Genomic DNA, 72,089 nt, shown 5'->3' on the forward strand with positions numbered 1-72,089 from the left:
TCATTCAGGTTCATCAGAGTAGCTGCCCCCTCGTATTTATAATGCCTATCCTTTGACAGGTTATTTGTTTGGGTCATAACATGGAGAGAGAATAGTCATGATCCCAACACTCAAGCAAATGCTATCTTAATTACTCTTGGCAGAGGAATGGTTGTAATGTCTGGACAGGTAAACCAATCAGATGGCCATGTGAGGAAGGTTTTGTCAGACCATGCAAGTGTGACTGAGACTCTGCATTGAGAAGTATCTCTGAAAGTGCTGGTACATGAAAGGAGATTAAAAGAATCAACAGTGGCAGCCAGCTCTATAAAAATCAGGAATAGAAGAACTGGATGACTCTGCAAGTTTGTGTTCTCCATTTTATAGGGTTGGGTGAGGTTTAACTCAATCTGCTCTTTGTGTTTTTTTTTTAACTTCTTTGAACACACGAATAAACTATTTATTGTTAATTTTCTTTCCATTTTATAACACTATGAATGAATTTATGAGATTGCTTTTCAAAGTTATAAGTCAGCTTTGCATTTCTCTTCAGCCAGCTGACATAACAGAATGGGATATGGATTCATAACATCTTTGCTTTGGCTTTTACATCTCTGTGTGAGTATTTATGTGTTGGGAGTGCTGGTGTATAAAGGTGTGTGGACATGGGCATGTGAATGCATAGGGAGGCCAGAGTATAGCTGTGAGTGTTGGTTTTCAGAAGATGTCTACTGTTTTGGAGACAGGGTTGCATATTGGCCTGGGACTTGCCAAATTAGTTAGACTGGCCAGCCAGAAAGCTGTAGGAATCTTCCTATCTATGCCTCCCCAGTGCTGGGATTATAAACATGTGCCACCATACCTAGCTTTTTTTTTTATGTGGGTTCTGTGGATTGAGTATCTCCTCATCCCTGTTTTACATTTTCAAAGATAAGTCTGAATCCACTAGGAAAGGATTTTATAGTAAATATCTATGATTACCATTGTAGAAAAAAAAATCTGTAAGGACCATTCCAACTATTTAAACAAATGAATTATGTTCATTGAATGTGATTTTTTTTCTTTTAAAGTGGTCAACCATACTTCTTGAGGCTTGAATATCAACCCTTGGCACAAAAATGTCATCTTTACAATAAATAAGCTAAAAGTAAACTTCAGCACACCTCATCCCAAAAGGCATTACTCATTCCTCTGTCCCAGATTATTGTCGTCTTGCAACACATCCCAGTTTCAAACCCTAACAGGATTTACATGTATGATTTTTAAAATGCAAAGCCAGCAAGAAGCATCTGCAACAACTGTGTCTGGTTTAATATCATAACGAGTATAATTAGTGCCTAAACATCCATATTAATGAGGAGCCTGGGTTTAGAAATGGATAAGGAGACAGGAAGAAGCCTGAAAACAGAATAAGAATTGATCCTTTGAGCTGCAGACGTACGGATCCTAAGAGATCAGTATAATTTTGACTGCCAGCCTGCCTGGGTTGAGGGCTGTTTAGAAAATTGGTGCCATGATTTGGGTCGGTATTTGTCATTACTATGTAGCCTGTGATGCACAGAAGCCTTTAGAATTGGTTTGAGTTATAACTGGTGGAATAAGGCCTAGAAGAGTTTGGAGAAAAAAGACAATATCCTCTAAATTTATATGAATTTTTCACCTAGTACTAAGGTGAGTTTTTGTCCAAGTTCTACCACCAGATGCATGTATAACCTTTTTTCCACCTTTCTGAAACTGCATTGAGTTGTTTTTTACATGACTTGCTATATATATGTGGTTGGTTTTTGTTTATTTACTTGAGGGAGAGAAAAAGAGACAGAGAGTGTATGGGTGCATCAGGGCTTCCTGCCACTGCAAATGAATTCCAGATGCATGCACCACTTTGTGCCTCTGTCTTTCCATGAGTACTAGGAAGCAAACGTACTTGCAAGCAAGTACCTTTACTTTACTGATCCATCCCCCTGGCCCTTGTGTATTTTATTCTGTTGTAAACGTCTTGTCTAAAAAAAAAAAAAAAAAAAAGATTGGGCAGGTTTTGGAAAGAGCCACCTGCTATCAGGAAGTGCTACATAAACCTTGAAAGAAATAATCCTGCTTTTAAGAAATTGAAAATTACACTAGCCTTCATCCAAAAGTAAGGCTACACCCAACCAAATCTCTGTAAATTACCAATGTTTACCTAATTCAACCTATCCTGATCTCACCCTCCATTGGTGAATCTGTTTTTTTTTTTTTTTTTCTTTTTTTCAGGAACCAGCAAGAACCGAGAATAACCATAATCTACCAACAAGACGAGAATAGGTACTTGACTCCCCAGTAAGAGATGAACCAGCCCTCACACAGCAGCCAGGGCCCAGGTGAAAATTCAGGGGAAGTTGCAAGATGAGCCAGACTCTGATTACCTGGGCCAGGATGACACAGACAGACACTGAGTATACTCAAAATACACCAAAGCAGAAATCCGGAAGCTGCTGAAAACTCAGCCCTAATGTAGAATTAAAATACATCCAGCAGCACTCAGGGCAGTTTGCAGAAGAGGGGGCAGAAAGAATGTAAGAAGAGCCATAGGTGGGAAGGAATATCCAGAGATACGGCCCTCCCCACAATGACAGACTGCAGCTCTCGCAACTCGTAACTTACAACTCCATGTTGAATGCCAGCACTCCCGCTAAGGACAGCCCTCGGCGGAGTGGGGGTGGGGAGGAGGGAAATAATGGTACTAACTTCTGATGTGTCAATACAACATTTCTACTTAATAAAAAAGAAAGAAAGAAATTGAAAATTAGCCTATGTACCATACAAACATAGGAAATTGTCAAAATGTTTCAGTTCTATCCCAATTTGTAGTACTGGTTGCACAGGAAATTGTACTATGTGATGCCAAGTTTCAGGTGTGGCCAGCAAGGCTTGGATCAGCTGTGGTAGTCAATACCTGAACCTATGCTTTTGCACTGAGGTGGGAGAGGAGAGAGAAATAGCTCCAAATCCATTAAACAGCCCTCTCACCCAGGACCTCCAATAGCAAAACCAGAGCCTTGTAAGATTCAGACATAGATAACAAAGCCACCGAATATAAAACCCCAAAGTACAATTAATGCGTGGGCAAAATAAAACGGTAAAACAGCATCCAAAAGACTTTCAACAGGCTAAGTCTTAGGTTATGCTAAGTTTCCATAATGTAGCAACGTGCCTGTGGTAACTGAGTTACAGAGAAAAGGGTAATTTCTCCTTAGTGTATGCTGCACTTTATGAGACACTGGCCCTATCCTTTGGGCCTGAGGCAACACAGCGATTGTTAGGAACAGTGTGTGGCAATGAAAAACTATTCCTGGCATGGATAGAAAGCAGAATAGCAAAGAGAAAAGGGTACTGGGTTCCACTATTCCCTTTAGAGACACATGATTTTAATGTAAAATGTCTTCTGTAGGATTCCAACATGAGTTGGAAGACTTGGTGGTGATGTTTGGGAAAGTTCTGACTCTGCTTCAAGAAATAAAGCAGAGAGCACTCAAGAAAGACAACTTACATCAACCTCCGGTCTCCGTATATACGGGCATGCATGTGCTCATGTACCCCCAAACAAGTGTGCCCGTACATGAGCACATGCAGACACACGTGCCTGCTCGGCACACAGACATAGCAACTAGGGGTCAATTAAAACAAGACTGAAACTTCAGTGAGATTGAAACTCAGTGAGACAAATGTTAAACCCAACATCTCCATGCCAGCATCCAGAGCACATGGGGGACATGTGGACTCCCAGAAGGTGGGACCTCCCTTTCTCTATGGCTGGGCTTATTGCAGCCCCATAGACACACACACTTGAGCTGGTTTTGTATGTTTCCCACAGTCTTTTCTGATGTGTTACATGTTGCTGACACTTAGAGAAATATAGGTTTATTCTGTTTTGCTTCTCCAAACTCTTCCAATCCCTCTCTAACCCTTCAAACAATTTCCTCACCTCACTGGATATATAGCAATGACACACACTGACCTGCATCATATTATTGATTTTCTATGTAGCCCTCAACCTAATCAAGTTGGCAGTCAAAATTACATATTAAAGCTATAGAAAATAAGTCATAAATGATTTATGATGTATAAAATTCATGGAAATATAAAAAAGTATGTCCTGGAGGAAATATCAATGTAATCAACCAAAGAAAGAGTGAGTGAAGAAACTGGTAAGTATCTTTACATCTTAAAATGTTTGATATAAAAGAATACCATGTACAATTTATGGGGATATCCAAGGGGCAAAAGCAAAATAATTTCAGTGAAATCACATATGAAATTGGAGATTATTGAACTTTCTCATCAAGAACCATGCACTTTTATCAGCCATGTGGGGAAAAGAAATGTGGTGCCCACACTCTGTGGGGAGATAGAATAGAGAACCCTGAATTAAGTTAGACACTTGATGGGCTACCTAATGGTGAAAGGAATGGACAGAAATAAATATTCCTGACATTAATGAGAGACCAGAGGAAACATGTATTATTCTATAGCTCCCCTAAGCACCCAAAGCCTCCTTTCTTTCAAAGCAAGGGAATTTGGGTAGGTAAAATTAACTTGCAATGCCCTTGAATTGTTAGCCCTTCTGGGTTTGTAGTAAAACAAGAATTAGTAAAGAAAAAGAAAAGCATACCTTCAACCAAAGACTCATTGGTATCTTATATATAAATTTCCAGTAAATATAGGTTAATCCAGAATTACAAAAAAAACCACTAGGAAACATGCCACATTACCTAAAAGTTTAAATATCATGAACATGTGGTAGAAAGCACAGTTAGACCCAAGATACTAACAATATCAGATGACAAAATGTCAGAGAGAAAATAACTACATTAAAATATTTTTAAAAATTAAATAACCGAACAGAATAAAGAAACAAGGTCTTAGAAAATTACCAGACACAAGGGAAATATGGTAAACTGAATTCAGTTATGAGAAAATACAATTATTAAAATTAAGTACCTAGAGACCAGAGAGATAGTTCAATAGTTTAAAGACCAGAAAACCTGGGTTCGTTTACTCAGTACCCACATAAACCAAATGCACAAAATTATGCATGCATCTGGGCTTCATTTGCAGTGGCAATAGACCCTGGAATGCTCATTCTATTTTCCTCTCTTTCTCTTTCTATTGTACTCCTTGCAAATACATAATAATAAATAAGAAATTAAAAAAATAAAATTAATGGATAGAGAGATTGCTTAGCAGTTAAGGAACTTGCCTGCAAAACCAAAGAACCTAGGTTTGATTTCCTAGGACCCATGTAAGATAGATGCACAGATGGCACATGCATCTAGAGTATGTTTGCAGTGGCTAGAAGCCCTGGCACATCCATTCTCTCTCTCTCTCTCTCTCTGCCTCTTTTCCTCTCTCAAATAAATAAAAACAAAATATTTTTTAAAAATAAATAAATAAAATAAAATTAAGGACCTCAATGAATTCTATAAAAATATTGATACAACCTAAGTAAAAGAAATTAACAATTATATATTTGAAACCATTGCTTAAAGCATTAATCAGAGGCTAGAGGGATGGCTTAGCAGTCAAGGCATTTGCTTGCAAAGCCAAAGGACCCAGTTTCAATTGCCCAGGATCCACTTTCAAGATGCACAAGGGGGCACATGCATCTGGAGTTCGTTTGCAGTAGCTGGAGGCCCTAGCATGCCTATTCTCTCTCTCTCTCTCTCTTTCTCTGTCTAATAAATAAATGAATAAAAATAAAATATTTTAAAAAGAATTAATCAATGAATTGTTGTTGCTGGAAATGCAAGATGATGTAGCCAGTATAGACTATTTGCTACTAACTCATAGAGTAAAATTTAACCTTACCTTAAAACTTAGTATTCCCACTTCCAGATGCATGCCAAAGGGAAATATATATGCACAACCATAAAAACATTTAAAGTAATGGAATGGTTTTAATAACCTCATTCTTAAGCAACAAAGTCTGAAAGAGTCCAAATACACACTGCTGGTGTGGTCATACTTGAAAAGGGAGATCACTCAGTAACAAAAAGACACACTACTGAGATAAGCCTGCATGAAGCACAAATTCCTTAAGTAAAATGAAAAGTGCAGATGTCCAAGACATAGTGCTCTATTCATACAATGACCTGGGAAAGACAAACTACCAGGGCAGAGCATACATCAATAGTTGCTAAAGATGACTGATAACAAATGAATCCTCTTCAAAGGAGAATGACATTTGGGGAAGCAGTGATGGAACTTCTGCACATCTAGACTATGGTGTTCGTTGTATATATCTATGCATTTGTCAGAACTCATAGGACTAATAACAAAAGGAGAATCATACCTTAGGTAAATTAGAATTCAAAATGGAAATTCATAATGTAAAATAAACAACAACTCTAGACACTTTCATTTAATAAAGAGGATAGCTTCATCTTCATTCATCAAGTAAGAATTCGCAAAGATATTTTATTGGAAGATTAATCTATATTAGTATGTCGAATATTTAAGACATTGCTTTTAATAATCAATCTCTCTCCAAAAGAAAGATTGATATAAAAATTTAATGATACAATAAGCAATTTAATCAAACTGACATTGATAGAACTGTATCTATCATAACCAAACAGAGAACAGATGGTACTTTAAACTGAGTTAATTGGGTAGAACTAAGTAAAGGAACCACTTACCGAATTGTTGGCAGAGTTAAAGGAAAACAAGTGAAGATGAGTTTTCCAAGAGCTGGCTACAGAAAGAATATGTTGCTGCCTCTGAGGATTTAAAAAAAAAAAAAAAAACAGTAAAGAAAATATTCCTGAACATAGTGAAATGTGTACTTACAGCAGTAGCCCTAAAAAGCTGTTATCTGCCAAAAATTGTGGTCCTAGTAAGAAGAGAAGAATAGAAAAAAAAAAAAAGAAAGAAAACATAAGCACTACCAATCTGTGGCTTCACCAGGACGAAATGCCCTACCCCTACCCTCTTTGTGATGCAAGGCAGAAATGCCAGCCAATCTCTGTGGATACAAAAGAATAAAAAGACAAAGGTAAGAGTAAATAAGGTTACAGTTTGCTCAATCAAGGTGGGTAACCATCAACTCCACAACATGACTCTGTACCCAACAATCAGGTAATGCATATTCTTTATGAACAGCCAAGGGGGCACTTTTCATGCTGCTATCAACATATTTCCTCTGATAAAGGCTAGTTGGGAGATTCTGTCAACTTAGAAGGAGAAAGTATGCATGTGGGGCCAGCAACTTCCTTTCTGCATACATTGCTCACAAAGTGTAGATCTCGTAACAATAAACAAACCACGGACATGATGGAAGGAGGGACAGAGAGAGGGAGAAAGGGAAAGAGGGAAAGAAAAACGTCACAATTCCGATCCAGAATTTTGCAGATTTGCACTAAAGATCTCCAGAAAAAAATGTATAATATATGATATATATATATATGATATATACAGATATCTATACATATATCTATATCTATATATCTATCTATCTACCTATCTATATATATATATCCCTAAAAGTGAGGGTATAAGATTGAGCTTGGGACAGTAGAATTAGTTGAATATTTATTAAAAGTACAACTTGACAAAAGTTGCATCCTCAAGTCACTGGAAAACTAATAGTTGAATGAAACTTTAATTGTTGGACACCAAGTACACGTGATGCTAACATACTAAGCACAGAAGGATTAAATGAAAATTTCTCTCTAGAATATAAACACTTTGCTCATATATTGCCTATTCAGATTTAGGAAACTTCTGCTAGCTGGACTACTCTCTTGAGGCAAGACAATGAATATTGTAATTGTGTGAAACTAAGAAACCTAAGAGAATCATGATAATAAATCTGTCTTTAGGAGCTTCCCAATTAAGTGGCTCATATCGATCATCCTGTAGTGAAGTCAGGCATTGCAAAATCCTTCCTGTGGCATTCTGTCACCTCACTCGATATGTAGGAACCATTTTAGAATCATTAGGTATTTTTAATCCAGACCTTTAGCCTGAAAACCAAGAGAAATCATATGAAAAACAAAGGAAATAAAAAGAACTTATCAAGAATGAGGGAAAGAATTCAAAACACATCTGTGTAATCAGCCATATTAGAAAAAAAAATGAATTCCTTCCATTAAAAAAAGAACTACAGTCCAAAGCCATGTGGAGTAAACAGTTTCATGTTGCTGGGATGAACCACCAAACCATAAGCAGTTTATGGGAGGAAGGCAGTTATTGCAAGCTTAAAGATCCAGGGGGAAGTTCCATCAGTGGTGGAAGAAGCCACTTCCATACATCCAAACAGAGAACAACCAGCCAGCCAAAAAAAAAAAAAAAAAGCACACATCTACAGTAAGCAGGACACCCGGAGCTCAGATTGAACTCCATACCTGTGGGCTGGAATTCAGATCCATGCACAGTGACATGCCCCCTCCATCAAGGTGCTGGTGACTAAGACCTGAGACCTTTATCTCCTCAGGTCCAACTCCCGTCCAAAAAAGAAGCAGATTCTCCAAGGGACAGTGAACTCAGCACTGGTTAAAAGGCATAACCATTATTAATTTAGAGAGAATTAATAGGATGTACACCCTCTTATGGCTCAGTTAGTGGGAGCTTAACAGTGGAAAACAGAATCACTATCTGGATATGATTGTGACTTGTTTCCCAGTTCCAGATATGGGTTCCTTTTCACTGTGCAGATCTGTTAGCCAATTCAAAAGCAGTTGGTCACCCACCATGGCTGTGTGCCACTATTGTGCATGTGTGAGCATCATGTCAGGTTGTTTGCATCTGAGTAGCTTAGACTTTGTGTTGCTTGGTCAGATGTTGACCACTTTCCAGCACTTGATGGACTAATTGTCTCCTCCAGATTCTAGCCAGGTCTCTCCATGGTACATGCTGACAGCCTATGTATGGTGTCTTCAGCAGTAGGATCTTACTATTAACCTCTTTGGTGGGTAATCAAGTGCTCTGACAGTAGTCTGTATTGTTTGTTTTGGGAAATCTAGTAGGTCTCTCTGATCAACAGCTCATTGTGGATATAAACCACATCCTGGTACAAGGAATTACAGGCCAGCACCAAGGGAAAAGAAGAAAGAGAAACAGGAGACATTTAAGGTTAGGTTTCATCTCATCCTCTCCAGGGCCTCTTGATTCCATATGGGTCCCAGCTGAAACCACAGAGGAATTGGGGAAATGAGTAAGAGTGCTGCTTTCTTAAAGAATCTGATATCAGCACAAGGGTGAAGGAGGTAGACACTGAGGTCACTCAACACCTGGCAAACCAGAGATCCAGAGATGCCAAGGAGCCCATCACTGAAGTAGATTTAAAATGCTCTCAACATGGCTAAGGGAATTTTGTGGAGGAGGGGACAGAAAATTGTTAGAGCCACAAGTTGGGACATTTTGCACAGAGACACTGCTCTCTCCCCCATAATGCTTGACCCACAATCCCCATGGGGTTGACCTGCATCCCCAGTGAGGAAGGCCTCTTCAGAAAATGGTCAGAGAGGAGGGAAAGGATGGTGCCAACATGTGTTGTTTACATACTAAATATGTCCATATCTAATAAAAATTGAAAAATAATACCCAACGCTACGGGGGACACACATTCAAACTCTGCACTAGTCTATTGAGAAAATAATACCAAACCACTCTTAGAGCACCACTACCAAAATCTTATAGTTTGACTTTTTTTCAAAAGAAGAAATAAATATAGCCAAACATGTCTATGAGGAAATATTCAAGTTCACTAGAAATCAGGAACTTGAAAACCAAAATCCCAGTGAAATATCATCTTTCCAAATTTAGAATGGTCAAATGAAAAATAAATGTTGGTAATGATGTGGAGAAAGAGAAACTCTCATTGGTGAGTGTAAATTAGTGCAGTGATTGCAGACAACTGTACGGACATTCCTCAAAGGAACCAGAAGGCCAGTTACTGTATGATCCATCAATTCCATTACAGGGTATCTGTGGTAGTTTGAATCCAATGTGCCCCGTAAACTCATGTGTTCTTAATGTCTGGTCCCCAGCTAATGGCAATTTGGAAGGTGGAGCCCTGCTACAGAAGGTGTATTATTGTGTGCAGCATCTGTGATGTTACAGCCAGCTTCCCGTTGCCAGAACTCAGCTCACTCAACTGATGCTGTTTTCCACCTGCTGTGGTAAGTAGGTGATATCCAGCCTCTGCTCATGTCATGCTTTTCCCCACCACCATGAAACTTCCTTTGGAGACTGTAAGTCCCAATAAAGACTTTTCTTCCATCAGCTGCTTTTGGTCAGGCACTCTGCCCCAGCAACAAGAAGGTAACTACAACATCATGTCTTTGAGGGAATGAAACCAGCATGCTATAGGCTGTTCTCTCGTTTGTCTAATACAGCAGTGTTCACAAAAGGCATGATAGCGAATCATATTAGGTGTCTGTATACAGATGAGGGAATGTGAAAAATACACACAATGGCATATTGATCAGCCTTATAAAAGAATGAAAGTTCATCAGTTTCAGCCTGTGCAGAACTAGAGGACATTATGTGAAGTAAAAGGAGTCAGGCAGGGAATGCCACCCCCACGCTTTCACTAGCATGTGCGAGGTAAGAAGCTGACGTCGTAGAAGGAGAGCATAGACTGATGGCTTCCAGAGTTTAGAAAGGGAGTGGGGAGGAAAGATCGGGGAACACAGTTGATAGGCTTAGGGGTGCACTCGGATAGGAGGGATTGTTTCTAAGACTCTATAGCACAGTGGGATAACTGGTAAACCACAATACAAAGATAGCTAGTAGTTATTAATGAAATTTCCCTTCGCAAAGATAATTTTGAGGTAGAATACAGATTTCATGCATAAATTGATATGTTATAGTGATCCCCAAAATGTGTACACTTATGTGTTACTCACTTTTTTTAATTTAAAGAATGAGAATACCACTATCACAGATGATCACTGCTGCCTTCACTCCTCCTAAAGAACCTTCAGGTCAGTCAAGTAGATATGGCATGAAGCCTCTCAGAAACACCATCCAGTTCTCTTTTCTTGCCTGTGCTCCATGGTTCTCCCTGTCTCCCACAATCCTCTCTGCTAACATAGTGTTTAGTAGCTCTGAAAGATCCAGTATTCTTTTATTTTTCCTTCTTTATTTATATATTCTTTCATGTGCTTGTGGGAGGACACTAGGATCTCTTGCCATTGCAAATGAATGTGCACCCAGCTTTACATGGGTGGCTGGGGAATTGAACGTGAGCCAGCAGGATTTCCAAGCAATCAGCCTTGACCTCTGAGACATACCCCTAGTGGTTCTGTTTTCTTTTAAGATTGATTCTCCAGATTTATTACATCCTCTACCAGTGTGTGTGTGTGTGTGTGTGTGTGTGTGTGTGTGTGTGTGTGTCACTGGAAATGAAAATGTTGATAAAATTTTGGGCAGTAAAGTTGTGGAACACTACCAGAAATTAAAGTACACAAACAAAAGTAAAATGATGTGTTTTAGCTTTAGGAAAGGTAAAATCAAATTAGAGCATTAGCCCTGAAGTTTATCTATCTAACTAATAAGGAGTTTTTGTTGAAGAGAACATAGGAAACAGAATGGGGAATTGTTGATGATAAGTCAAGGAAAACACTAAAGAGATAAAATAATACTTAGCTGATTGATAATGCCTGTCAGGTACCTGAGCTCATGTCATAAAACACACCTACGCACATTCTTACACTATCTTAAAGACAAGAAAACAAGAGATTATCAATTTCCAGAAACAGAAAAGGAAAAACAACAGAGAAAACAATAAAGAAAAAAAAAACCAGTGCTTTTTTTTCACAGCACTAGAAATTTGACTGCAAGAAAGCAATGCTTTCAAATTTCAATCACATATTAGTCATGTCTGAGATTCTATCCCTCTTTTATCATTAAAATCTTAAAACAACACTTCTTAAGTTTCCTTTTATAGTAAGCCATAAGATTAACCCTGAAGTTGGAGCTTTACTTCAAAAGAGAGAAGCGGAGGCTTTGCATGACAAGCAATCCTAGGTGGACGATGCTCAACTGGCCTCAAGGAAAGCCAGTCCAGGTGGACTGTGATGTTCATACTGCAAGGGCTCTACATCGAGGTAAAGGTGAACTTAATAGGAAGACTGCTATGTTGGCATACTGTAGAAGGTATGGAATGCCAAAACTTACCCAAACACACATTGTGGACCACTCCCCTATTGTTTTTTTCTTACCAAGCCACGTTTAATACTTTAGATTTCCACAGAAGAAGTTTTCCTATTCCATCCTCCAATCCTCAACTCTGAGTCAAATGCTGTATTCATCAATTTCTGCTTTGTAAAGAGAATTAGTCAGAAAGAAACGAAGGAGGGAGGGAGAGAGAGAGAGAGAGAGAGAGAGAGAGAGAGAAAGCTTTTTTTTTTTTTTGCCAACTAACTAGCTGACAAGTTGTTAGATTTGGTTGTTGTTGTGCTAACGTAACTAATGTTCACTGTATGGACTGAGATCTAGGGCCTCCATCTTGTAATGGAAAACCCCCAGAACGAAAGTATCTAGTTCTTTGTCCCTAAACTGAAACCCTTCACCCTTGACTTCTTTCCTCCTAAAGGGATCCTTAGCAGCCACTCCTATTTCCTCCTCTAGTGGGATAGGCGCTAGCTGCAAAACTTTCCCATCACCTCACTTCCTCCAAAAATCTCATACCTATGCCAGTCTCTGGGCATAATGTGGGCTCTAGATCCTCCATTACAGGGCACCCTCCTCAGGTGCTTACCGGCAACAAACCCTGTGCTGTTGTTGATCCATTGTTCATTGCCTTCCTTCCTTCTCTGAATTAAACTTGTACCTTATAAGGATTCTAGACACCCCACAGAGAACGTATGGCTCATGGTACATCCAGGCTGCCCCACACTATGAAAAAGGGAGGAAAAGGCAAGACTGTGAGTGCATCTCAGATGGTGAAGATGGATGGTAGCCAGGCATCTCGAGACCGTCAGGTAGAGAACTGCGAAGGGAAGCTAGGCTGAGCTCTCAAAGGGATCCCTATTAATGCCTAGGATAGTTCCGTGGCCATCTGTCCCAAGGCCAAAGTGGAATCACACAGCTATAGATGTGCACATCAAAGGAAAGGAACACGCTTATTTGCTGTGCCCTCAAGGAACTTAAATGCAATGTGGAGAGACACTTCTTCTGCATTCAAGAAGGCAGAATCATTCGGCTGGTTTTACGTCCTCACTTGTCCTTACTCTGACAGGTGCCCCAGAACTGCTTATAGAGTTTTCACACAGAATTATTCATCATACAATTTTATTATTCTCATACAACCCAAGACTTGGTTATTGAATCTTTTCTCTTTCAGTCATATATCTTTTCCCAACACAATGGTTATTTATCAGTGTGTGAGGGTGGTTGTCTCATGCTCTTAGACACAGAGTACATTTGGATATTATACAAATGATCTACCACTAAGCTGTACGCCCAGCTTTATTATCTCCCTACTGGATTTATAGCCATTCATCTCACTAGTAGATGCAACTTATTTTTGAAATTTAAAGTTAAGGCTAATGACTAAAGGCATATGGCTATCTATAAACCTTGGATCCTAGAATCAGAATTCAAAATTCCAAAGAAAACTTACTTGTTTTCTGAAGTGGTTTACCAAGTAAAAAAGTATGTTTAAAAAGATCTCTGTAAAAATTTTTTATATTTTTGGGCTGGAGAGATGGCTTAGAGGTTAAGCGCTTGCCTGTGAAGCCTAGGGACCCCAATTTAAGGCTTAATTCCCCAGGACCCACGTTAGCCAGATGCACAAGGGGGTGCACGTGTCTGGAGCTCATTTGCAGTGGCTGGAAGCCCTGGCATGCCCATTCTCTCTCTCTCTGCCTCTTTCTCTCTCTGTGTCTGTTGCTCTCAAATAAATAATTAAAAATAAACCAAAAATTTTTTTTAAATATTTTATATTTTTATTTATTTGAGAAAGAGAAATAGGGAGAAAGACAGAGAGAGGGAGGGAGGGAGGGAGAAAGAGAGAATGGGTGCACCAGGGCCACCAGCTGCTGCAATCAAACTCTACATGCATGAGTCACCTTGTGCATCTAGCTTATGTGAGTCCTGAGGAATAGAACCTGTACTCTTTGGCTTTGCAGGCAAGCACCTTAATCACTAAGCCATCTCTCTAGCCTGAAAAGTATTTTCACCACCTCCTATCTTACCCCAAAGGGTAATTTTAAACAGTATTGTTACATAAATTGCATAACTTTTCCATACTTAGTCATTCTAGTTAGGGTACCACCAACAGACTAAAGAAATAATTCCACCCAAGTCTACCTTAGTGAACTAGTGTTGATTAGTGTTACCTACAGAATTATGGATGGAGAGGTACGTATAGGAGCTTGTATGACTCAAAGGCAGATACATAACCAAAAAGCCAACCTTAGCAGGAATGATGGCTCATGAAATCAATATGACTTAGTTCTTGGAAGAACCAGCAAGCAAATAGGCTTGCTGGACAGTATCCTCTCCCTAGCCATTGTTACTAATTAGATAACTTGGGGGTTAAGTCTTGTGAATCTTGTGCATTCCAGGAGCTTCTTGAAGAACTAGTGATACAGAGCCTGTAGGGTTGGCCAGGTTCAACCATGTGACAGGACAGAGAAGCAGCCTTTCTTACTAGCACATAGATGAAACTGTGACTATGAATAGACTAATGCACTTTAAAACTTAGTGAAAGGGCTGGAGAGGTAGCTTAGTGGTTAAGGCATTCACCTGCAAAGTCAAAGAACCCATGTTTGAATCCCCGGAACCCATGTTAGCCAGATGCACAAGGGGGCACATGCGTCTGGATTTCACTTGCAGTGGCTGGAGGCCCTGGTGCACCCATTCTTTCTATCTCTCTCTCTCTCTCTCTCCCTCTGCCTCTTTCTCTGATACATAATAAAAGAATCTTAGAGAAAGACTAGGTACATATTCATTTTATGGAATTCCACTCATCATGGTTGTTCAACATCCCAGAAATGTTATCTACCTGTACGGGTTTTTTATTTTTTATTTTTTATTTATTTCAGAGAGACTTAGCTATTATTATAATCTAGAGCAATATTATTCTGCAGTCTCCCAAATTGGTTTGTAAGACTTTTGAAGCTAAATTTCCTCCCATAGTTATTATTGGGACTAAGTTTTCTCCCAGAGACTATATCAAGGTGTGCATGCCTATCAATCCATTTATCATCTATATAGTATTTATTGAATTCATTCATTTGACACCTATTTTGTTTTCATAGTATTTTCTGGAAAATCCATTAGAGGTGCTAGGCAAACTGTGCTACAAAGACCAGTGCCAAAGGAGGCAGATTTCTTGGCTCAAGGGATCTTGCGGGATGATCAGAAGGCATCCAAATGAACATGGTACCTAGAGCTTTGCTCTCCAGAGGGACATAGCGGAGAATTGTGCTCCACTGGTAGATCTCTGGGGATGTGATAATTCTTCACACATACACCGTAGTCTTTCACACTCTCTAGAAGCTGGAATACGTCTAACTTTATTTGTGACACAATATAACAATAGATTTTTTTTCTTTTTTCTAACTCCCTCCTTTAGTATGTAAACACAGCACTTTTTGTTGTTTTTCTCCATTTCTTTCCCTTTGGCTACTGTCAACCACATATGAAAAGTGTGATTGCTTGTGTGTCTCGATACTCTTAACCTTTTAGACTGCTGACTCCACAAGGGTAGTTTTCCCCAACACTGTGAATATTTATTCAGTAAATGGAAGTGGGGACTTAAGCTTTTTCATTTTTCTAATTTTTTTCCAGGTGAAGAGCTATTATTACTGTTCCCAGGTCTGTGCTTCCAAATTCCATCCTCTCACCCTCCACTCAGAAGTGTACATTCCAACAAAGTGAGAAGCATCCTGAGGAAAATCATGGGCTAGCCAGTCTGTGATTCTCTGGACCAACATGTCTTCACCTTGGCAGTATTCATATTTGGGACAAGATAACACATGGCTGTGCAGACTGCAAATTCTATGTCCTATGAAGCGTGAGATGTTTAGCAGTATTACTACCCCCAAGAGAGTGCCAACAACAACCCCAGCACCCCATACACATTCCCAGTTACCACAACTATAACTTTCTACAGACACTGGCAAATATTCCCTGAGGAACAATTGAGGACCTGGTGAGTTGGGTTTGTGGCTCATTTCCCCAGGACCCATTTTAGCCAGATGCACAAGGGGGCACAGGCATCTGTAGTGTGTTTGCAGTGGCTGGAGGCCCTGGCGAACCCATTCTGTCTTTCTCTCTCTCTCTCTCTCTCTCTCTCTCTCTCTCTCTCTCTCTATCTGACTCTTTCCCTCTCTGTCTGTCACTCGAAAATAAATAAATAAAAATAAACAAAAAAAATTAAAGAAAATACATACTTTAAAAGAGAAGGTGATCAGTATGAAAGAAAGATAACATGGCAGAAAAAATATATTTAGCATAGAAAAACTAAGCTTTAAAATTTAGATTATAGAGTTAAAGTTATGTACATATAGAAAAAGGGAAAATTAAAAACACAACAGAGGGCGTTAGATAGATAGCTCAGCAGCTAAAGGCACTTGCTTACAAACTTTGCTGGTCCAGGTTTGATTCCCTTTTGTTCCCAGTACCCATGTAAAGTCAAAGAGACCCATGCATTTGGAGTGTGCTTGTAGTGGCAAGCATTGGGGCATGCATAACATCTCTCTCCCTCTCTCAACTGAATAAATAAAAATATAAAAGAAACAATTAGCAGGATATACATCAAAAGTACTGAAATGAGTAAACATTAAATTGGTGATTATTTTGATCACAAAAAGGTGAAAAGGGTTAAAAAACATGTAAGTCAGAAACATATAGGAAAAATATGGATCAACAAATCTATACATTTGGGTTTTTAAAACCAGAATGGAGGAAGTAATTTCTAGTCAGGTTATTTTTTTCTGCAGTTAAAATATATTCCTGATGGTATTTACTAGCCAGGTTTCCATAGGTGCTAGAAGTGAGCAAAGCAACTAAGAGACTCTGTTAGTGGTTCCATAATGGTGTGAATCTGGTGGTCTTTCCACACTCAACAATGCCCGTGGTCTCAGTGGACATTTTACTTGCTATTCTCTCCATGTGGTCAGGGGTCGCACCTCCTCTTCCTGCTCAAAAGACCTGTCATCTCTTCCCAGTGAATTCCCACCTCTGGATTCCAGGTATTTCCTCCTTACTCAGGATGCCCAGGTTATGATGGTGAAGAACAAAGGTGTCTGGCAAACATAGGCTATATGTGAGCTGAGGTAGAAACTTCTCCACTGCCTGTGATGTGCCTTCGTGACAGTGTCCTACTATAGGAAGAAAAATACTCATCTTTCTCACAAAGAAAACTCATTATGCCAGAAGTATCTCTGTGGATTATATCCACCTAGACAGTATACCCACATTCATTTAAAAAAAAAAAAAAAGAAACTAGTTTAAGGCTGAAGAGATGGCTTAGTGGTTGCAGATGTTTGCTTGTACAACCTGACATCCAGGTTCAATTCCCAAGTACCCATGTAAAGCAGATGCACAAAGTGGGACATGCACCCAGGGGTTATTTGCAGTGGCAAGAAGCTTTGGCATGCCCATATGTTTTTGTGTTTTGTCTCTGTCTTTTTCTCTGTCTAATCCCTGCCCTCTCTCTTAAATAAATAATATTTATGGCTAGAGATTGCTTAGTGATTAAGGTGTTTGCCTGTGAAGCCAAAGGACACAGGTTTTATTTCCCAGGACCCATGTAAGCCAGATGTACAAGGGGCACACGTGTCTGGAGTTTGTTTGCAGTGGCTGGATATGCTGGAGCACCCATCCACCACTCTCTCTCTCTCCCAAATAAATAAATAAAACATACTTTTAAATATTTAAAGAAAATATGTTTATCCAGAGGGAGCAACCTTTCTACACACAGACATCATATGAGTTGATTCTGGCTCTGTAGCTGTCTCCTCGACATTTCAGGCACCTCCATCTCCACATCCCTTATGTTGCTACAGAGCTTTTCCAAAAAGACGCGGTATTTGATAAAACAAAAGTTTTCATTCTGTATTTTTCTACAAAATGACAATCAACTGTTTAAAATAAGTCATGTCAAAGGGAAAGACTAAGCTAAAACTATCCATTGGCACAGCCATTCTACTTTAAAAATTAATTAATTTGCATGTATATGGGCACATGAAGACATCTTGCCAATGCAAACAGAACACTAGATATGACACTTTTAGCGTCGAGCTTTTCAAGGGTGGCTGGGCCATTAAGCCCAGGCTGGAATGCTTTGAAAGCAAGTCCCTTAACATTGAGTCATCTCCCGGCACCTGGGGCAGTAATTCTTTTTTAAAAATTTTATTTATTTTTACAAACATTATATTCTTTTTTTTTCAAATATTAGATTCTAATATTCCTTCTCCTCTTGTCCCAATTTCCTTGAGGATCCTCCTTAGTTTGGTTGTATTTACTGTGGGATTTTTAGGGCCTTAGTCAGTCTGTAGAGGAGGGTCTCTGCCTCAGAATATTCCTACCCACTCTTTGTCCTTTACATTGTGTCCCACCCTCTTTTTCAAAATGAGTCCTTGGCCATGGAGACCTGTAAGCAATATGATTCAGTTTCAAGTTCTCTGTAGACTTTGAATTTCTATTTCATTGTGTTTTCCTTGACGGCAGTGTCTGTCACAGTATATCCCCAGAGCTGGTTGTCAGGCTAGCAGTGTGAGCAGTACTGCTATAAACAGCTCCCCCATCAGAATCTTTAGTTGTTTGTTATAAGCATAAACTCTGAGGCAGTGCAGTTACTGGGTAGGTGGGAGAACTTTAGCCAAGGAATGTGCATTTTAATTACTCCTAAAGCCACTGATGCATATAGTAACATTTGAGAATTAGTGCTCTTCAAAAAGGAGAGATGGTGTAAACTGGATAAAAGTGGAGAAATGATACAATATAATGGAGTCACATCTTTCTTCTTACTTTTGTGAGCAATGGTGAGGTTAAGATGTGTTCTATAAAGTGATAGTGAGTGTGGAACTCCTGGTAGGCTAGAAACAGAGGCTCAGAGGGTCTGTTAGAAGAAATCCTAAGCCATATAATAGAATGAGACTTTTGCGATCAGCTTGAGGCAGTCGAGCCATTGTTAGTTATTAGAAGGATCCTGATTACAGAGAAGGGGTGCTTACTAACAAGGATCTGTTCTTGGAAATAATAGGACAACACATGATGGACAAAAGGAACATTCTAAAAAAAAAAAACATAAAAAATTATTTCACAAGTTGCTCATAACGGCATAGTGTGGCGGTCTGATTCAGGTGTTCCTCATAAACTTATGTGTTCTGAATGCTAGGTCCCCAGCTGGTGAAAATTTTGGAATTGGAAGCTCGTGGAGGCAGTGTATTGTTGGAGGTGGGTTGATGGGTATTATAGCCAGCTTCCCCTTGCCAGTGTTTGGCACAGTCTCCTGCTGCTGTTGTCCACCTGATGTTGTCCAGGAGGTGGTGTTCACCCTCTGCTCATGCCATCATTTTGGGATGCCGTCATGGAGTTTCCCCTCCTGTCTGTAAGCCAAAATAAACCTTTTCCTCCCACAAGCTGCTCTTGGCAGGGATTTTTTTTTTTTTTTTTTTTTTTTTTTTGCCAGCAACGTGAAGCTGACCACAGAATAGAGGAACTCCAACAGCAGAGCTTCAGCATCTCCTATAATACCAACTGGTGTCTAGTTATCCAGTCAGAAATCAGTAGAAGTGTGTCAGGAAGATTTAACAGAGACGAATAGTTCTACATTATTGGAAAGGAAGTGGGGTCCTTAGAGAGAAGGCAAGGTAATACAGGAAGCTGCTACGGCTGCTTATACTGAGACACAAGAAAAGAAACTGACATTGACCAAACTCAACAGGGGATCATCATGTCATCTAGAATGTCACTTCAACTACTGAGCAGGAAGCCAGGAACTGTTAATTCCCTTGGCACTGCATGTCTCACTGCTAACATAACAGGAGCTGCCCAAGGTTGAGAAGCAAAAAGTAATTTTTTTTTTCTGTTGTCTCATCATTGGCCAATGCCTCCCATTGATAGAATTAAATCAAAACCCAGTTATTGAGATTCATAAAAAATGTGGGCAAGCTTTGAGCCTTTGACAATAGAAAAGCTAGGAAAAAAAATGTGTGGGGATTGCATTAAAGAATAAACTATTAAAGCTAAAGACAGTTATAAAAGGAAAGGTGGGGGAATCATTTCCATTTCATTTACTCCCTGATATCACTATGAAGGCTGCATAGCTGGTACGTCTTGGTGAAAGTCAGTAGGATCCAAATTGCATTGCCTTTTTTATTTATTTGAGAGAGAGAAAGAGAGAGTGAGAGAGAGAGAAAGAGAGGGAGAGAGTGCCAGGATCACTAACCACTGCAAACTCCATACACATGCACCACCTTGTGCATCTGGCTTATGCAGATAGGGGAATTGAAGCTGAGTACTTTGGCTTTGCAGACAAGCGCCTTAATCCCTAAGCCATCCTTCCAGCCCCTGCACTGCCTTTACAATTCTCTGGAATCTTCAAGTCCTGATGCCTGTTTTACACTACATAGCTAAACGTTCTGAATTTATTGACAAAGAATTGTAGCCTGGGCATGGAGATTTGGGAAAGTTTCCCAGATGACTCTAAAATGTCAGGTACACTTGGGGTCAGAGCCATGGCCAACAGTGGCCGCCACAGCCTTGAGTGAGTAGGCCCAGCTGCAGTAGCAGCAGCAGCAGCAATAGAAGCATCAATGGGTTCCTGAGGAAATAGGATGCAATCCCTTGAGACTCCCTGACACTTTCTAGGGGATTGTTGTCCTTCAGGATAAGGGGCTTCCGTAGAGTCAAGAACTCTTGAAATAGGTTTTGTAGTAATGTATGAAACTCCACATTCGTAATCCAAACAGATGACTCCTATCCCCTTAGATTTCTTTGTAACACAAGGTGTTCAGGGTAGAGATTTTTTTAATGTGGGGATCTGTGCATTAAGTGTATTTATGTGACATCTTCAGGAAAGCATTTGCTTTACATTTCAAGGGCAATCTAACTAGAAACAAAGCACAAGGAGACATTACAGAGTTAGAATGCCAAATGATATTTGAGAGAGTCCATGGAACCGAGTCACAGTTTAGGATTTACCTATATCTATGTGTCTCATTGGAAGAGTCTAAACCCTATAGACCTCTAAAAAAATATTAATAATCAATGGGTGATAGAAGGGCACCCCTTTGGCATAAATATTGGATTTTTTCTTATATTTGGATTATCTACTTGTCATCTGGTACTTTGAGTAGTTTTTGTACCTTTGACTTGCTATCCTAAAGCCCTTTCTAGGAAGAAATTGACTATCTGTTCAAAGCTCTGAGGGTACCATATTTTCCCTCTTGAATTGTGAACAGTGACTAGTTATCAGGGTTCTTTCCTTACTTTACATACTGTCTTTATTTCCGCTACATGAAAAAGTGTTAAGTTGCATCAAAGAAGGGAAAGGGCTAAATCTATATGTTCAGCATTCATGTATTCCTTTCTAATTTCATAGTGTGTTCTTAAAACACACTGACCTAAAACTTTAAGTATATTTAAAAAAAATGAATTAGTACAATGTTACTAAGTTCAGGATGTAAACACAAGCACACATTTCAATAGTTTTACCTATTTCCTAAGGGTGAACAGCTTTCTCTCTCTTTCTCTCCCTCTCCTATTTCTATAAGTAAAAACAAATTTAAACAAAAATAAATGAGGGCTGGAGAGATGGCTTAGTGACTAAGGTGACTGCCTGCAATGCCTAAGGAGCCAGGTTCAATTCTCTAAATCCTACGTAAGCCAGATGCACATGGTGGCACATGCATCTGGAGTTTATTTGCAGTGGTTAGAGGCTTTGGTGTACCTATTCTTTCTCTCATTTTCTTTCCTTTTATCTCTAATAATTAATTTTAAACAACAAAATAAAATGAAAATGTCATATGAAAACAGTGATCAGAGAAATAAGTGCATTGTGTTCTATATTTTATAGTTTTATTTATTTGCAAGGAGAGAGAGAGAAAGGACATGCTAGATCTTGCCACTGCAAACACACAGATTCATGTGCATCTGACTTTATATAGGTGCCAGGGATTTGAACCCTGACCTACAGGCTTTGGAAGCAATTGTATTTAACCGTTGAGCAATCTCCCCATTATGTTTTGTTTGGGTGATAGAGAGTTTGGGTAAATGAATCAGGTTCCATTTGCACTTGTAAAATTTTACTTCCTCTACATGAAAGAGTGTTAATTTGCAACTGTGGCTCCCTACGAAGGAGAAAGCCACTGAAAATGTGGTGTCTCTGTCATGCACTTTTGGGTAGTTGGGTTCTCAATGGACTAGCACCTACTCTCAGGGCTCCTTAATAGATGGAAAAGGTGGGTGTTTCCATGAAAAGCTGAAAGACTGAAGAGTTCCCTGGAAGGATTATGTAGGATGGATTTACAGTCTTTTCTGGAAGGATTCAGCACTCAGGAGCTTTCCTGTTCTGTAGTGTCATTTGGAAGCTAGTTTAATAATGTATCGCCAATTTCTTGCTTTCAAAAATAATAAAGAATGAGGAAAATACTTGGAATTTTCCAGCAATTATATATTTAGACACTAATCTATACTTCTTGAGCAAGACATGTAAAATTATAGATGTGATCTAGCTTTGAATGCTGGGATGATTCATGAAGGCATCATTTTCTTCTGCATTTCATTACTTTTATTTGAACCACTTTCACTTTGAAGCACAATAAAGTTCATATGGGAAATTATGATTGTAAGTTTCTTCCCTTGGCATTCTGAAAGAACACCCTTTGGTATATTTATGATGGTGGCTATTTCTTTCATTGCTGTATCATGATCTGGGAGTCTAATTTGAGTACAACGTATTATGTGTGAATAGAGTTCTGTGTGGATCGGTATGCGTTCAGCATCTCTGCACACGATGCCCTTTCTTGCTGCATGTATTGCTGATTCTACATCATGACTGATACTCATGCCCTCCTTTCCAGCTAAAGAATGGCACAGAAACACTTGAAAAGTAAATGAAGCATCTCTCCTCAGAGGTTTGGGATTTTAGTAATAGATCAAAAATTAAATAAGACTTTCTCTTTGAATTGCATATGGCCCAGGAGCAGAGCCAGTGATGTACCTGTATTCAGAATTCTACCATTGCCCTTATGCGACAACCAACAAGATCATTTAATGAGGGGATTTTTGTAATTTTTTCCATTGACTTACTTTATCTTTCAATAGAACATTAATCCTTAATTTTCTACTTGGTTTTGCAAATATATCACCATGCTGTGATTTCCACCCAATTTAATGCTCAGAGTGACAGTTTTGAATGATATAAGTATAATTTTACTTTCTTCACTATCTTTGCTATAAAATTATTTTTAAGTAATAAGCATTATTTTTACTAATTCAGGGAAACATGTTAGCCAATGCTTTTATTTTCTTTTTCAACTATGTAGAATTCACTGGCTTTATGCCAGTGTTCAACTAGCTCCTTGTCTAATAGAAAACCTGATGTCCAGGTACTGCTTGCCATGCATCCAATTTGTAATTTTCATTTCTTGATGCTTAAATAAACAATCTTTTTTTTTTTTTTTTTTTTTTTTTTTGAGGTAAGGTCTCACTCTAGCCTAGGCTGACCTGGAATTCACTATGTGGTCTCAGGGTGGCCTTGAACTCATGGTGATCCTTCTACCTCTGCCTCCCAAGTGCTGGGATTAAAGGCATGCGCCACCACACCCAGCTTCAATCTTATTTTTTACTTATATTAATCGCTACATAAACAGATCTGTGGCCTCTTGTTTTCATAAGAGACTCATGCTTGGCATAATTTGAATAGTTTTTCTATTGCTGATGTTATTATTCCCTAATACACGTATGCATTCCTGTGGATTGGAAACATAAAATGGCATACATTTCAGAAGAAAAGTGAAAGTTCAACATACCTATAAATTATACATATGCAAATGACATCTATCTATTTTAGGGAGGATAAGACAGACAAACTGCCAGCCCAGACCTACCCTTTAAAAATGGATGTTAAACAATATCATAAATTAAAATAATAACTTATATATAAACAATGTGTAAGGATTTAAAATGAGTATGGGCGCTTTCTTTGAAGTTTTTAGTCTTTCTTAACTAATTTTATGCCAATTGGTAGGCATCCTGAGACAAAACAATCAGGAAGGCATCTAAAGGATCATCCTTAATATTATAAATAGAACTGCAATGAACCTGGATTTGTAAGCATCTATGTAATAACATGTGGAGGTCTCAGGGTATATGCAGAAATGGTACATCTGGATGTAAAAAATAAACATACATATGTAGGTATATATATGTATACATATATGCATATGTATATATATTATTTGTAATCATGCATAGACATACACTTGTAAGTCTGGAAGTATGAATGATGGTTTTTCTGAGTGAAAATTTGAAAAGTAAAAGACCCACTCTTTCCATTTCATTGCCCAATTTGCTTAGGCCAAGATGATTCAACAACACATTCTGTACAATGGGACCTGTAAAGAGACAGGGGGCAATGCTATGGGAGGAGCTGAAGCAGAAATGGTGGGTGACCTCAGATAACCTGAAGCGGCTCTGAAGAAAGGCTAGTTCTTGAGAGATAGCACAGCAAAGCGAGATGGCTGGACATTGAATTATTCCACTGCAAGGGATCAATGCATGTAGCTTTCTGAGAAGAAGAACAAATTTTGGGCTAAAATGGATTTCTTTTCAACTTGTGTTTTTAAGTAAGTACACAGTTTATCAGCATTTTTGGTCTTGTTCATTTTTTAAATTTTTTTGTTTATTTTTATTTATTTATTTGAGAGCAACAGACAGAAAGAAAGAGAGAGAGAGAGAGAGAGAGAGAGATAGAGAGAGAGAGAGAGAGAGAAAAAAAATGGGTGCGCCAGGACATCCAGCCACTGCAAAGGAACTCCAGATGCATGCGCCCTCTTGTGCATCTGGCTAACGTGGGTCCTGGGGAACCGAGCCTTGAACCGGGGTTCTTAGGCTTCACAGGCAAGCGCTTAACCGCTAAGCCATCTCTCCAGCCCGGTCTTCTTCATTTTTGTTTTTTGCTTCCCATGATTTTCATTTCTCTTTATGTGTGTCTAAAATCCCATTATATACATACATCATCTTTTTTTTTTCTTTTTTAGTCTTTTGAGGTAGAGTCTCACTCTATCATGCTGACCTGGAGTTGACAATGTAGTCTCAGAATGGCCTTGAAGTCATGGTGATCCTCCTACCTCTGCCTCCCGAGTGCTGGGATTAAAGGTGTGTGCCATCATACCTGGTACATCATCTTTTCTTTATCCCTTTACCTGCTGGAAGACATCTAGATTGGTTCCATTCTGGAGCTCACGTGAAAGTTGCACCAGTGAGCAAGAATGGACAAGTTTCTCTGTGGTATGCTGACTTAGGCTCTTGGGGTACACCTGACTCAGATGATAATTCTAGTTTTAGCATTTTGAAACACTTAAATACTGATTTCTATACTGGCTACACAAGTTCAGTGTCTCACAAGTAGGTAGTTAATAGGGAATCCTCTTTCCCCACTGTGTGTGTGTGTGTGTGTGTGTGTGTGTGTGTATAAATTTGAGAGAAAGTGAGAGAGGGAAAGAGGCAGATAGAGAAAGAATGGGTATGTCAGAGTTTCTAGCCACTGAAAGCAAACTCCAGGCACATGTGCCACATTGTGTATCTAGTTTACATAGGTCCTTAGACTTTGCAGGCAAGCCTTAACTGGTAAGCCATTGTTTCGGGCCTTTTTAAAAAACATTTTAAAATATTTTACTTATGTTATTTTGAGAGTGAGAGAGAGACTGATAGAGAGAGGGAGAATGGGACCACTAGGTCCTCTAGCCACTGCAAACAAACTTCAGATGCATACACCACCTTGTTCATCTGTCTTACATGGATACTGGGTAATTGAACCTGGGTCCTTAGGCTTCTTAGGCAAGTGCCCCAACCATTAAGCCATCTCTACAGCTCTTTTTCCCAGAGTGGTAAGGGATTTTTGTTATCCTTTATTTTTTAAAAATATTTTATTTGTTTATTTATTTATTTATTTTGCAGAGATAGAGGGAGAGAAAGAGAGAATGGGTGCACTAGGGCATCCAGCCACTGCAAACAAACTCCAGATGTGTGCTCCCCCTTGTGCATATTGTAAAAGAGGGCCCTGGGGAATTGAACCTGGGTCCTTTGGCTTTATAGGCAAATGATTTAACTGCTAGGCCATCCCTCCAGCCCCCCCCCCTTTTTTAATTTTAGCCACCCATTCTGCCTGAGGTGAGCTGGAATCTCAAAGCAATTTCAATTTTCCTTTTCCCAATGGCAAAGGATAGTTGAACACTTTTGCAAGTGTATATTTGTCAGGTGTGTTTCTTCTTTTGAGAAGTGTCTTTTCAGATTATTAGCCCATTTGTTGATTGGCAGACACATATGGCAGTTTTGGTGTTTAATTTTGGAAATTCTCTGCATATACTAGATAATGATACTCTAGCTGATGTATGTTACTTACATAAAATAATGGGCTTCATATCTATATTTTAATTCATGCATATCATGTACCTTGATAATATCTTGTGCTAATAGAAGTCTGCAGAGGTTTGGTTGCTGAGTCTGTATGTGACAGAAGTAAATTAAGGAGGAAAAGTCCTTAAAACCTGTAAAGAACGTGAATAGAAAGCACAGTGTATGTTACATATCATATTCTCATATTTGTTGTGGTTGGAGACTGGGTCTCATAATGTGTCTCAAATTGGTCTGGACTCTCATACCTCAACCTCCTCAGTGCTAGGATTACTGCTGTGCTCCACCATGCCTGGATCGGGTTATGTTTTCACCAAAAAAAAAAAAAAAAAAAAGAGTACTTATGTATATTTCTCTCCAACTGAATTTTAAAATTGGTCTATCAAGTTTCTATGTCCTATTCAAAATGTGATTTACTGGCTGTCTAGTATATTCTACCCCAAACTATGTGAATGTAGAAATTTCATTTTTATCATTGAATATAAAATATTTTCTCCAGACTATTTCAATAATGAATAACTTTGTAAAGCATTCACTGTGTCCTTTCCTTCTCAATGTGCAACAAGTGTGTTCAGGTTTCTGGTGAGTCCTTTCCTGTCTCCTGTATTGTGCTGGAATCCTGCCTAGGGTAATTTCAAGAACAGAATTACTAGAGGTGAGGCAAAACTCACATGTCCAGGCCTCAGAGGAACAGAGGCAGAGAGACATGGTTTTCCATTCTGTAATGACCCATTTAGGGATACCTGGGATCCTGAGTGTTCCTGGGCCAAGGTCATAACCTAAACACCTCAGAGACGAACATCTTCCCAAGTACCCACATTGTTACGGTGTGAGAGGGAGAACAATGTTTTCAGGGAAAAGAGACTGGTGCCAGCTTGTCTGCTGTCTTGCTGCTATATGTTTACAAGAGCTATCTGAGAAATCAGCCGGCTGGCACCAGGAGAACCTGGACTCATGACAGTTTGCAGTCCCCCTGGCTAAGGGAAGTCAAGCTTGCACTATGCTCCTGAGAAGAAGTAGCTTGGATGTCTGGGAAACTTACTATAGCTTCAAGAAATGCACGCATTCTGCCTATTGTACCAAGTCTTTCTTCTAGAGGACATAACTTCTTTTTTGAGTCATTTTTCTAACTCCAGTTTTTCCTTCTGAAACGATGGCCTGGTTGCCTGGTTCTATTTGGTTATTTCTTAAAGGCATTCTCACCAATTTTCATCCCATTCATAATCTTCATTTGTGACGTCAAGTTTTTTCGTGTTTATTGGTGTCTGGGGGGTTTATGCATTGCATATTCTCAGTCGTGTGTTTGGAGGCACACATGTGCTTGTAGAGCCCAAAGGTCAAGCTGTAGTGCTGTGTCCTCATGAATGCCGTCCACATCTTTTGAGACATTCGTTTTCCCTGGAGTTCACCAATTGTTGCCTACAGGCTGACTGGAAAGTGCAAGCACCTGCCTCCCCAGTACTGAGATTACAGGCATAGACTGCCATACCTGGCTTTTCCACATGGGTTCTGGAGCAAGCATTTCACCCACTGAACTACCTCTCCAGCCCATTTAATTTAAGGTCGTGAATGCTTCATCTCTAAAATCAATGTCAGTGTGGATGAGACTTATTCTACTTTTTTTTTTTTTTAATGGTGCACCATGGTCTCTGGCTTATGTGTGTCTTCTTGGGGAATCAAACCTGGGTCCTTTGGCTTTGTAGCCAAGCCCCTTAACCACTAAACAATTTCTCTTTCCAGCCCCCAAAATAATTTTATTTACTGTCTTGCAAGAAGACAGAGAATGAGAATGGCTACACCAGGGCCTCTTCCACTATAAATGAACTCCAGACACATGTGCCACTTTGTGCATCTGAGTTTTTGTGGGTACTGAGGAATCAAACCCAGGCTGTCAAGCTTTGCACTCGAGCACTATTAACTGCTGAGCCATCTTTCCAGGCAAAAATTTGCATTGATACCTTTTATTTTTATTTTTAAAATATTTTATTTATTTATTTGGGAGGTGGGGGGAGGGGGCAGATAGAGAGAATGAGCACACCAGGGCTTCTAGCCACTGAAAAGGAACTCCAGACACATGTAACATCTTGCACATCTGGCTTAAATGGCAACTGGGGGAATCAACTGAACCTAGGTACTTAGGCTTTGCAGGTAAGTGCTTTAACCACTAAGCCATCTCTCCAGCCCCCTATTTTTCTTTCTTGTTTTTTTTTATTTTTTTTTTTCTTTTTGAGGCAGGATCTTAGTGTAGCCTGGGCTCACTTAGAACTCACTCTGTAACCCAGGCTGGCCTCAATCTCAAAGCAATGCTCCTACCTCAGCCTCCTAAGTGCCAGAATTAAAGGCATGTGCCATCTCACCAGCTCTAAAGTAACAGTTTGAAGGTTTAGAGGGACTTTACTAGATTAAGAGAAGGAAAGAGGAGGAAGCACAGAGAGCTCCCATCATTAGGGAGGCCAGAGGGGGTAGCACTCTTCCTATAACCCAAATTGGGTTCATTTATAGATTCTGAATGGGTGCTCAGCTAACTTGGAGCTATTTTACATTCTGTTTTTTAATATTTTATTTTTATAGATTTATTTGACAGAGAAGAGGCATGCTAGAGCCTCGATCCAATGCAAATGAACTCCAGACAAGACACATGAACCACCTAATGCATAGTTCCTGGGGAATTGAACCTGGGTCCTTAACACATGCTGGAGGAATTTTTCTTCTCTTCCTCCTTCTCCTCCTCCTCCTTCTACTTCTTTTTTTATTGCCAAGAATGCTGGCTACTTGGTTGCTTTCATAGTAGGCCAGTAATTAGGTACTGTTTCAAATCTCCAAGTTTACTAAAGATGTTGTATTGGCTATCTTCTTTTTCACTTTTTCCTCTGGATTTCTCTGGGTGTTTGTCTTACTAAATCTGGTGTGTTTGTTTCTTGCCTCTGTTTTCTTTCTGTTTTATGGTTTGTTTCTTTCTGATTATATCTAATAGCCTACATTCACCAATATGTTTGGTGGACTTTCTTCTAAATGGTAGGTCAATCAATGTGTTTCTTCCATAGTAAACACTAAACTTGGTTATAAAGGACCTTTGCTGGGAACCAGTGGGGGAGGGGTGAGATGGCCTGGGTTCCTGGGTGGCTGGATTCTCCTTATGAAAAAATGGAGTTTGCTTGTTTCTTGTATGGTTTGGATAGATTTTTCTTGACCCAGAGCCTATGCAGGGAGACGCCCAGGACAGAATTGCCATTTCATTTGAAAAGTTCTTTACTTGCTACTACTTTGTAGGAAAATTCTCTGGTGACAAATGGATCAATTTTCCCACATTCTTGGAGTTCTTCACCTTGTTAAACACCAGACATGTCTGATACTGCTGCCAGGTGCAGCTGCCTCCAGAAATGGAACACAGTGAAAGTACTATTGAATAAATTCAGTTATTTGGGGACCATCTTCTTCTCACCTATCTTTACCAAGCTTGGTCGAATTTCATGAATAATCTGTTTTAACTGTCAGGAATTTCTCTCTCTGTGTTGTGACTATTTCATTATACTTTTTTTTTTTTTTTTGCTTTGAAACATTGAATTTTGTGGATGTGATATTTTTGGGGTGTCCTGGCATTTCAGGAAGATTTGAAGATGGGAAGATTTGAAGATGGATGGTTAGTTAACCACCTTGAGTGGATATTCCACATAAAAATTCAGGAAATGGAATCCAAACACACACTTAAAATCCCACTGACTAATAGAACAGATTGTTTTTCTCTGTAAATTGTGTTAATTGTAGCAGTCTAAATATGGAATAGCTGTAGAGTAAAGAAAACCCTGTAAAAATTCAGATCCAATATCATTTAGACAAGGAAACCCAGTCAGAGAAAAGTTAGTTATTACTAGTCCAAGAATTGAAAGAATAATTTTAATGATAGTCATTTACATTATGAAGACAGTTGCATAATAAAATTCATGTAGTTTGTTTTCACTTCTGACATTAAATGAGAAGCTTTATAAGTAATTGAAAACTGAGGAAAGAAGAATGAAAATAGAAGAATGTGAAATCATCTAGTCTTTTAAAACTGTATTAGAGAAAGTTATGGAATTTTTGTAAGCTATGCAGTATAAAATGCATTCAAAGAGAGATGGAACAGAGATAGCAGAGAACAGAAAGAACAGCATGAGAGAGAGATTGACCATAAATAGTGACTTATAAATATTAGTACATATAGTGATTGCCAGAAAACAGAAAAGCTGGTGGAGGTAGGAGAATCCATGAAGTAGTATTAAACATATGAAAACTAATAGTAGCAAGGACAAAGTGTCTGATCTGATTAGAAGACTGTTGTAGAGAACTAGCAAAATGAGGTAAACTGATTAACATTGATTTAAGCCAGCAGTTTTAATTCATTAAACGAATTTAAAATAGAAAAAAAAAATCCTGTCGTTTATAATGTGAACAAAAATGAGAGTATGCCTTACATTTTGTCTCTGTTGTGCCCCTTGACTCCAAGTTTTATCCTTTCGCCAAGAGCTTTCTTATGTTACCATGGTCAAAGTCAGGTAAATGGCAGGTCGTGCCATTCTCTGGTGACTCGTGGCCCATAATGTTACAGTGCATGGACTTGTTCTCCTGCCAGTAACTTTCATCTTCACCTCCAGGAGAGGAGATGCCAAGTAGCCACTGACCCTACCTTTGCCTGTCTTAGCTCTGTCCCTACTTTAAGGAGATAGCAATCTTAATTTTTCTAAAAGTTGTAATGATTTTTGGCACCTGAAGGATCAAACCTATGCCCCTTGGTTAGGAAATTGTGAATTCTGCCTCTTTCCTTACTGTGTCCTGTCTACTTCTCCACCCCATTTCTCAGATTTATCCAACTTCACCAATAACTTTTCTTCCCATGAAATACCTGTTCTAGAAAACGTGTTTTTTTTTCCTTCTATCCATTCTCTGACCCTTATCCCCCTTCTGTATTTCAAAGATGAATAATGTTTTCTGCCACATCCTAAATCAGACCCACAGCTCAATGCCCATACTCTATCCTCAACTTGCCACTTCTGTCCAGCTACCTGTCTAGACTGCATATTCTAATACATGGGGACATTACTATTTTTTTTTCCTTAAGTTCCTTCCCCAGATCATTTAATGTAGAACTCAAAGAAAGAGAATGCAAATGTATGTAAGGGCCAAAAGGAGTATTGTTTCGTTTCTTTTTGCTCTCATTCTCACTTAAAGAAAAAAAAAAATCAAAGGAGGAAATAACTAAAATCTCTTTTTTAAAATTAAAAAAATATATATATTTACTTATTTGAGAGAGAAAGAGAATGGGCACACCAGGGCATCTAGCCACTGGAAACAAACTTCAGACACATGTGCCACCTTGTGCATTTGGCTTACGTGGATCCTGGGGACTCGAACCTTTTTATTGAGGTGTTATTTATGAGCTTTCCTTGCCTGAAAATCAGCCTTAGCAACTTGAGGACTTAATAAGGAGGCATCCTCTTTTTCACCATAGTTAGAGGGAAAATTCTAGGTTATTAAATTCAGTGTCGATTGTCCAGTTGAATGACGTGGCTCTAACTGAACGGTTCCGTTAGAGACACTTCATTTCAAAGGAGGACAAATGCCACTCTTGAAGAAATATTTCTGCTTTCTTTCAAAACAGCGCAGTATGTTTTAAAGTACATTGCAGTGTTCTGGACTGTATAAGCCTCAATTAATCAGCAAGCCATTAAGGAAATGGAATTTTACCGTGTTCCCATAGTTCTCGGGAGCATCAGTACATTACCTCGGTCTGGCCCGGCCCATTACAGGTTAATAGAGTTACAGTGGTCTGGGAACGCTCACCCCGGACCCTCCTCCGTGCACCACGGGGAGGCAGCAAGGCAGGAATGGCCTTTACTTCGTCTTCTCCGCATGAGGCTCCACGGTCTACTGGCTTGCCTTGAAAATGTGTCATGAGAGTGACTTGGTTTTGCGTGAGAATCAGGAGGGGGACCACTGTGAACACCGCTGTGAAAGCTTTCTGCAGCACGCACAGGGCTAGTGCAGCTTGTGGGGAGAGGTCCCCGGGCCTGCAGGGAAAGTGGCTCATGGGCTTCTGGGAACGACAGGAAACATTTCATAGTTTGCACTCCCTGAATCCGTTATAGACAGTGGGTACATCCTTCCAAATTCCCCACCTTACCTGCATGACTCCCTCCTTTCTTTCTTTTCCTTTTCCTCCTCTTTGCTTTCCTCTCTTTCTCCCCTCTTTTCCCCTGCTCTTTTTTTTTGTTTGTTAGCTTGTTTGTTTGTTTGTTTCTTTTATTTTTCATTTAAAAGTGATACCTTGTGAAAGACGAGGAAGGAAAAGTTTAAGTTCTTAGCTGGAAGGCTAAAAGAACACATGGATGATGATTGGAAGGTCTTGGATATTATGTGCCAGCTATCCCAATAAACAACTTACTTTATTTTTGTATTTACCAAATTCAGTAGAGAGCAGAGAGCAGTAATAATACAAGGAAGAGGGGAGGGGGAATGAGAGAGAGAGAGACAGAGAGAGAGAGAGAGAGAGAGAGAGAGAGAGAGAGAGAGAGAGATAGTTCTGTTCTCCAACCTCCAATGCAGAAAAATTACTGGTATCTGAAATGGTGAAACCATGAATAAAGGAGGTTATTTTTGTATGTTTATTTAGGGTATCCAATGCCATGTATAGGATAGTAGAAGTGACTTATTATTAGCAATCGGAAAAACAGGTTGCCAAATTTAGAGATCATGGACTTAAAATTCCAGGCAAACTTGAAACCTCTTCTTGGCATTAGGGTTGATTTATCCTGGGCAAGGAACTGTGTTTTCTTTTCACAGAAGAATAAAACAATTGCCTCAAACAAAGATTAACTAAAGATTTTGTTTATGCATTTTATATATATACATACACATACATGATACAAATCAGATTTGCCAGATGGATACATACAATTTATATATAATTTGTTAAGGTATGATTCATATATAATTTAGTAGAGGTTACATATATACATTGCAGGAAATTCTGCATAGGTATAATAAAAACCATAAAAATAAGAAAATATTTTTTTGTTCATTTTATTTATTTATTTATTTATTTGAGAGCAATAGACACAAAGAGAAAGACAGATAGAGGGAGAGAGAGAGAATGGGCGTGCCAGGGCTTCCAGCCTCTGCAACCGAACTCCAGACGCATGCGCCCCCTTGTGCATCTGGCTAACGTGGGACCTGGGGAACGGAGCCTCGAACCGGGGTCCATAGGCTTCACAGGCGAGTGTTTAACCGCTAAGCCATCTCTCCAGCCCAAAATAAGAAAATATTTTAATGTTCATATATCATATCCTTCTGCATCTCCCCTGTTCTATTCCTTTTTTCCCCTTCTTCCCTCCCCGGCTTCTTAGGAGAATAATTCACAAACACACACACAGACTCACATCATCATAAAAATACTATGTACCTGTTACAGTTAGGTTTGCATTGCTAGCAGAAAACACCTCACCAAGAACAGCTTATGGGAGGAAAGGGTTTATTTTGGCTTATAGGCTTGAGGGGAAGTTCTACGATGGCAGGGGAAAATGATGGCATGAGCAGAAGGCGGGCATTACCTCCTGGTCAACATCAGGTAGACAACAACACCAGGAGAATGTGCCAAACACTGGCAAAAGGAAGCTGGATATAACAACCATAGCCCACCTCCAATTCCCAAATCTCTATCAGCTGAGAACCCAGCATTCAGAGCACAAGTTTATGGGAGACACCTGAATCAAATCACCACATGCTGCCTCTGGCCCCCGTAAGCTCATAACCATCCATGATATAAAATATAATGCATTAAGTCCAACTTTAAAGGTCCCCAGGTTTTTTTTTTTTTTAATCAATGTCAGTGATGTTCAAACATCTCCATAGTCCAAGGTTTTTTAACTGAGCCATAACACCAAAACAGAAAACAAAAGCAACAAACAAACAATAAAATCCTAATGGCATAGAATAAACATTCACACTGTAAAAGATGGAATTGGACATAGCAAAGAAATATTCAACCAATACAACATTGAACTCTGTAGCTCCAAGTCCACCAATTCGAGCTAGTGGCAAGTCTTCAAGTCTGATAATTCTACCCAGTGCGTCTCTGGAGATTCAATTCTACCACTCCAGCTTGGCTACTTTCAGTACCAGAAAACTTCATCCGGTGCCAGCAGCTGTGCTGGGCAACCATCCCATAGTCCTGTCATCACTGTTGGGTCTTTGCTGAAACCCATGGTTCCATTGGGTCCCAACATAAGGTAATACAACAAGCCTGTTTCTTGTTGCCCATGGCTATTTCCAAAAATCAAAATCATGTTGCAAATTCAATAATCCTCTCTTTCCCACAATTGCTATACTCCACACTACCAGGTGGGCTACCAACTTTTTAATCTGGAGTGGAGGGATAAAGCCGACTTTGAAGAGCAAGCGCACTCCTTCAGCATTCAGGCCATTTCAAAAGGATCTGCCTTCTTCCCGTTGTCCCAGTGCAGCTGGCCCAACCTCAATGGTTGTAATCTATCAAACAATGGCAGTGGAATGATTTCACTTTTTTCCTGTGTCATATCCATCTGATCACAGGAGTCCATTACTATACAAGGCAACCCTACCCACGTTCTTAGGGCACAGGCAGGCAGAACACAGCAAGCCTCTCACACAAATTGATTCTAGATCAGTTCTGACAAAGTTCTTTCTCACCCTCATAAGCAAAACCTTGCAGTACTCAGTCCTTAATGTAGCATTCAGGTCTTTAAACTCTGACAAAAATAGCCCACCCAGAAGTACTTATAGCACTGCAAAGTGTCTCTTAGGCCAAGGTTTCAATTCCATCCTCCTTCCCCCTGCAAAACAGTTCCAAAAGGCCAAAGCCACATAATTTTGTTTCTGACAACAACAATCCACTTTCCAATACCAATTGTACTGTTACAGTTAGTGTCATATTGCTGGCAGAAAAGACCTGACCAAGAGCAGCTTGTGGGAGGAAAGGGTAAATTTTGGCTTACCAATTGGAGTAGCTCCATGATGACAGCGGGAAATGATAGCATGAGCAGAAGGTGGACATCACCTCCTGACCAACATCAGGTGGACAATAGCAGCAGGACAGTGTGTGTAACACTGGGAAGGGGAAGCCTGGCATCTCATAATAAACTAAAGCTCTAGTGAAGAAATGGAAAAAGAACTACACCCCTCAAAAAAACTAATGTGGAGTTGCCAAGCTGGTTGATGTTGCTAACTCCAAGAGTACAATCTCCATCTTTCCTCAAACAAAGAATTCCCACCTTTCCTGTGATACACTGTAAATGTGAGGGTCTCAATGTAAATGAAGACCTTATGGCACTGTGTTGGAGGGTGAGGGTGCATCTTACTTGAGTGCTGTTGATTAAAAATTGTAAAATTTGGAACACACCATGAGAATCTGCATCTGATGAGAAGAAAATGGCTGTAAGTTCTTCTCTGAGTATTTCTTGAGAGACTAATCATTATCTTTGTTCATATATTTCATAAGTTTAAACAGCTCCAAGTTCTATAAGAAGGTTATTATGGTTGTAGTTCTAAAGCTGTATTTCCTGAGGCTTAAAAAGATAAGAATAGTCTTACCTATTAGCACATGTGATTTTCATTATGAATCTTCTATTGGCTTCACAGCTTTACAAAATGGCCTTTTAGTCAGAGAATAATGATACTGATCTTATCTATCATCTATTCTCTATTTCAAATATGGAGACTATATGTTCATGTATGTCTATATACTTATATATATATGTGTGTGTGTGTGTGTGTGTGTGTGTGTGTGTGTGTGTGTATTTAGATGTATTTAAAGCTACAGAATGGTGTTTGGTGTTTTGTGCTTTAATTGTATTCATTACTCTCAGAAACTGACTCCCTGAATTTGTATCTCAACCATCTCCTATACTTGCTATGTGATAGATCTGTTGCTTGGTCTCCACAATATTAGAGGGGGGGAATAACTAATTAAAAGACAAAATCAGAGAGTAATTTACAAGATATTGTGTAGATTAGCCTGATAGTCCCTAGCACAATGTCTCACCACACAATTCTACAAATGCTTTTTCATTTTTCCTGGCAAGCATTGAAACAGCTGATTAGTATACAGATACTAATTGAGACTATACCCAACTGACAAGTGATTCCCTTGACATATCTGGATCCATAGGTCTTTATTCCCCATTTAAAAGCTGTATTTCCATCATTTGAGGAACAAGTTCCCTTGTTTAGTTAGTTGGATAGGGTTCCTTGACAGAGCACATGGGTCCTTGTGATAAGGTTTTACATGCTCCTTCTATAGCAAGGTCTTCTCTCCCCCACAGCTTAGGTAGAGCGTTGAGGCAGGGGTGGGGCAGTGGTTATCAAACAGTCTCTCACCAAGCTGAGAACCACCCATTGTTACTATTTACGCTTTCTGTACCAGCTTGCCAGACGAGCTTCACACACAGTTTTTCTCTGCTTCCTATTTATCTCACCAGTCTTTCTCTCCATGCTTCTTAGAAATCATAGTATTATATACTAAATTCTAGTTTTACCTAGGGTGAGTTTCTCTGGAACCTTGGCAAATCAGAGGATGTGGAAAACAGGTATGTTTTAGGTTCATAAAAGTATGAGATTTCGGAGCCCACGTTTAGAGGCACTCAGGATGGTCCAGCGTTTGACATACCGTCGTAGGCCTTCCTACAACACAGCCGCTAACAAAATTAGGCTGTCCCGAACCCCTGGTAATAGAATTATTTACCTGTACACCAAGAAGGTCGGGAAAACGGCGTGTGCCCAGGCTGACTTCGAGGGGTTCGTGCTGTGAGACCTAAAGTCCTTATTATAGTGTCCAAAACAAAACAAACAAACAACAACAACAACAAAAAAAAAAACATGTCAGACGGGCCTATGGTGGTTCCATGTGTGCTAAATGTGTCCGTGACAGGATTGAGCGAGCTGTCCTTTCTGAGGAGCAAAAAACTGTCATGAAAGTGTTGAAGGCACAAGCACAGAGTCAGAAAGCTAAATAAGTATGAAGCTTTTTAAAATAATAAAAACCAAGACTTGTTCTGTAGTTTTATGCTTAAAAAAGTAGGAGATTTCTTTCCCAGTTGCTTTTTTTTTTTTTTTGCCTACCTCTCTTTATGTTTTCGTGGTCTTCTTGGCCAAATGTTCGTTCTCTCTCATACCTGAAAGGACAGTATTTCCTTCAACTTAGCTTTGACTCATTTTACTCTTCCGTCTATGAATGCCAATGTCACCAATGCGCTGACCAGTTTAAGTTCTCGTCTTGGATTCAGACTTCTTTTCTAGCCATGATGTTGTCATATTCTACTTCTCACGTGAAGCCACATGTGACTGTATCTCAAACAACTTACAGAGCAGACCCATCATTCAACTCTGGATCTTCTAAGTCTTGTTTCTCTAAGGAAATTCCCCTTTAACGGCATTAGGCAGAAACCTGGGAGTCATTCCAAGCGAGTCCCTGGAGCTCTGGCCTCGGTGCAATCTGCCGCATCGTGCGGCTCCCACGACCAGACTAGTCGTGCGCGCCTGTTCCCCTTCTGCACTGAGGCCTCCCCAGCCTGCTGCGGCCCTCCGCTCTGCACGGCGCTTGTGAGAGATCCCTGCTTTTGCTCTTAGTTCTCTCGATTTTATCTTGTATGTGGCAACCAGAGGCATGCCTACATTAGCTCATTTGCTGTGTTTACAACATTTTCGTTGCAATTTGGATAAAATTCAGTCATCCCCAAATCCCGCAGAGGAATTCTAGGAGTTCATATTGCCTTTGATTCCAGCCTAAACTTCATAGTACTTCCTTCTACTCTATTAACCTTTACAGCTTTAGCCATGATGAACGCCCCCTGTATTAGGTCATTGTCTTCTCTTTCCATTCATATGCTTTCAGCAACACGTAGCTCCTCTGTTCAGACAATTCTTGTGCCATCACTGAGATGGAAACATTTTAAGTTGTTGTTTTTAATTTTTGCTTAAATATAACTTTTCAGAAGGCTATTCTTCATTTGGGCACTGGTCCAAATTACTACTCCACTCATAGTACCTCATTCTTCCCTTTGTAAGACCCATTGGGGTCCATTATTGATTCTTGATTAGTTTAATATGGGCTCTATCCAATCCATACTATAAGTTCCACAGAGAGAGGAGACACATGTTTATTTTGCTTATAACTTATAATGCAAATTTAATACATATGTCATGCATGATGAGTATTGGTTACACAAATCATGGTATAAGAAATAATGTTTTGCATTAGTTTGCAAGTTATGTGCAAGTAGTAATGATAATGATAATTAAAGCAGGATGATGCCATTTTTGCAAGTTTTGTACTTCAAACACTGGTAGGTATGTTTTCCTTATATTAACTCATTTTAAATAAGAAAACAAAAGGACTACATATTATTCCTATGCAAAACAAACACTTATTTTAAATAGTACATTATGAGGAATACTATTGTTGAAGAAGAAAACAGAAAAAGAGAGGTGACAACTGTTCTACTCTTAAGGAGTTTGTGGGCTGGATAGCAGCACAGAGAATGGCCAACAAGTGAAGGATGCTTCACGGGTTCCTAAGTGAAGGATGGAATTTACTGCAATCAGTATGTGCCAGAAAAGGCAATCTATCAGAAGAGTCACTCTGCAGGTGGCATTCATAGAAATAACTGGTCAGAGATAAGTCAGAGAATGAATAAGACTAGAGCTTGAGGACATCAGAGCTTAAAGTGGTTTAAGGCTGGATGCAAAGAGTTTCTACGTGACATAAACTTTCTAATTCCTAAAAGTAAAATATTAATTCCCAGAGGTTGGGATAGATGGAGGGTTTAAGAAGGATGGTTGGATATGATCAATGCATTTCATGTACATGTATGAAGACATTATACTGGATCCCACTAATATAAGTCTTGTATGACAACAAAATTATAAATTCTATTATTATTTTCCCTTATTACATTTATTTTCCCCTATGGACCCTTTACATTTAGGCTTTAGTATCAACTTCTGTTTGTGAGGAAGGACTAATATTTGAATGTGAAGCTTTCTACTATGAGAAAACAAAGGCTCTGTTTTCAGAAATGGTTTTCAGTACAGCTTTTCCATATCAAATCTGTCCATCAGTCTTGCCTTCAAGAAATCTACTGCTATTTTCTCCTTCTTAGCTGAGCAATTTCCATTTACCCCACAAAATCCTGGCTACCCTCTGTGTGTGTGTAACTTGTCTTTTTTTCAAGTTTATATGTCACACGCCCATCTGGAATGCTCCCAGTTCTCTTTCAAACTGACATTGTCCCCCTCACAAAGTCTTGAATTTAAATTCTGCTCTGTCCAAATTAGCCTCACACTTGTGACTCATCACAAATAAGCACCATATATATATATATATATGGGCAAATTTTGATGAATGGTATTATTTCATTTTGTCATAACTTCTCAATCCATATGGACTTGTCCCATGCATATGTACTTGTCCAGTCCATATATACTTTTCAACAGATTTTTATTTCTAATATATGAGAACTCTCTGAGTCTAAAGCCTGAACATAATTATGATAAACATAATGCCTCATACTCTAGTAAATTTTAATACAAATTTCCATTTGCTTTTGTAGTAGGTATAATATAATATGATTGCAAATTCACTGAATTTCATCCAATCAAAAGGTAATATCCACTTCCTACTTTTTCAATGCGGGATAGGCCTATTTCTTTCTCTTATCAATACAGTGTGACAAAATGAAGTTGCATGAGTTCTCCTATATCACCCTGAAGAAGATATCTGGTTGATATGTATCCATCCAGCATAATCCTGACTCATCTATCCCCTGAATTTTGCAGGATCTCATCAAGATACCTCCCCGCTGATGGCAGTGCCACAGCTTTTTAGCCTCAGATATAAGACTGAGACCATCATGGACCCTGAGACTTAGGGAAGAATTTGGCTAGATGCACCCATGTGATTAAGTCCAAGGAATAGCAACAGAAATGTCCAGTCAAACCTAGAACCACAGCAACTTAATTTCCACGGTAACCTGCCCATCCCGGGGCAGTTTGTTGCCTGGCAAAAAGTAAAGATGACACTGGGATTTCTGTTTAATTGGTCCTTAGCCACTAGAAAAGAGAACCGACTATAAACATGACAGATGAAGTTGACAGGAAGGGTTAAGCTTTTCTATTTTCCTATATGTGAGTTAGAAAACTAGAAGAATGATGTTGAGTTTATGCTAATTCTACTTGCACTATCTTTTCATCCTCATTTCGCTCTATGTCATCCTGAATATGTTTGACTAAAACTGGAGAAAGCATGGCATTCTCATGTAAGTTACTTTTGTGGTTTGAATACGAAAAGTTCCCTATGTGTTCAAACACCCGATCTCTAAGTGGTGTGTTGCTTTTTGGGAAGGTTGTGGAACATTTGGGAGGTAGAGTCTTAGTGGAGGAACTGGATCAATGGGGCATGAGACCTGAGATTTATAACCTGGTGCTATTTCCTGTTCTTGTTCTTCATCGACAGAGATGTGCTGTGACTAGCCAGGCTTCAGGTCCTGCCACCAGGCCTTCCCAAGCATGGTGAAGTGTGTCCTCGTAGAACTTCAGCCAGAATAAACTCTTTCCTTTCCTAAGCAGCCTCCCATTAGGTATTTGGTCATATAAATAAGTAAAATAACTAATACATGTAATTATGATTTTTCAGCACAATTTCAAACCAAGCAGGCACTACTTACTGTTCAACATCTCACCTGTGGTCTAGCCCTCTTGCTCAGAGGTTTGTTTGACTTTGACTTGTGTCAGAAATTGAGCTGAGACCATGGAAAGCAGATAAATCCTACCACTTTGGAGAAGCACAAAATAATTAATCACTTCAGGTTGTTTCCAAATACAATTAAAATTACTTTGGTGGTAGGATGAAGGAAGAAGGAAACATCAATAAGACAAAAACAAGCAGAATCACAGAAATCATTACATTGATTTTATTCCAGGACACTGGTTCACCCAAAACCTTGGTTCACTAATTGAGCATGGCACATTGGAATAACAACAGCAGACAGAGGACTGGCAGAGAATCAAAGCTGATCAGGCTGAGAGGGCAGCCCAGCCTGTGTTTATTCAGCAAGTATAGTAGTTTCTCTAATTCTATTTTCAGTTCAAGTTCTAGGGCATGTTTCTCAGTTAAAATTCAACTTGGGGGCTGGGGAGATGGCTTAGTGGTTAAGGTGCTTTCCTGTCAAGGCTAAGGACCCCAAGTTCTATTTCCCAGAACCCACATAAGCCAGATACATGGTGGCACATGAATCTGGAGTTTGTTTTTTGTGGCTAGAGGCCTTGGAACACTCCTTCATTCTCTTTCTCTCCTTCCCTCTATAATAAACAGATAAAAATAAAAGTAAAAAGGTTAAATTTGAAAACCAGAAAATAGAAAAACCTATCTTTGTTTGCTTTCTCATAACCCCTTCCATAATCTCCTAACTTCTGCTAAAACACGGGATGTGTCTGCTTTCCTAGCTCTTCTGAGGACTATATGATATGTATGTATATATGTATGCATGCATGCATGAATGTATCTTTCTATCTATCTATCTATCTATCTATCTATCTATCTATCTATCTATCTATCTATCTGGGGAATGTGACAGGCATTTACATAGTGGATATCTTCATATTAGTATTTGCTTTGATTTGAATCTAAATTTCACAACCAAGTACTCTCTGCCTCTTGCCTAAAACCAATATTCATTTTGTAATTGAATGGTATATAAAATGTCACTTTTATGTATTCTTGTTAAAATGTTTTAAAATTCCTATCTAGAAATGTAATATAAGTCTTGGCAGGATTGCCTTTCTAATCACCAGTCATAGTGAGCATTATTCTTTTTAATATTGAATTTATTTATTTGAGAGAGAAAGAAAGAGGAAGATAGAGAGAGAGAGAGAGAGACAATGGTCATGCCAGGGCCTCCAGCCACCCACTGCAAACAAACTCCAGATGCATATGCCACCTTGTGCATCTAGCCTTCTGTGGGTACTAGGGAACCTAAGCTGTGTCCTTTGGCTTTGCTGACAAGCACCTTAACCACTAAGCCATCTCTCCATTCCATGTGTATTATTTTTTGAGACAGTGCCTCACTATGTAGTTCAGGTATCTAGCTTCAACTATTACATCCTCCTGCCTCCAACTCCTTTGTACTTGGCTTTCAGGCATGCACTACCACAGCTAGTTTAGCATCTGGCTTTGAATAAGATATTCCAGAAGGCAAATTCAGGCTTAGGCTTAACCACCCGGCAATATTTTACTTAAGATTTGAAATGTAGAATCATCTAGAATTGTGTTCTGTGACCTCAGATTTCAATATCTACTTTCATACTTTCCCTATCACACATCCTTCAGAAAGGAAACGATATCTTGACTTTCTGCCTTTGTGCACATTATATATTTGGATCACACTGAAAAACACAAAGTGGGTTGGCAGCCTCACTACATGGAAGGCCTGTCTAATCCAGCTCAGGTAAGTCATATACATTCCTAAGGTTATAAATCCTGTGTTAATTTGTTGAAAAGTCTATCTCTGACTTTTGTGTTTATAACCTCACCTTTAAAAATTCATATAATGTAACTAATATTCCCATTCCATCAGATCTGAGGTGGAGGGTTCTATCTGAAGCACACATCATAGTGACTGCTAGTTCTCACATATTCAGTCACTACTTATTAACCAATAGGGGACATGCAAATATCAAAGTGAGTACTTCAGCTCTGGTACACCTGCCTTATGATGTTGCTAGGAGAATTAATTTGGATTATGTCTATACAGGGTTTATGTCTGTAGCTAGAATGAACAGCGATTGATATGGGACAGCTTTTTAAGAATTCTCAGCTGTTTGAGGAGAGAAAGACCATTTGGGCTTAGTTACTACTACCTCTCTTCCTATTCCCATCTGTTCTCATTTTCAGGTCTGCAAAATTTGTATGGAGTTTTTGATACAATGTATCAAAACAGTCAGGTCAACCTCGTTCCAAAATTTTCTGAAATCTAGGAAGCAAAACAGTTATTATGGTTTCCCTTTGCCCTCAGCCAAATAAAAAAAAATCAATCAGATTGTAAAGTAACTTGTCAAAATCTGAGTCTTCAGTTTTCTTCCAGAGTGGGTCACAAAAAGACCTTCCTAAAGCAGTTACACAGTATAAGAAATAACATTCTAAACATTGTAGCACTTTAGTAGGCTAGGATACCCAACATAGTTGTAGAGAATTACACAGAAAGGGTGGCAATAACATTCACTTTTTAAGTTATCTTAAATTTATTTCCTTTAGTTTATTTCTCTACTCAAGGAAATAAGGGAAATGAATACACAAGTATCAGCAATAACAAGAAGGAAATGTTTTAAGACGTTTCATCAATTTCTCATTTTATGTCTCTCTAAGTGTCTTCTCATTTATGCATGGCTATTATCTGTGTGTGTACCATGGTATACTTGCAGTCCAAATATGATAGCAGGTGATTTTCTTCCCAAGAATTATGATAGGATTTAAGAGCTTGGCACCCAACACATTAATTTGTTCATTAGGAAACTTATCTTTGCCTCCACCTCTATAAACACATCACACTGAACTGTTTCAGTACGTCTTTCATGGGCAAACATTCACTGATAATTGTGATTGAGTACCTAAATTTTATCCCCAATCCTTTGGACTCCAGTGTCATTAATTTATATTTCACATCTATACATGTTCATGAGTTTCAATAAACTGCCAAAAAAATGAACAGTGCTGCAGGTGTTCTGGAAGCCGGGCATTCAGAGGTGAGACAGACTATGACATGAAAACTCAGGAGAATAGAAATCAGGATCTCATTAAAATGGTTTCTTTTAAATGTTGAGAGTGAGAACCATCTGGTTCAGTGATTTTTTTTTTAATGTAATTTATCTAGTAAGTGAAGAACACTCTGAATTCAGCATGACTGGATTGCAATTTCTGACCTTTCTGGTCTAAAAACCAGTTAGACTAAGCTATATTCTGAATTGTTACCATTGTCCACAGAGTTAATAAGTGAAAGTGGCCTCTCTGATTTCAGCCTTGTTTCTAGCTCTGTGAAAGCTCACGTGCACATGCGCAGAAACACACACCCACACTCATATTCTCTTTTATATTGTTCAGAGCTATCCTGACAGATGTGAGGTCACAGCTCATAAAAGTTTTGATTGGCATTTACCTAATTATTAATGTTGAGCATGTTTTCATACACCTGTTAATCTTTGTAACTCTCCTTTGGGGAAATGTCTACTTAAGTCTTTCACATAGTTTATTTAAAAGCTTTCTCTCTCTCTCTCTTTCTCAAGTAAATCAAAATACTTTCGGAACAAAGAGGCTGGAGAGATGGCTAAGTGGTTAGAGGCATTTGCTTCTAAAGCATGAAGGCCTGGGTTTCATTGTCCAATATCTATGTAAGCCAGAAACACAAAGTGGTGCATACATCTGGAGTTTGTTTGTTTCCAGTGGCAAGAGGCCATAGACTGTCTATACTCTCTCTCTCTCTCTCTCTCTCTCTCTCTCTCTCTCTCTCTCTCTCTCATAAATAAATACAATATTTTTAAATATTTCATTTATTTATTTAAGAAGGGGAGGGGAGGGAGCAAAGAGAGAGAGAGAGAGGGAGAGATGTGCGTGAGAGAGAAGAATGTATAGGCACAACAGGATCTCTTGCCCTTGCAAAACCATTCCAGACACAGTGTATATCTGACTTCTTGGGAGTAATGTGGAATTGAACCCAGGAAGTCTTTTTACTTTGTAACCAAGCACATTTAACCACTAAGCAATTTTCCTAGCTCTCCTTTATTTATTTTTATTTCATGTGTAGGTATGTATATGTGAGTATGTTTGTATGTATGTGTTTGTGGACATGTCGGTTTGAAGGTTACAGGACAAACAAGGGGTGTTTCTCTTCTCCTTCCTGAGACAGGGGCTCTCTTGTTTTATTAACACTGCTGCTTGCAAGCTTCCAGTCTCTCCTGGCTCTGCCTCCATTGTCATAGGTGCGTTGAGATTCCAGATGCAAGCGACACTAGAAGGGCTGAACCTGGTTGCCAGGCTTGTAAGCAATCACCTTCAACTATTGAGCCATCTCCTAAATCCCACCTTGTTCATTTTTAATCAGGGTATTTGATATTATTATTTTTTTCTATTCAATCATAAGAGTTTCCTAAATGGCTTAAGTATTAGCCTGCCATCAGATGCATGGTTTGTAAACACTTTCATTCATGGACGCCCCCCCCCTTTTTTTTTTACTGATTACCTCTTTTGTGGCACAGATGCTTCTTATGTTCATATACTCCTACTTGCTAATGGAAACTGTAATGGAGATTCCTTAAATATTAACAATTCACAGTCAAATGATCCAGATATCCCACTTCCCAGTATTTACTGAGAGAATTAAAATCAGCAGTTTGAAGAGGTTACTGCATTCCTGGGCTTATGACAGTATCATTCACATAACCAAGGTACATAAATAACTGTAAAGTCCATCAATGAATAAATAACCTGGAAACTATTCAGACTTTCAAAAGAAAGGGACCCTATCATATAAAACAGTATGGATAAGCTTGAAAGGTAATTTAATATAAGTCACTAACAGGGACATAAGACCAAAATGGTTCTACTTAAATAGATAAGGCTTTAAAAATAGTCAAAGTCAAAAAAGCAATTAGTTTTGACAAACGATGTCTGTCAGGACCTGAGGTAGGGGAGACATGCTACTGGATAAAACTTTCAGTTTTGCAAGAGGAGTAAATTCTGAACACTTGTCATACACCAGGGTGTCTATAGTTAACAATACTGCACTGTACACTTAAAAATGTTAACAAGGCAGATCCCATGTTAGGTGTTCTTGCTACAATTTAAACCATAAAGAAAAAATCAAGAAAAATTAACCAATAGTTTACTTGTTCTTTCAGAGTCCTGTGAACGGAATATGTGTGCACATTCACAGTTAGCTACCAATAACTGTGGAACACAGGGAGGGTAGCTCCATCATCCTGAAAGATTGACTTCCTTTTGCCCTTGGTATTCATAGTTTCCTCCTTCTGTAATTTTTGCAGCTGTTGGCAAGAGTTATAATTCTGCCTTCAATAGAATGTAACCTAAATAATATGTAACTTCTTGAGAATGGGTTTTGTCATCCAGAAAAAAAAAAAAATGCCATTGAGATTCATCCAAGAAACTGAGTGCATCCCTAGGTTATTTTTTTTTTTTTTTGTATGGCATGGTATGTGTATAATACTATCCATTCTTTCACTGAAGGCCATTTGGTCTGCTATTAAAATTTTTAGTCATTTTTAATATAAGTTTATAATTTCTCAAGTGGGAGCACTTATGAGTGGGATTTTTAGGTCACATGGTAAGTACATGTTTGTAAGAAACTGCCAAACTAGTTTCCAGAATAGCTGACCCATTTTTTCATTCTCTCCGTCAATGCCAAAGTTTCAGTTATTCATGTCCTTTGCCAGTGCTTGCGAGACAGGAAATATTCATTGTCGGCTTGACTGGGTTAGAATCACCATGGAAACCTATGGGTCTATTTATGAGGATGTTTCCAGACAGATTTAACTGAGAATGGAAGGTGTACCCTAAGTGTAAGCAGCCCCATCAATGGGCTGGGATCCCAGACTGAATAAAAAGAAATAAGCAGGCTTGAGTGATGGCTTAGCCGGTAAGGCGCTTGCCTGCAAAGCCTAAGGACCCACATTCAATCTCTGTCCAGATCCCATGTTAACCAAACACACAGATGTGAGGCAAATGTAAGGCTGAACATACCAACTATGGGGCACAAGCATCTGGAGTTCAATTGCAGTCAGTGCACCCCTGTCATAATGGTCACTTCATGTCAGACCCCCCGCCACTAAAGCAACAGGGACTATTGACCACAATCTGAAATTTCTGAATCCTTGAGTCAAGTAAATTCCATGTAAGGTCATCATAGTAGCATAATAACAAGCTGAATAAAACATAATTTTGATTTTCAATATATATTTTATAGAAATTAATAGATTATTATACTACTGTATTTCCCCTGTTTTTACCATTTCTATTACTTCCTTCAGCCCAAATGTTCCTTTTAGTTTAGTTTCTTCACCACATGGTGACATAGCATGTCCACTCTAGTGACAAATTCTCTTATATTTCCTTCATCTGAGTAGACCTCCATTTCATGGTCATTTCAGAAGGGTGCTTCTGTTGGAAATAAAATTGTGTATTATACTGTTTTTTTTTTCCATTTGATATTTGTTGCTATTACAATTTATTTTTATGTGGTCAAGATAAAGAGATAGTCATGGCACTATCATCCCACTGTAAATATGCTTCATATTTCTTTGGCTGCTTTTAAGAGTTTTTTTCTTTATCTTTGGTTTTAGGCAGTTTGCATACATGTGAATTTTTGGAAGGTATCTATCAAAGTAATTTGCTAGGATGAACTTCTGAATCAGACACAGTATTTGGGAGGAACGGGATTTATTTCAGGTGTACAGATCCAGGGGAAGTCCCACAATAACAAAAGAAGCTGACCCCCTTTCACAGGTCCATGCAGAGCGAAACACCAATAACAGAACCACAAACAAACCCACTCTGGGAACCCAGACAGAACTCAAGACTGCTTCTATATACCTCAGGCTGGAATACAGCTTCTTCCCCTGAAACACATTAAGGCTGGACCCCAGATTCCACCCACAGTGACACCTCCTCCAGTCAGGAGGCTGAAAATTCAATTTATAAGTTTGAATAAACTCCTGAATCTATTGGGGGACATCCATTCAAACTATCACATTCCCCTCCTGGTGCCCAGTAGATTCATAAACCATCTTACATTGTAAATTGTGTTCAGTCTAACTTCAAACACCCCCGTAGTCTTTTTTTTTTTTTTTTATCAACTTAAGGTTCCAAAGTCCCAAGTCTCATCAGACATTATCTCTTAGCTGGGAGTCCTGTAAAATCTAAGCACATTATATACTTTCAACATATAATGGAACAGTGGGAACACTTCCACTGCTTATAAGGTATAACAAGGAGAGGCTGGGCCAGTGGGAACTCAACAACCATTAGGCAAACATCTGCATTTCAAGTCCAATACCCATAAATAGTGACCAGCAATATGTCTCTGGATTTTCCAATTCCACCCCTCCAGGTAGTCCGAGTAGCCAGGGAAAACTTCTATCCTGAACCAATAGCACTTCATGGTAGTGCTTTCACAGTTCTGGTACAGCTACGATACCTTCAGTTCTCCATTCAAACCGTGGTTCATATTTCAATGGTTTTGACAGCCTCTTTATCAGGGTCATCATATCCTGCCTCATGCTGTAGCTCAGTAGCTGCTCTTGGAACTGTGTGCACTTCATGACCCACTCCATGCATTTTTCATGCTTCCAAAACCAACACTATGTACGCAGGACACAGTCATATTCTTAATTCAGGGAAGAAATAAATTGTGACCTTGAAGGGCAGGTACCTTCCTTTCTAAAGACTTTGCATTCCTATCATTCATTCTTTCCTGGGTCATCCTTTCAATTGTTTCAATGTAAAGGAGTTGGGCCATCTTTCTTCCTAATGATAATGTATTTGACAATAGCAGCTTCAGTAACCTAAAACTAGTCTGTGTCTGTAAATTTTAAACTTGTTTGAAGTTCTCCAATTATAATTCCTATAACTCTCAGTTTCATATATTCAGCCTAGCATGTCACTCCATTACAAAATTAACCTTGGTCAAACTCTCTGGGCATGGGCAGCAGAACATAGCAAGCAAGCCCTTATGGTAGTAGTCCCGTTCCAACAAAGTTCTCGGCTGTCTTTCCTTCCCCTTAGAAAGGTCATAAGCAAAGCTTTCACATACAATTCTCTTTGCACTCAGTATTTTCAAAACCTCACCAGAATAATCCACAAAACATGCCTTACCATTCTAGAAGGCATCATCAGTTGGCAAGTACTAAGTCCATACTGATTCCTCCAAAACAAAAGTTCCACAAGACCAAAGCCCACTTGGTCAGACTCATTATGCAGCAACAACACACTCTCAGTGCCAATTTCTATAGCAGTCAGCTTCACGTTGCTGTAACAAACTTCCAAAACCAGGCACAGTTTCTGGAAGAAACGAGTTTTTTCAGGCATACAGATGCAGGGGAACCATAATGACCGAAGAAACTGGACCCCTTTCACAGGTCCACACAGAGAGAAAGACCATAACAGAACCACAAGCAAGCCTGCTCTGGAAACCCAGGCAGAATCCAGACTGCTTTCTGCATACTTTGATACTCCCCCATATTAGGGCTAGACCCCAGGATCTGCCCTCAGTGACACCTCCTCCAGCCAGGATGCTGAAAATTGAAGTTACAAATTTGAATAAAACTCCTGACTTGATAGACTTCCGGTTAAGATGGTGGCGTAGGTACCACGCCAAAGCAGCCTGGGGGGAAAAAAGACCAAAAACCCTCAGCAAAATACACACTTTTACTAAAAAGTGAGGTGTATAGGAAACTGAAGTAGCAGCGGAGAAGTAGGAGAGATCCAGAGCATCCAGAGCCCACACAAGCTGGCAAAAGCGGCTCCGGCAGCTCCACCAACCACGGCGGGCACCAGAAAGCCGCCAGGTTCAGCTCCAGTTAGAGGAAAAGCTAGGTACAGGAGCTTCCCCTCACACCGCGCTCTCCGCAGCTCAGGAACTGTGAAGGGAGAGCTGCAGTGAGCAACGGAGGAGCAGAACGTGAGGTAGAAGAACACGCGGAACAGTGAGAGAACCAGAGCAGCTGCGGCTCCCTCCCCTCCCCCACCGCCTGAGCCCAGCTCCAGCGAACAGAGCAGCATTCCGGGACCGACAGCGGGACCCAAGCAGGAGCAGAGTTCGGCAGCAACATCAACAGCTCCAGAACCGGTACCAGCGGCCCCAGCAGCAGCAGAGCCAGGAGCGGCAACAACAGCAGACCCAGAAGCAGCAGCAGTTCCAGCAGCAGGGGTGCTGATCTGCAGGGCCACAGTTGCCAGGCTTGGTTTGCCCCGCAGGAAAAGCCAGTGCCCAGCTCCAGAAATCAGAACAGCAGCAACTTGACTGAGACCAAACTCATCCAAGGTAACTGGGTTTGCACCAGGGAAGGGTCTCAATTGGTCACAAGCTGACTAGGATCCCTCAACAGACCAGAAATCTTAGCCTTTATGTTGATAGAGGATCTGGTTGTTATAATAACTACTCTGGTATACATACTTGGGGCTGTTTTTGACTGAATGGGTACAGTGTTTAGTTAACTTTTAGAATCTACCTGTGTTTTATTCCACTCAGCCTACTTGAATACTCCCATAGCAGGGAAACTCAACCCCTAGGAGCACCTTTGTAGATACTCTCAGAGTCTTAAGAGCCACATCTAACACCTTAAGCTCCTACCCTGAAAATATATAACATCAAATCAATTGATACAGCTAAGAATACCCAGCTAGCTAGAAAATCCAATCATTAACTTAATCCAAGATGCAAAAATATATACATTATAACACAAGAAACACTAAAAAGCAAGATGATATAAATCCACCTAAAAGTATTAATGCATCAGAAATGACCTTCAGTGAGAACAAGTTAGAGGAAATGCCTGAAAAAGATTTCAAAAGAATGATTGTAAATATGTTCAAAGAAGTCAGAGAACAAATCAAAGGAGTCAAAGAGGAACTTAAAGAGGAAATCAAAGGAATCAAAGAAGATGCAGGACACCAATATCATGAAATAAAGAAGGCAATACAAGACATAAATAAGGAAATAGAAATAATAAAGAAAAACCAGTCAGAATTACTAGCAATGAAGAACACAGTTAATGAAATAAAAAACTCTGTAGAAAATCTCACCAGTAGAATGGATGAAGGAGAGGACAGAATATCTAAGCTAGAAGACTAGGTGGCAGATCTAATACAGGCTAACAAAGAGAAAGACATACTTATAGAAAAGTATGAGTGGGAATTTCAAGAAATTTGGGACACTATGAAAAGATCAAATATTAGAATTCAGGGCATAGTAGAAGGAGAAGAATTCCACTCCAAAGGCATAGTAGGTGTCTTCAACAAAATTATAGAAGAAAATTTCCCCCAAATTGGGAAAGAGGTGCCAATACAGATACAGGAAGCCTTTAGAACCCCAGCCAGACAAAACCTGGAAAGAACCTCTCCTCGCCATATTATAATCAAACTTCCAAATACACACACCAAAGAAAAAATATTGAAAGCAGTTAGAGAGAAAAATCAAGTTACCTACAAAAGTAAGCCCATCAGGATTACAGCAGATTATTCAACACAAACTTTTAAAGCCACAAGGGCTTGGAGTGATATATTCCAAGTTCTGAAAGATAACAACTGTCAACCAAGGTTACTTTATCCTGCAAAGTTATCCATTCAAATAGACGGAGAAATACGGACATTCCATGACAAAAGCAGGTTAAAGGAGATCCATTCTGAACATGCATGGCATCATCCTCTGGGCTTGGGGTTTGCGCTAGGTAAAAACAAAAGAGGTGAGAGTGAGGTGAGCATCAGCATGCCTCCTTCCTGAATACACTATGACCAGTTTCCTCAGGTTCTCGTTTCCACAGCCAAGAGCCTCTCTCACTGTTCTTTCTGGGTGTTTCATCATAGCAATGATTACAGTAACTAATAAAACCACATATTTATGATTTCTTTGTTTTTATCTAATGTCCCTTTTCAGTTCCATTGTCCCTTCCTGGACATTGCATTCCACTTATTGCATTCTACTGTTTTTTGTTATGTCTCCTAGATTCCTTTCAGCATTGACAATTCATTTAAGGTGTAGAGAGACTGTTATGAACTCAAGAGAAGGACAGAGGAATGTTATAATTAGCTTCCCACTGCTGGGATGAACATCCAACCAGACAGAGTTTATGGGAGGAAGGGTTTGTTTTCAGGCTTGCAGATCCAGTGGAAGTTCCATTAATGGTGAACAAAGCTGGCTCCCATTCACAGAATCAAGTAGAGAGACAGCACCAAAAGCAAGCACCACAAGCAAGAAGGAAGCACCAAAGCCCAAACTGTGTCCACACCTTTGGGCTGGAAATGAAGATCCACCCTCAAACACATCTTAGGGATGGATTCAACACTGGCCCCAATGACATGTGCCTCCCCACCCCCCTTAATAGGGATCTGCCTGCTAAACTAAGGGATCAAGTAGGAAGTTTAATCAAAAATGCCTCAGTTACCACTTTAATCCCAGCAATCACAAGGCAGAGGTGGGAGGATCACTGTGACTTTGAGGCCACACAACACCAAGGCTGCAGACCATGTGTGATTCATGCCTAGTGATTGACCCTGATCACCAGCATGAAGCAGTGATTGTTGGGTCTGCTGAGGATGTTTTTCCTTTTTTTTTTTTCTGCTTCCCCTTTTGTACCATTAATATTCAGCAATAATATTACATGAAGTATGTAGATAAGGCAAATACATGAAAGCACAATGTTATCACTAAATTTTAAAACACTTGCTAATCTTGCATGCTATTTTCATTTACGTAGCCTACGTAAGTGTTTATACAACAGAAGAGATTATTATTCCTGTGTGGCCACCTGTGTACTTTATAGTAAAATGTTATGTCCTTATTCCTCCTGGCATTAGTTAGGTGAGGGGTGTGTGTGTGTGTGTGTGTGTGTGTGTGTGTGTGTGTGCATGTGATGCCTGCTTTTCAGCTATGTTCTAGGGCACCAAGATAACACTGCTTATCTCTCAACCAGCAACTATTTTCTGAAAAGCCAAGGGCATTTGGAAAATCATACAAGTTTCTACACTTGGTTTAAATGTTGAGTGATTTTGGCTTAATGTGCATCAAAGAATTCATCTGAATTTATTTAAAAAGCCCCTTCATAACTTTATAGGGGACTTTTAAATTTGGTATTCAACATACAAGTATTAAAGAGTAAAGCAAAATTGATTGTGACTTTTTAAAAATATCCAACCTGGGCTCATTCCAAACGCTGGATGTAGAATAAAAGGACGGGTGTGTTGGTTTTCTTCCAAACCACAGCTGTATGAAGGGAACAATTAAGGAAAAAACTTGGGCTGTGCTGTGGTATTGGATCAGAGTTCATATAAGAATAGCTCATTCCTGTTGTGGAAATGGATAAAAGTGGTGGTTTCACCTTTACTCTGAATAAAGATCTTAAAGGGACCAATATTCACTTATTTTTCACACTGCACCTATAAGCCTACCCGTTCATTTACTCTTCCTTCTAATTTCTTTTTAGCTATGGAAAGGTACTGATGCTCACTGCTCCAAGTATAAGATACATAGAAGGAGAGCATATGATATCAGAATTCTATGATGTGGTCCCATCAAACAGGATAAACCACTATTATTAATATAATATAGTACTTTATAATATTATTCTACATATTGTCATAAGAAAAATTATGTAAAGTTGATGCTAATAAAGCAATTTAATAGTAAAGCCAAAAATTCAAATTTCCATTCCTTTTGTTATTTTTGTCTTTGAATTTTATCCATCATTCTTTTTCTTTTCTTTTTTTTTTTTTGTTTTGGTTTTTCAAGATAGGGTCTCACTCTAGCTCAGGCTGACCTGGAATTCACTATGGAGTCTCAGGGTGGCCTTGAACTCATAGCGATCCTCCTTCCTCTGCCTCCCCAGTGCTGGGATTAAAGGCGTGTGCCACCACGCCCAGTTTAAATCTTTTTTTAAGGTTTAGGGAGATTTTTACTAGATTAAGAGAAGGAAAGAGGAGGAAGCAGAGAGCTCCGCCATGAGGGAGGCAAGAGGGGGTAAAGCCCCTTTATAAAACCTTTTATATTTATTTTTATTTATTTTTTAAAATTTTATGTATTTATTTATTTGAGAGCGACAGACACAGAGAGAAAGACAGATAGAGGGAGAGAGAGAGAATGGGCGCGCCAGGGCTTCCAGCCTCTGCAAACGAACTCCAGACGCGTGCGCCCCCTTGTGCATCTGGCTAACGTGGGTCCTGGGGAACCGAGCCCCGAACCGGGGTCCTTAGGCTTCACAGGCAAGCGCTTAACTGGTAAGCCATCTCTCCAGGCCTTATTTTTATTTTTTGAAAGAAAGAGAGAGAATGGGCATGCCAGGGCCTTCAGCCACTGCAAACAAACTCCAGACACATGCGCCACCTTATGCATCTGGCTTCATGTGGATCTGGGGCCACTGAACCTGGGTCCTCAGGCTTTGCAGGCAAGTGCCTTAACTGCGAAGTCATCTCTCCAGCCCTTTTTCTCATCATCTTTTATAAAAACATGAAGCAATCCCCATTCCCCTTTGGCCATTCAGTATTCTTGAAATGTTTCTCAGCCTTTTCAGTTGTTCCTGGTCTTAAAGATTCGATTGTGGTAATTTTAATGGCAGGTCACCTGTCGTTGTGTGGATGCTGACAAGCTCAGGGATGTGACTGCTCGTTACACAGTGGTTGGGAAGAAGTAATGAGCAGAAAAGAAGGCTTCAGTTTCACGTGCCCGGGTTAGAAACCAACGAAGATTCTATTACTGCTCCTCCACCACTTCCTAGCAGCTCAGGCCACTTCAAAAGGGCCTTCCTTGTAAAGGAACAAAATGTAGAGCGAGGTTCAGAAAATGACAGGCAACCAGCAGAAATTCCAGGCCAGGCCGATCCATCAGATTATTTCAGGGGCTAGCCTTGGAAGAAGTTATGGTGGATTTCAGGATATTGGGTAGACATTTCCTTGCTTATATAGCTACAGCCACTTAAAAAAAAAATGTTTTTACTTGATTTTTTAAAAGATTTTATTCTTATTTATTTACTAGATACAGAAAGAGAGAGAGAGAGAGAGAGAGAGAGAGAGAGAGAGAGAGAGAGAGAGAGAGAGAATGGGCACGCCAGGGCCTCTAGCCACTGCAAACAAACTCCAGACACATGTGCCACCATATGCATCTGGCTTACATGGGACCTGGAGAACTGAACCAGTGTCTTTAGGCTTCACAAGCATGTGCCTTAACTGCTAAGCCATCTCTCCAGCTCTACAGCCACTTTTAACAATGGTTATAATTATTTTGTTCTAGAGTGGCCACAGTTGTATTTCTTCATCTTTTTATGATGGCATGTTTTGATATTGTGGACTGGGTGACTTGGGGGGCAAGGCTCCCTTCTCTCAGCTCTACCAAGCTCGCCTCCTGCCTCTTAGATTCGGTCAAACTCCTTTCAAGACATTTTTCTTCCGTTCATGAACCTGGTTGCTCAGGCTCCTTCCTTGGATATGTGATTGTTGCTTGCCTTATATCTTGGTCTAACCATTTTCCTTTAGCATTTTTTGTTTTAATTAGCTTTTAGAGGCTGGAGAGATCAGCTCAGGGGTTAAGATACTTGCTTGAAAACCTGAGGTCCTTGGTTTGATTCCTCAGTATTCATGTTAAGTCAGATACACAGAGTGGCACATGCATCTAGAATTTGTTTGCAGAGGCAAGAGGCCATAAGGTACTTTCTCTTTCTCTCTGTTTCTCTCTCTCTCTCTCTGTGTGTGTGTGTGTGTGTGTGTGTGTGTTGTGTGTCCCTCTCCCTCTATCTCTCATTTTATAAATTAAATAATAAAAAATTATCTTTTAGCTATACATCACAGAGTATTCAACAACCCTATGAATATTTCCTATATGCTTATTGATATGCAATATGCCATCGACAATTATGGCATAATTTCTTCATATAAAATTAGCTTCATTACAGTTTATTCACAATAAGGGTGCCTACTTCCTACACCCCAGTTATACTGAGTAGTCAATAATAATTGTAGATCCTTCTTCTTGTGAGGGAATTGAACATGAACAGAGGTCAATGCAAGGAAAAGGTAATTGCCTGAAAAGGAATCCGAAAGGACAGAAAAGTAAGATTTAAAGAAAGCAGAAAGAAGTTTAAATAAAACTTGGATCACCAGGTTGCTTTGCCTAAAGGCATCTCTTTTGCTTTGGGCTGTGGAGGCATACTGCCTCCTGCAAGGGCGTGGTTTCCGTCGTTCCCAGCTCTTGCACCATCATAGCACATCAAAGTTTCCATTGCTTTCCAAAGTGGTTGTACCATCCTGCATTCCCACCAACAGTGAATGAGTGTCCCTGCTTTTCCACAATTTCTTAGTGGGCACTAACCCCCACTTCCAGCTTGGGGCTACCATCCACAATGAACTTTTAATCAGAGAAACCTACAAGGTTTCCCAAAACAATGACAGACTTCTGTCAGAGTACTTGATGACCCACCAAAGGCCAGTGGTAAGACCCTATTGCTGAAGACTCCATACACAGCTGATGCGTAAAATGGAATGACATGGCTGGAAGCCAGCAGAGAGTCAGTCCCCAGACAGTCAGCATGTCTAGTGCCAGAAGGTGCTACATGGGCGACTGGGGGAAATGACTAATATCTGTCCAAGCAACTCATTGTCTAACCTAATTTGCAACAAATAACCTGACGTGATGCCCACACAAATGCAATAGTGGCACACAGCCATGGTGGGGAACCAACTACTCTTGATTTGGCTAACTGATCCCCTCAGTGGTATGAGACCCATAGCTGGAGCTGGGAAACAAGTCAGAACCATACCCAAACACAAGCCCACTCTCCAATATCAAGCTACCATCAATAATGGGGTACAAAAGGGCCTACATCTATCAAACTCTCTATCAAAAAAGTAAGTGATATCTCAATTTTCCGGGTGCTAACTTACTCTCTGTTGGAGAATCTGCTTCTCTTTTTCAGATAGATGCAGATCCTAAGGAGAGAGCTGCCCCAACATACCTCAAAAGGGGTCCAACTGAAACTAAGGACAATTGGCAAAACAAGCAAGGGTGATGTGTTCCTGTGAACCAGATACCAGCACAAAGGGGAAGGAGACCAACACAGAGAAAAATCAACTCTTACCAAATCAGAGAGCCAAAGCCTTAGAGGCCCCCAACATCTCAGCATTGAAGCAGACCAAAAATGAACCCAACATGGCTAAGGGAAATTTTGCGGAAGAGGGGGCGGAAAGAATATCAGAGTCACATGTTGGGTCATGATATGCAGAGACATTTATCATACCAATAACTGTGGGCTAACTCCACAATGCACGACCCATTTACATCAACAAGGAGGGTCCAATGGGAGGGGGTAGATCATAGATGAGCTTAAACAATGGTACCCAACTGCCTGTATTTGCTGAAAAGAAAACTAATAAATTAATTAAAAAAAAAGCTTCCATTGCTCATCATGCACTAAATCATAAAACGGTAGAGTCAGAAGGTACTTCAGCAATCATCTGTTCTACCTTCCCCATTTTACAGATGAGGAAACTGGGCCCCAAAGAGGTTAATGGACTTGCCCACAGTCATAATGAGCGTCGGTGTAGAAGCAGTCCAGGGCCTGAAGGGCAGCTGCTCTGTGGCTCCAGCTTGAGAATTAGAAACATTTTCATTGGATTTTAAGGCTGAAGGACTAGTTTCCTTCCACTCCATGGATTTTTCCCCCTTATCTTGTTTTAAAAGGAAATGCATCGTGCTGGACTTCTTTCTTTCTTTCTTTCTTCTTTCTTTCTTTCTTTCTTTCTTTCTTTCTTTCTTTCTTTCTTTCTTTCTTTCTTTCCCACCTATCTGAAAGGACTGAATCAATTCTTCACTCTGATTGATTTAATTGGCTAAGACTAAGAAATACCTTCTAATAGCATTACCAGAGAGTGGCTGTTTGTCACACATTCTCTCTTAAGTGTAACTTTCTCTCCTTTCACTTTGTCACTTGTCCAATGCTCACATTTCATAGAAGTGAGAAGTATTTTCCCAGTTTTGGTAGCTTGACTTGGATGAGCAGCTACTGTGAGTTCCTGTCCATTTTCTTCTCTTCACTTCAGAGAGCCTGTTTATCTATAACACAAGCTTCTGGTTCCTAGAGGTTTCCAGATTTGAGTTCCACTTCTGTGTTTGAGACTGCATGACTTACCAAGCTTAGCAGTAAACTGTGAGTGTGGGGAAGCTGGTCAGAGAGATGCTGAGCAACCCCTGAGAGAACATTGCATAATGAAGTCATCTCACTCAGATTTCAACCCCATTTCTTAGGAGATTCTGTAATTCTGTCTTCCTTAAATAATTCCCTCAGATATCTTGAGATGGAGTCCCACTGTGTCTTAACACTTATGTAATTTTGATGAATACTAAATCACATTTCAAAGTGTAGATACCAAAATAACAATGCCAAATTCTATGTTTAATATGTGAATTAATATCACCTTTATTTCCATCAGGTGGTCCTTCTGGATCTTTCATGAACACAGCTGAAAACTGCTCATTTAAACTCTTCAGGAATAAACCTTTCCTTGGGAGGTACTTTTCTCATCATGTTCCTTATTTTTAATCATGTTTGATTTTATTTATTTGAGAGAGAGAGAAAGAGAGGCAGATAGAGAGAGAATGAGAATGGTAACACCAGGGCTTCTAGCCACTGCAAACAAACTCCAGACATATGTGCCACCTTGTGCATCTGGCTTATGTGGATACTGGGGAATCAAACCTGGGTCCTCAGGCTTTGCAGGCAAGTGTCTTAACTACTAAGCCATATCTCCAGCCTTCTTATTCTGTTCCACAAAGTAAAGACAGTCCCCATTCTCCTTTGGCCAGACAGAAAACTGTGGTGCAGCCAACAGCTCATTATTTTATATCACCCTCAAGCACTTAAGAAAACTTTCGTTACACAGCATTGGAGCAAGATACAAAAATGAATCTCACTATGCAATGCTTAATTTCAACTTTAAAATAGTTGGTCATTTTAGTGGTGAGCTAGGATTTCTTATTTATCAAAATTTTGCAAAGGCCAAAAAAAATCCATGGTACTTAGAAGGATCTAAAAGATGCTTGCAGAGCAGTGTGAAGAAGCAACGAGGATGATCCCTGGACTTACCAAAGACGCACGCTGCCGCCTCCCCGCGTTCATGCCTACGCCCCCACCCCCTCGCTGCCACCACGCCCAAAAGAAAGGCTGAGGGGGATGCTAAAGGAGATAAAGCCAAGGTGAAGGACGAACCACAGAGAAGATCCGCAAGGTTATCTGCTAAACCTGCTTCTCCAAAACCAGAGCTCAAGCCTAAAAAGACCCCAGCAAAGAAGGGAGAGAAGGTACCCAAAGGGAAAGAGGGAAAAGCTGACGCTGGCAAGGGGGGAATAACCCTGCAGAAAACAGAGATGCCAAAACAGACCAGCACAGAAAGCTGTAGGTGCTGGAGATGCCAAGGGAAGTGTGTGCATTTTGGTAACTGTGTACTTCTGGTGACTGTACAGTTTGAAATACTATTTTTTAATCAAGTTTTATAAAAATGCAGAATTTTGTTTTACTTTTTTTAAAGCTATGCGGCTAGCACACAGAACACTTCATTATTTTGGGGGGAGGGGGTGGAACAAGTGTCACTGACAGAAGGTCTCCCAAGCTGGAGGGATGGGAAAACACCTTTCTCTGCTAGTTTTGAAAGATTTCCGAGGAGGGATTCCCTTGTGTTGGCCCAGTAGCCAACCTTGGCACAAATGCCTTGTGGTATGAGAAAACTCCAAGTCCATTTTTATGTTCTGCCCTCCACCATCAGCATAGACTTGACTCCCTTAAAACCAGAGACCTGTGGGACCAGAGCCCTTCACACTGGTTCTGCCAGTGTGTCAGATGACCTGGACTCTGCAGTGACATCACTGAGATGACGGTGTTCCTCTCAAGAGCTGTGATACCTTTTCTAAAAGACTGTGGATTTTTTCAGATCAATAATCCGTCCATTTCCATTTCATTTACTGAAAGTCAGGGTCGACTTGTGAAAAGTTGTTAAAACAACAGGCTCAATGTGAAATAGCAACCGTCACTTAAACTCCCCTGTTTGGAGCATCACATGAAGACTTCATTGGATTTTATAGTGGCTTTCTGATTTTTGGTAGTCCATACAAGAAGGGAGTTTGAAATGCCATGATTGTTCATGAAAAGTATGTTTAATAAAGCTGGATACACTTTAGCTTGGAAAATAAAATAAAATAAAAGATGCTTGCAAGAAAAATCACTCTCTTTGCTAAAACTATAAAACTGCTTTTGGCTTTCCTCCTCTGTTGGTGGGTATCAGTGTTTATATGACTACATATTGGGATACATATTAGTAAGAGCTTGTGTAGATGACAATTTGAGGATGTATCTGTGTTCAAAAGAAAGTATAGAGGTGTCCCTTGCGTGGAAACACAACTATAAATATAACTATGGTTAGAGAGGTATCTGCAAAGACGTCTTACATAGATGCTTAGGTTGGATTTGAAACAAGTGTGAAGAAACCCACCTGGCCTCTGCTATTCTTTCCTCTAGAGAGTGTTAAGTCATGCTTTCCTGCAGTGATAGATTCCTCCTCGAAGCAACTATATACTTTTCTTACAACGTAAGTAACATTTAGTGACTAGAAAGATGGCTCAGTGGATAAAGCACATGCCCCTCTAGTGTGAGGACCTGAGTTCAGACCCCTAAGCACCCACATAAATGCTGGCTGGGCATGGCGGCCATATGTCATTCTAAAACTCTGGAGGCAAAGACAAGGGATCCCTAGGTCAAGTTGGCTAGCTGATGACTTGAATCTGCAAATCCAGGCTGTCAGTCTCATGAGTGTCATATCATACCCCACCAGCCACATACATGGTTCTTAAGATACCTCTTAGATCCCTCTGCCGCATGTAGTGTGGTCTAAAAAAGAAATGCATGTGGAATGGCTTATAAACAGCAGAAGTTTAATGTTCATAGGTCTGTGGACCAAGGAGTTGGAGACTGAGGGGCCAGTCAGCTTAGTGTCTGGTAGGGACTTGTTCTCTGTTCACAGAGGTGAGAGGGATGATTTATTGCCTTCTCTGTAGGGCTCATCAATAAGGGCTCTTTTCAAACACGTCATATTGAGGAGAAGATATCAGCCCATGAATTTCTAGGGGCACAGTCATTCCGACCATAGCAGTTTCTTATTTATACATGTTGCTTTACAGTGAAGAGCCTATCTATGTGCCACCAAGAAATTAATTTCGGTCCTGATGAAGATGAGTTCATGTCTCATGGCCTTCATGCTGAGAGTGACTCTAATTTCTGCTTAATATTCTGAGTGGTTTGGGAGGGAAAAGTAGATGGAATAAAGTGAGATGGGGTATATTTTTGTGAATTAGAAGAAGTCCACGAAACTAAAAAAAAAAAAAAGAAAAAAAAAGATAAAGGATATAGAAAAAAGGTCATTGTTCTGGCTTTGACCTTCTGAATCAGTTTCCATTTCTTGACAATATGTATTTGGAACTTTAATGTATTTTGCGCCATCTATTCCAGGATAATGTTGCAATATGATACAACTGGTGGTAAAAGATTTTGTGTAGTCTCCCGAATACTACAAATAATTTAGTTAGTCCTTATATAAATGTGGTGTTTTTTTCTTTATTTTTTAGCATTGAATCCAAAATCACCACAATATTCTACTATTAGAAAAAAAAATGTAGCTGGTTAGAAATGATCATATTTCAGGCCACAAAGACCCCTCCCCTCTCTGAGATGGAGCATTTGTTACTTTCTGAACTTTTCCTCTAACTTTTCTGAGAACCCCACAGTTCTTCACATCATATATGACACTTACTTAGAGTCATTCCATTTAGAATATAGAAACTGAGAGTTAATTGCCAGAAATTAATTCTTCCAAACAAAGGGAATGGATGAAACCCTAAGTACTATGCTATTGGTAGCTGAATTATCTGTTCTATTCCTGTGTGTGTGTGTGTGTGTGTGTGTGTGTGTGTGTGTGTGTGTGTGTTCCTCTGGCAGGGTGCCAGGTATAGGGTTCATGGCCACAAACTATCAACAGTATGAAAGAAACAAGTGTATCTATGTAACTGGAACCATCTCAATTTTTTATTTATTTTTTTTTTTGTTATCCTGTTTGCTTCACCTAATATATCTTGAAGACTGTTAATGTCTTTATTGGAATAGAATTCACTTATAAGCCAGCTAGTTGTTATATAATGTTTTTGCTGTTTACAAAGTTATGCTGCTATTGCTACAATTTTAGACAAGTTCACACTCAAGGAAGAACTTCCACACTTCTTAGCTTCCATTCCTATATCCCACCCCTTGCAACATTGCCCTAAGCCTTTTTCTAAGCAATAGTCTCTCTGTCTGTCTAGTTTTGCATCTTCTGTGCATTTTATGTAAACAGAAGCATAAAATATGTGACTCTGTGTGTGGCTACTTAGTATAATGTTTTTAAGATTTGTCCAATTGATTGTGATGGGTAAATTCTGTTGTCAACTTGATCAGATTAGGAATCCAGTAAGAGGCGTGCCTCTTGGGGTGGACTGTGAGGCATTTCCAGGGTTGTTGAAAGACGGAAGGCCTTCCCCACAGAATGGGTGGCCCTCTCACTGATGGCCTGACCACAAGGACGCTCCGGGATCACACAGAACCTTTCAGCTTTCTGCCTGTGCTACTTGCTGGTGCATGTGTAACCACTTCATGGACACAGGAACCCTGATCCATCTGCCTTTCAACATGGACTGAAGACCTGTGGTTATTCAGAAATCCTAAGAAGGCCTTCAGTGACACACTGGGACTGCTTAACCATCCATCCTCATGATCTGGATAGCTTTGTGGCTCTATGATTCTCTAGCCTGCAGGCAGCTCTTGTTGGACTATACAGCTTGTATCCTCTAAGAGATTGAAGAAATCCCCTTTGTAATGTAGATTCATTCTGTTGTTCCTGCTCCTCTAGAGGATCCTGACTAATGTATCTATGTCATGGCTTTTACTGGCACTTCATTTATCTATATTGAAGCCTAATGCTCCATCGTATGGTTATATCATCAGTGAGTTATCAATTAGCTGATGGACACTGAGTTGTGCCTACTTTTGATTGTAATAAACATGCTTTTATACACATTTGTGTACTAGGGTTTTTTTTTTTTGTTAATTTTTGTTGTTGTTGTTGTCGTTTGTTTGTTTGTTTTTCAAGGCAGGGTCTTGCTCTAATCCAGGTTGACCTGGAATTTAATATGTAGTCTCAGGGTGGCCTTGAACTCACAGCGATTCTCTTACCTCTGCCTCCAAAATGCTGGGATTAAAGGTGTGCACCACCACGCCTGACTGGAAATATCCTTTTATTTTTCTTGGAAAAATATTCAGGACTAGAATTTGTGATCATAAATTGTCACTCTGTTCCACCGTTTGAGACACTTTCAGAATATTAAATTGTCTGTAACAATTTATATTCCCATGGGTAATGTTGGAGTTTCACAGTGTTGGGTTGTACTTTATTAAATTGATAGCACCAGTACTTAGTACAGTATAAGATGTAATGATGCTTAACAAATATTAACTAAATTATATGTTTATTTTTTTTAATTTTTTTTGTTTATTTTTATTTATTTATTTGAGCAACAGACAGAGAGAGAAAGGGGCAGATAGAGAGAGAGAGAGAATGGGTGTGCCAGGGCCTCCAGCTACTGCAAACAAACTCCAGATGCGTGCGCCCCCTTGTGCATCTGGCTAACGTGGGTCCTGGGGAATCGAGCCTCGAACCGGTGTCCTTGGGCTTCACAGGCAAGCATTTAACTGCTAAGCCACCTCTCCGGCCCTTGTATGTTTATTTTATCCTTGAATTTTCTTTGTGTTTTCTTCACTTATTAATTCCTTCTATTTTTTTCTATTTTTATTTATTTATTTGGGAGAGAAGAATGAAAGTAGAGAGAGAATAGGTGTGTCAGGGTCTCTAGTCATATCAAACAAACTCCAGACAAATGCATCACCTTGTGCATCTGGCTTATGTGGGTTCTAGGAATTGAACCTGAGCCCATAGGCTTCACAGGCAAGTGCCTTAACCACTAAGCCATCTCTCTAGTCTAATTCCATCTATTTTAAAAACCACTATTTCTGAAAATTATAACAAAATATTTCTACAGAATATTCCTTTTACAAATATACCTTCTTAACATAAAAAATTTAGTTAATGTAGTATTTACTTGGTTTGCTTTTAATATTTTAGCTGTTATAAATAACACTGAGATAAGTATTCTTTTTTAAATGTTTTATTTATTTGAAAGAAAGAGAGAATATAGGAATGCCAGGAACTCTTTTGCTGCATAGAGAAACTCCATATGCCTGCACCACTGGATTTTAGTGGTTACTGGAAATTAAACCCTGGCTTTCAGTCTTTGTGATCAAACACCTTTGCTCATTATCTGCCCAGAGCCAGCTAAGTATTCTTGTATATATCTTTTGGTAGGTATTATTATATATTTCTGGAAAGTGTATGCCTAGAAAAAAAAATTCCTGGGTTGGAGAGTAGTTTTAGGAGATTCAGCCAAACATATTTCTAAATTCTTTCAATTTGCTCATCAAATATGGATTAAACATTTTTGGAAAATTACTTAACTTATCATTATTTATTTAGTTAGGATATCTTTTTAACTTCTTCCACTACCTAATTATAAAATTCTTATTAAACCATCAGTTTGCGGCTTTCTACTTATATGTGGCAATTTACAATCCACTAGAGTAGAAATCACATTTATGGTGAACCTATGGGACAAGTTTTTTTCAAGGCTGCTAAGAATGGATGGTTTAATGCTAGTATTCATACCTAAAGAGCTATAAAGATTAATGCTTAACACATATATGTACATCACATATATATGTTTGTGTGGGAATACATGTATATGATATTATATATGAGTATATATGAGCATATATATGAAATCATATCATTTTTAATTTTGAAAGTCATCAAAATTAAAAATGACACAGTTTCTCAAATCAAACATCCTCATTCCAACATCTCCACTAGGTCCATTGGTCCTCTGCTATATGAATTAATTATTTAAGTTAGAGACTAAAACTCTTATTTTCCTAAAGAATGTATAAGTTTAGAGGATGATAGAGGAGATGATCTATGCAAAGTATGCTACTTTAAAAAAAATCCAATTTTTCTAGCTTTTAGCCCAATTTTCTTTCTTGTAATGTTTTTGCCTACTAATGCTTCCATATTGTAAGACTTTCAGGGCTGGGCAGAGAGAAGAGAAGGAGTTACTCTGCTCTTGCCACTCTGACTCGGGTGATGCAGTCAGCACACATCCATCTGCTTCCTTCCATCCTCAACTTCACTGAAGTTTTTGTCTGAAAAAGTCCTCCATCTTACCATTATATGTATTTCTATGTGTGTGTGTGTGTGTGTGTGTGTGTGTGTGTGTGTGTGTGTGCAATCCTAAATACCACACGCAATCATGTACTTCTATATATGTCTATGCATGTATATAAACATTTATTTTACAATTACAGTAAAATGTAGGGAGGAGAGACAACAGCAATTAATACAATGAGGTGTTTAAAATTTGGAACTTTGAGGGCTGGAGAGATGGCTTAGCGGTTAAGCGCTTGCCTGTGAAGCCTAAGGACCCCGGTTCGAGGCTCGGTTCCCCAGGTCCCACGTTAGCCAGATGCACAAGGGGGCGCACGCATCTGGAATTCGTTTGCAGAGGCTGGAAGCCCTGGCGCGTCCATTCTCTCTCTCTCCCTCTATCTGTCTTTCTCTCTGTGTCTGTCACTCTCAAATAAATAAATAAAAAATAAATAAATAAAAAAAATTAAAATTTGGAACTTTGAGACACAAAGTTTTGAATCACGTACATTTGGTAGATATCCACTCCTTTCCCCATAGAAAATAGCCTGATCCGCTTCTGTGAAGGATCCCAACTCTATTAGAAGATAGAGAATGACTCCTAAGACCAAACAAAGATTGGAGAAGAGGATTTGAGGCTTTTCATTGTTTAGGTCCCTGAATTACAAAACAAGTACTTTAATTATTTAGACTTCGATTCTTCCTTGATGATTGAATAATGAATAAAGGTGCAAAATTGGAAGATTTTTTTTTTGTGATTATTATATGAATGCATTTGTTTATTGCCATAGGAGCTCATGAACCATTTTCAATAAAACAACAAAGATCATTTTGAAAGGGAAATATAATGGGAATGCGACATCAACTTTGGAGGATAGGGCAGTAGTTGATTTAATGTAAGTAGCAGACCACCTAGACACCTTTCAGGATCCGGGGTTTCAGATGAGGTGTGGCACACACTGACCTTATCACATTAGTCCCAGGGCTGCAAAGAATATTGGAATATGCATATTGGAAAAGTGTCTCACAAATGTGTGATCTGGTCTTCTTCCTTGAGGGGTACTTCTGCAATCTCAGCCTCCATGGGTTTATGTGTCAAACTCAATGAGATACAAGGAAAAAGACATTAGGAACTCTAGACATGAACCACAATAGCTTCTCTCTCAGCTTGGCTACTAGGATGGTTTGCTTTGATTGTCAGCTTGACTGGATTTAGACTCACCTAGTGGAATTACCTATCCCTGGGTGTGTCTGAGAGAATGTTTCCAGACAGACTTAACTGAGGGTGGAAGACTCATCTGTAAAGCGGGTGGTACTTTCCATCCTGCACCAGACCTAGGCAGAAGTCCCAAGAAAAAGCGTCTGTGTACACTGGCCTTCGCTTCTTTCTCAGTAAGTGTGTCTGCTGCTACCACTGCTGTCCTTTGCTGGAAATAGACTTGATTCTTCTGCTTTCCTCTGTGAACTCAATGCCACTGATTCCCCAGGTAACATTTAGGCTTTCAGATGATCAGGACTGCTGAGCTATTCAGCTTCTTAGATGAAGCAACTATCAGGATGTCTGGCCTTCAGTGCAAAGACAGCCATTGTGACACCAACCACCAAGTCATGTAAGCCAATCTAATAAATCTCCCCCACCCCCCCACACATCACACATTCACCTTCTATTCTTCCTGCACCTGTATAGAATTTTGCCTAATATTGCCACTTTTTTTTACCAGTGTGACCACAAGCCTGTTAAAGACTTTTTTTTAGGCCTGTAACTATTTAAATATAAAATGGAAATGACAAGTAGAGGTTTTTTTTTTTTTGTTTGTTTGTTTGTTTGTTTGGTTGGTTTTTCAAGGTAGGGTCTCACTCTAGCTCAGGCTGACCTGGATTCATTATATAGTCTCAGGGTGGCCTTGAACTCACAGTGATCCTCCTATCTTTGCCTCCCGAGTGCTGGGATTAAAGGCGTGCGCCGCCACTCCTGGCTACAAGTAGAGTTTTTTGAGATGAGATATTTTCACAAATGTGAAAGTTCTTGGAATAAGCATTTGAAACGCTGGAAATTATACCTGTATGACACTCTCTCCTTCGCTGTGCTAGGGTGTTTCAGGAGAATTTGAGACAGTGGGCTAGCTTCAAACCAGTCTCTGGCAGAGAAGTTCAGGGGGTGCCGTCTATCTGTATAGGCCACCCAACCAGCATTCCCCATTTCCCTTCTTTTTTTTTTTTTTAAAGGTTTTTTTTTTATTTTTATTTTTTATTTATTTGAGAGCGACAGACACAGAGAGAAAGACAGATAGAGGGAGAGAGAGAGGGAATGGGCGCGCCGGGGCTTCCAGCCTCTGCAATCGAACTCCAGATGCGTGCGCCCCCTTGTGCATCTGGCTAACGTGGGACCTGGGGAACCGAGCCTCGAACCGGGGTCCTTAGGCTTCACAGGCAAGCGCTTAACCGCTAAGCCATCTCTCCAGCCCCCCATTTCCCTTCTGCCCACGCAGCATAGCCTTATCATGCCGAGATTGTATGACTTCTTATGACAGACTCCTAGATGTGGGAAACATGTCATTCTGGGAGGAAAATTTAATTCCAGGAGAATGATAGCTGCCACAAAGCCATATTATCCAACCCTATTTTTCCCAATAGTACTTTATATCCTTTGATTACCCTTCTGTTTGACATTTGAATGCCTGGACTGATTTTTTTTTTGCTTGGTGGTGGGAAGGAATACCAGTCAGCACTTCATTTTTAAAATATCATACAACTTCTCTTTGATTAATGGTAGGACTACATTCTTATAAACATTGGAGGTGAAAATACTGTAATTCAAAAATGCATTTAATGTACCTGCCATACTTAAACATTGTGGCTTAGCAACACAACACTCTGTAAAGTAATTCTCACTTACCACCATGATTGCATGGTCAGGAGGAGCTAAACTTTGCCACTTCACAACATCACGGTAGAGTACTAAACCACATGCAACAAGTCCAGGAAAAGATCAAAAACCCAAATAAAACAACTTCTTTTGAATCTGTCACACCATCTTAAAGTTAAACATATTCTGAGTCAAATCATCACAAATACAGAACTGTCTATATTTGTTATTTTATTATAGCATTTTTATATTTCATGAGGGTATCCTTAAAAGCCTATTTTGTTAGAAATGCTATTATACACATATATCCATCCATCCATACATTTTAAAGCATTTGAAAATAATTAAATTTACTGAAAATCTAGGTCACTAAGTATTCAGGTATAACTATTAACACAGTAGCTTAACTCCAATGGCAACTTCTCAGATAAACTATTGTCATTTTATAAAGAAAAATCTGGAAGGATTATGAGAATGACATTGATACAATAAAGGGGAGAGCAGTGGGGAAGGCAAGCACCCCGACATCATTGTTTCATATGTGATTTTAGAAACACAGAGAACAACAAACTCTGGGAAAGTAATGGTGCTATACATAAAGATGCGCCGTGAAATTAGTGTGCATGATGGAATATATGGATTAAATTCATGGACTTAGCATTCGCAGTAAGAGATCAATGTATCATTTCTGAACTGAGAATATTAAAAAGTAAACCTTGCAAACAATCAAATGACAATGAAGACAAAACATCAATACTGCAAATGCCAAAGTCTAGCAAAAGACATATTAAAGCATGTTCTTAGCAGCTTTGTTTATTTAGGTAAGTACAGAAAAAATATTCAAATGCCTACAAGTAGTAGAACAGAATTTACTCTAGCCAATTAGCAAAGCACTATGAAGTAATAATACTGAGCCACAGTGATACTGCTCACAGTAACATGGCTAAATCTCATTGATCAAAAAATCCACCCTGGGCTGGGGAAATGGCTTAGCAGTTAAGGCATTTGCCTGTGAATCCTAAGGACCCTGGTTTGATTCCTCAGGACCCTCATAATCCAGATACCCAAGGGGGCACATGCACCTGGAGTTCGTTTCCAGTGCACACCCATTCTTTCTCTCTCTCTCTCTCTCTCTCTCTCTTTCTCTCTCTGTCTCTCTCTCTCTGCCTCTTCCCTCTGTCTCACAAATAAATAAATAAATGAAATGTTTTAAAAAATGCAACACTAATTATTTTATTTCAATACATTTCAACTCTAAAGAATTGAGTTAGTAGTTACCAATGGGTAGAGGATGGGGATAAGAATGGTGGCAGATGTTGATTAAGAAAAAAAAAATAAAATAAACAGGTAACTTATGTGGTAGAAGTGGGTTGTTCCTTGTCTTGACTGATGAGTACAAATATTCAACATACAGATACACACACACACACATACACACTAACACACACCACTTCACATGCAATATACTTAAAGTCTAATGTATCTGGCTGAATGTTTTACCTAAAAAGATGAAAAAGAAGAGCAAAGGAGAAAAAAAAATGCCACCATAACAAAAGAAGAATTGGGAAAGGCAAAAAGACACACAAAGGAGTGTGGAAATAAGGTCATTAAAAATACAGAAACCAAATCCAGTTGATAACATTTTGGCTGAAAAATTTTGAAACTTATTTAAACTTGGAAATGATCTATTGGAACACTGGGGACATTACTAATAATGAGATTATTAATACCAAAGCAAATTTAAAATAATGCACCAGCACAAGGTGGCACATCCATCTGGGGTTGGTTTGCAGTGGCTGGAGGACCTGGCATGCCCATTCTCTATCTCTCTGTTTCTACCTCTTTCTCTCTCTTGAAAAATAAAATAAATATCACAATAATGCATCAATTATGGAACAGGAAAGACGGAAAATGGACAGGAAAAGAACATATATTCAACATAAGTCTTTTGATTCAGCCACAGTATAAATATTTACTACTAAGTAAAGCCAAAATTAAATTGTAACTATTTTGAGAGGACAGTGGGGTTTGAAAACCATAATAATTTAGTAAATAATTCTTATTAAAGATCCAAAAAGTAGTAAGAATAATTGTTTAAAAATTATTGAATTGAGACACGAAAAGCCATTACAGTATATTCATTACAAGTGTGAAGATTCCTACTGTACACTACAAAAGATGGATGTGGCTGTCTGTAGGAAATAAGACTGAGCAATGGAAAGGGGCCAGATAATGAGAGTCACAAACAAAAGGGAATTCTCACTTAGCATAGTAACAAAGGACCACAAATAAGCATGCACAAGCAAACACAGTGCAAAATGACCTCTACCACCAATGGAGAAGACCACAATTACTAAATAACCTTAAAAATAGTCATCAGAAAAGAGTAATCAAAGAGCTGGATATGATAAAGCACACATGTAAATGACCCCCACAACCAGAAGGCTGAGACAATAGAAACATAAGTTCAAATCTAGGCTGGGCTACATTGTGAAATATTGCAAGTTATAGACGTATCAGGAAATAAAATATTGAAGTAATTTAGTACATTATGATAATAAAAATCAAGCATTTTTCTAAATCTCAAAACTTTGTAGCATGTGCATTAATTATCAATCCATAACTTTTATACATTTAATGTGCAATAAAATAAGAATTAACTATTTTCTTGAATACATTAAGGGCATACTTATTTAACTCATGCCATTTAAAATATTAGAAACTTTGAAAATTAAACTGTCATTTCTTTGTGGAAAGTTTGCTAAAACAAATTTTAATAGTGCTTGCCTTTTTATTACCACTGTACTATTTCCAGTAAATGGAAAGTGTCTTTTCTGTCTCTTGGATAATTGTGCTTGTGCTCCTAGGTTTATGTTTTTGTTGTATGAAACTGATATCACTGTGGTAGACTCAGTCCAGCAAGGAGCTAGGTATTGTTTAGTTTATATGTCTCACATCGTCTTGGACTAATAGAATCCCAGAAGGTATAAAATCAAGCTTTTTTCAGTTCAAAATATCAACTCCAGCAAAGGAAAATCACATGTCCAAGACTTGTTGAACATCAAGATTCAGTACATCACCTGCAAGGAAAGTAGTAAAGATTTACCTGTATATGATATCAGCTGTCATGTGAAGTACTGTGTTGGTATTCAGATGTCAGAGCTCTGTTCTTAAGCTTTCCCTGCTCAACTATCAATTTGTTACATTTTTATAACTGGCCATTATGTCCACCTCATGATAAAACTCAGATATAGACAATAGGTACCTATGGTGTGTATAAATATCAAATATATAATAGTTATAGTTCTAAAAGATGGATAGGATAATGAGGCTTAACCTGTGCTCAGAATCTAACTTTCTAAGTTTCCTGTCAAGTTAGCTTACCACCCAGAAGTATAGGTCACCCCATTTCGGGTGGAAATGCCTTTAACTGATCACATAGTAGATGAAGGATCCATGCATGCATTATCCTAACGGCTGGCTATGGTGAGTGAATGATGAGATCAATTGCACCAC

At 39.3% G+C, this 72,089-nt stretch overlaps 1 pseudogene; it reads left to right on the forward strand.

Moving 5' to 3' along the window:
* The first annotated feature begins 11,995 nt into the window (after positions 1-11,995).
* Positions 11,996-59,835, forward strand: LOC101595847 (annotated as a pseudogene).
* The last annotated feature ends 12,254 nt before the right edge of the window (positions 59,836-72,089 follow it).

The sequence above is a fragment of the Jaculus jaculus genome, chromosome 10, assembly GCF_020740685.1.
Source record: "Jaculus jaculus isolate mJacJac1 chromosome 10, mJacJac1.mat.Y.cur, whole genome shotgun sequence".
NCBI classification, from domain to species: Eukaryota; Metazoa; Chordata; class Mammalia; order Rodentia; family Dipodidae; genus Jaculus; species Jaculus jaculus.